Below are 72,089 nucleotides of genomic sequence, written 5' to 3'. Positions count from 1 at the left end.
GTATCCACTCTGCTTTCTCAGCTCTGCCCGCTCCGCGGGGTCTGGAGCGTTGCTGTTCAGTCCGCTCACACCAATCCAATGATACAGTTGCTGTATACACCTTCACGGGCCCGGCTTCGCCTCTGCGCAGTTGTGCCTTTCAGTCGGACCCCCTCCTGAACCCAGCCGTTGGGCGTTCCACAGGACTTGCAAGCGATCTCTTGCGGCCAGCTGTCTTGTTCCCTGCACTGGGTACTCGCCTCGGATTTCTTCCCTTCGTCCTCCAGGACGTTATTCTATTGTGTCACTGCCATGGTTCGCATCAAGGGTGCCGCCGTTGCAGTGTGCGCTGCGACCTTTGTGTTGACGGACACGCGATCCTCCGGAGTCTGATTCAGCCGTTGCTGATTTGATCCGTTTGTTCTTAGGCAGCCGCCATCTTTAGATGGCCGCACTCTATCTTCCCCGGACTTCTTTAGTTCTGTTCTTCTGCGCCGCACTATCTGCCGGGTGCATTAATGTATCCACTTACACCCGAGAGCTTCACACACTCTTTTCTCCAGCAATAATGGCTCTAGAGTCTGGTTTCATGTGGGGTTTTTTCGGATGTAGTCAGGATCAGCAGGAGCCTCAGCTAGAACACGTTCTGTTACATGGCTCTCTAGCCACGGCCCCTCCCTAATGTCGTACTTAAGGCCCATCCTACTCTGTGGGCACAGATATTTGTCTGTTTGTATAAGCATATTGAAAAAACTGGAATCATTCCACATAGTTGGCAAAAATCCATCTTGGTTCCAATTTTTAAGAAGGACGATAGACTTAGCCCCCATAATTATAGATTACTCGCCATGATGGATAAGAGTCAAAAGATATTTGCTACTATTCTCTTGCGCAAACTTACCAGATGGGCCTACGATAATACTTAGTCCTTTTCAAATAGGATTCAGAAGAAATTATAATACCATCACAAATATAAGTGTCTTGCAATACCTATCAGGGGAAACAAAAAAACCTAACAGACTGTATCTTTTTTGTTGCTGTGTTGACCTCGTCCCACAAGCTTTACTCTGGGATAAACCTATAGCCTGGGGTATAGATGGAGATTTGCTGTATTATGTACAGCAATTGTATACCAATACCTCAATCACAGCTCGCTTGAATTTGGTGGAACTCTGAACTAAATATATGCAAACTAATAGCGGCCTTAAACAAGGCTGTGTGCTGGGACCGATTTTCTATAATCTTTTCACTGCGGACCTGAGCACTGTTTTCTCATCTATAAATAACTTTCCTCTGAGCATAAACAGTACAAAGATACCGTGGCTATCATATGCCGACGATATCGTTATGCTCAACCTCACCCCAGTCGGCCTACAGCGCTCCATAAACGCCTTGGCCGACTATGCTAAAAAGAACGCCATGTTATCCATATACCTGAATCCAAAATATTGTGCATAAGTAAAAAAGGAACTGACAAGGGTAAATATGCTTGGGATATAGATGAGACTCGCCTAGATAGACTGCTCAAATATAATTATGTGGCTTTCTCGATCAGCTCAAAACCTGGTGTTACCTACTATCAAGAAAAAAGAAAAAAAAAAAAACACCCCAAAAAAGTGGAGAAAAGGGTCAGCCCTCAAATACTTTATCATGCACCGTGGTGAGTATAACATCGAGGGACTTTTGGAAGTATATTGTACCAGTATGTTACCTACTATACTATACGGCACGGTTGTTCTGAACAACAAACAGATCACTTGATTGGAACAATTGGAGGGTAAAATACTAAGATCGATTGTAAATGTCCCAAAATGTGTACCTGTAGAGGCGTTGCGACTCGAGTTCGGGGGTCACCTCACTGAAAACATCTTGGGATGTACAAAGAACCCTTTTATATGGGAAGTTCTTGGGCAACAAACAGGTCTCAAATGACCTTTTTTTGCATATGGGTAAAGAGAGGGATCAGGTTGTTGAAAATAGTTCTCTCGCGGAATCTGCGAATACTGCAATGACATTTATTTCTGAACTAAGCTTAACTGCTGACGTGCTGACTTCTGACCCCAATTACGTAGGAAAAAAAAAACAGGAAAAGCTAGATATTGGGATACAGCAAATAATGTTAATAAACTTTATGGCAAAAAGTAGATAATGATTTTTTAGGACTAAGTTTCCACAGACACTCACAGTCTACTCATCTGTTAAAGTTCTGCTCTATCTAACGCAAACGTTTTATTTTGTATCTACGACTCAATTTGCGCCCCACTATGAATATACTTGGAACCTGGCAAAAAATTCCCTTCGAAGACCGCCTTTGTCAATTATGTTACACAGAAATAGAGACAGGACGCCATGTATTGCCGAATTATAAATCACTGTACATTCTCTATTCTCGTGGTTACAAATGACTTTTGAACTAATATCAACAATTGCTCTGGTGACCAATGTTGGTCTCCCATACTGGACGCATCATCAATCGTAATCACGGCTGCAGCTTTTAATATATGGAAAGAATTTTTGAGGAAATGTACAAATTGACATATTTGTGCTGTAATTTTAACACATATAAACTTGTTGTATCAACTTAATTTGGGATGAAATTAAATGTAGAGATGTTGTTTAAATGTGTATTTCATGTAGCCCTAATTCTACTGTACAGTACTATAATTTAAGATTATGATCTGGTTTTTTGTGTGTGTCTAAAGTTTGTAATAAACTAAATGGACAATAAAAAAGTATTTTTTTTTTTAAATCTTGGCATTCTATATCCTTAATACCTTAATATGTGCATTAACTGCGTCTGAATGTTCTGTATTCAATTCCGAAGTAAGAGTAACTGGTTCTTTGGAGTCCCGACCCTCCTCTGAGGCCAGGACCACAGTCGCCATAGTTATATCGGAGACTTCGGAGAAGTCAATTAATAAACCATGTTTGGTTTCTGCCCGCCGTTGAACTACCACGGCTGCTTTAGGCTGCCTTTGATTCGAACAACGGCTTGGAGTACCCTCCGATATCCGCTGTACATGATTTACTACTCTTGCGATCTCTCACCTGAATGCGATCGACTATTGCAAGTTGCATTTTTTTTGGTTAGTTACGTTAGAAATGATTGCCTGCTGCTGTAAGTCAGTGTTATAAGGCATTGCTGACTTTAGCGTGACATTAATAAAAAGAGAGTGGCAGACACTGAAAATAAATGACTTTGGGAGCACAAAACGCGGCCAACTTTTTTACCCAAGGCACGGTGCAGAAATGCAATGACTGTTCAAGCAGTAAACCAGTTTCAATGGGTTGACAAGCAAATTATAACTAGCAATTACAGGCTAGCCACAGCCCACCTACCAAACTACCTAACTGCACTCTCCAAAGCACTCGTCCCAAATGCGCGCACGCAAATGCGCGTGGCCTTGTGCTTATGTAGGCAGTAGGAAGTGGAGGCGAGTGGCTAACTGTCCAGAGGTTAGTTTTCCCAAAAAACGTTGTTTGAAGTCTGTTTTATAATCAATAATGTTCGCACAACATCAGCAGTATAAGTGCAGCAAGTGGTATGAGTCGTCCCTGCACTTAACTGCACTCTCCAAAGCACTCGTCCCAAATGTTTTTTTTATTATTAAAAGTGTTTTACAGTTTACAAGAAACTTTTACACTCAACTAAAACAGGAGGATAATACAAAGAAATAATCAGAAGTACTAAAATACGGCAGCAAAAATGAGCAAAAACCATCAGTACAACAACTTTTCTCACAATGTAAATCAAAAATCCACAGTGAGTTGACTTCACCAAATACTAAGCCCATAGTTCTGTCCATGCTGCTTCGCCCTCAGCCATTCTGTTCTTCAAGCCCAAGAGAACTTCCTCTTGCAAAGATGTCAGAGCAATTATTACAGTTTACATGGTTAGGTCGAGCACGCTTCGCAGAGGTTGAATAACTATATGGTAGTGCACCACTCCCACGTGAACTGCTCTACCGCGACGCTGCCAATCATGGGACTGGTCGCCAGATTGAGTTTTTAATAAGAATGCATTTCTCATTGTAGTTTTAGGGTTAGCTTACCCCTTCCTATCCTGTTAGATAGGCGGCACCCAATCGCCATCTAGGGGGAGAACACCACGGAGGGACAGGGTGTTCTTCTAGCTAGGGTGAAGCTCAGGGTACACAATAATAGACTTTGAAAAATAGCTTTGCGACTTAATGACCATGTACCTGTCCTTGTTTTGTGTGAAACGGTGATGCTAGATGTAACAGGAAGGTCTGTACCCCCATACGAGGTGCATCGAATATAAAAAACTACTAATGTTTCTCCCCGAGTGGTTTGTACTCTTAAATCACCCCATTTTGGCACAAGCCCTACCCCACCCCATCATGAGAGAGACTCCATCCACAGATCTGCCAGGAAGAGATTAAAGAGATGGGCCCAAGAATACAACCCTGGCGAACCCCTCTTATAACTGTGCTAGGGCTTGATAAATCTCCATGGGTATTTCATCTGACACTTACAGTATTGTTACTGTCAGGAGGCCTCGACAAATACCCCACCTCTTCAACTTCTCCCAAAGTAAAGTTAGGTCAATATTGTCAAAGGCTGCCGTTTGATCTAAAACTGCTACATATAGCGTTTTGCCAAATGCTCCGCCTCTATCTGAGGTGCAAGTGGATAGAGCCAGGGCACTAATCAAGGCCCACAGCCCTTTCCTGAACCCTCCGCTTCTATCTGAGGTGCAAGTGGATAGAGCCAGGGCACTAATCAAGGTCCCCACCCCTTTCCTGAGCCTTCCACCTCTATCTGAGATGCAAGTGGATAGAGCCAGGGCACTAATCAAGGCCCCCAGCCCTTTCCTGAGCCCTCCACCTGGTGCAAGTGGATAGAGCCAGGGCACTAATCAAGGTCCCCACCCCTTTCCTGAACCCATCAAGGGCCCCACCCCTTTCCTGAACCCTCCGCTTCTATCTGAGGTGCAAGTGGATAAAGCCAGGCCACTAATCAAAGACCCCAGCCCTTTCCCAAACTCTCCATCTCTATCTGAGGTGCACATGGATAGAGCCGGAGGACTAATCAAGGTTCCCACCCCTTTCCTGAACCCTCCGCCTCTATCTGAGAGGTGCAAGTGGATAGAGCCAGGGCACTAATCAAGGTCCCCACCCCTTTCCTGAGCCTTCCACCTCTATCTGAGATGCAAGTGGATAGAGCCAGGGCACTAATCAAGGGCCCCACCCCTTTCCTGAGCCCTCCACTTCTATCTGAGGTGCAAGTGGATAGAGCCAGGGCACTAATCAAGGCCCCCACCCCTTTCCTGAGCCCTCCGCTTCTATCTGAGGTGCAAGTGGATAGAGCCAGGGCACTAACCAAGGCCCCGCCCCTTTACTGAGCCCTCCACCTCTATCTGAGATGCAACTGGATAGAGCCAGGGCACTAATCAAGGTCCCTGCCCCTTTCCTGAGCCCTCCACCTCTATCTGAGATGCAAGTGGATAGAGCCAGGGCACTAATCAAGGGCCACCCCTTTCCTGAACCCTCCGCCTCTATCTGAGATGCAAGTGGATAGAGCCAGGGTACTAATCAAGGGCCACCCCTTTCCTGAACCCTCCGATTCTATCTGAGGTGCAAGTGGATAGAGCCAGGGCGCTAATCAAGGGCCTCACCACTTTCCTGAACCTTCCACCTCTACCTGAGTTGCAAGTGGATAGAGGCAGGGTACTAATCGAGGGACCCACCCCTTTCCTGAACCCTCCGCTTCTATCTGAGGTGCAAGTGGATAGAGCCAGGGCACTAATCAAGGGCCTCACCACTTTCCTGAACCTTCCACCTCTACCTGAGGTGCAAGTGGATAGAGCCAGGGCACTAATCAAGGTCCTCACCACTTTCCTGAACCTTCCACCTCTACCTGAGGTGCAAGTGGATAGAGGCAGGGCACTAATCAAGGTCCCCACCCCTTTCCTGAGCCCTCCGCTTCTATCTGAGGTGCAAGTGGATAGAGCCAGGGCACTAATCAAGGGCCTCACCACTTTCCTGAACCTTCCACCTCTATCTGAGGTGCAAGTGGATAGAGCCAGGGCACTAATCAAGGTCCCCACCCCTTTCCTGAGCCCTCTGCTTCTATCTGAGGTGCAAGTGGATAGAGCCAGGTCACTAATCAAGGGCCTCACCACTTTCCTGAACCTTCCACCTCTACCTGAGGTGCAAGTGGATAGAGGCAGGGCACTAATCAAGGGCCCCACCCCTTTCCTCAACCCTCCACCTGAGGTGCAAGTGGATAGAGGCAGGGCACTAATCAAGGGCCCCACCCCTTTCCTGAACATTCCACCTCTACCTGAGGTGCAAGTGGATAGAGCCAGGGCACTAATCAAGGTCCCCACCCCTTTCCTGAACCCTCCACCTGAGGTGCAAGTGGATAGAGCCAGGGCACTAATCAAGGCCCCCACCCCTTTCCCGAGCCCTCCACCTCTATCTGAGATGCAAGTGGATAGAGCCAGGGCACTAATCAACGCCCCCAGCCCTTTCCTGAGCCCCACCTCTATCTGAGATGCAAGTGGATAGAGGCAGGGTACCAATCAAGGTCCCCACCCCTTTCCCAAATCCCCCACCTCTATATGAGGTGCAAGTGGATAGAGCCAGGGCACTAATCAAGGTCCCCGGCCCTTTCCTGAGCCCTCCACCTCTATCTGAGATGCAAGTGGATAGAGCCAGGGCACTAATCAAGGGCCCCACCCCTTTCCTGATCCCTCCACCTCTATCTCAGGTGCAAGTGGATAGAGCCAGGGCACTAATCAAGGGCCCCACCACTTTCCTGAACCTTCCACCTCTATCTGAGATGCAAGTGGATAGAGCCAGGGCACTAATCAAGGTCCCCTGCCCTTTCCTGAGCCCTCCACCTCTATCTGAGATGCAAGTGGATAGAGCCAGGGCACTAATCAAGGGCCCCACCCCTTTCCTGAGCCCTCCGCCTCTATCTGAGATGCAAGTGGATAGAGGCAGGGCACTAATCAAGGGCCCCACCCCTTTCCTGAACCCTCCACTTCTATCTGAGGTGCAAGTGGATAGAGCCAGGGCACTAATCAAGGGCCTCACCACTTTCCTGAACATTCCACCTCTACCTGAGGTGCAAGTGGATAGAGCCAGGGCACTAATCAAGGCCCCCACCCCTTTCCTGAGCCCTCCACCTCTATCTGAGATGCAAGTGGATAGAGCCAGGGCACTAATCAAGGCCCCCACCCCTTTCCTGAGCCCTCCACCTCTATCTGAGATGCAAGTGGATAGAGCCAGGGCACTAATCAACGCCCCCAGCCCTTTCCTGAGCCCCACCTCTATCTGAGATGCAAGTGGATAGAGGCAGGGTACCAATCAAGGTCCCCACCCCTTTCCCAAATCCCCCACCTCTATCTGAGATGCAAGTGGATAGAGCCAGGGCACTAATCAAAGGCCCCACCCCTTTCCTGATCCCTCCACCTCTATCTGAGGTGCAAGTGGATAGAGCCAGGGCACTAATCAAGGGCCCCACCCCTTTCCTGAACCCTCCACCTCTATCTGAGGTGCAAGTGGATAGAGCCAGGGCACTAATCAAGGTCCCCGCCCCTTTCCTGAGCCCTCCACCTCTATCTGAGATGCAAGTGGATAGAGCCAGGGCACTAATCAAGGTCCCCACCCCTTTCCTGAGCCCTCCACCTCTACCTGAGGTGCAAGTGGATAGAGCCAGGGCACTAATCAAGGTCCCCACCCCTTTCCTGAGCCTTCCACCTCTATCTGAGGTGCAAGTGGATAGAGCCAGGTCACTAATCAAGGGCCACCCCTTTCCTGAATCCCCCACCTCTATCTGAGGTGCAGGTGGATAGAGCCAGGGCACTAATTAAGGACACCACCCCTTTCCCAAACCCCCCCCACCTCTACCTGAGGTGCAAGTGGATAGAGCCAGAGGACTTTTTTTTTTTAAACTTTCTTTATTGATTTTCCATGACAATTAAATACAAGGGCCATGCACCGGCAATCACAAGTGTAACAAACCCCCCATCTCTCCCCCCTCCCCCTTTCTTTTTTACATCCTTTTCAACCCTTCAGATCTGGTGTGCGTTGGAGCCAGTAATAACGGGTTACATTACATGAGCTCGAGAAGTCAGGTTGTGTTTTGGATTGGTTGTTGTTGGCTATGATCTGGAGACGAGGCTTGTGAGTCCCAGTTAGATGACAGCAAATAGTCTATGTATGGGCCCCATATATCTGGCGGACGTGCATGTAATGGCAACGTTTTAATAAAGCTGGTTTCCACGTCTTGGCAGTACGTGATGTCTTGTAGCCAGCGTTGCCAGCTTGGAGGCCGGGCCTTTCACAATTACATGCAATTCTTCTGCGGCGGGCCAGGACGAGAAGTAGATTTATCAGTCGGCGGACTGTGTCTGGTTGGTGAGCCCTAGCAGTGTCATTAGTGGGTCCGCCTCTAGTTGTGTTCCGATAATTGCTGACGTTTTCTCTAGGACTGCATTCCAGAATTTGGCAATTTTGGGGCATAACCACGCCAGATGCACAAAGTCTGCTTCTGTTTCGCCGCACCGGTTGCATGCGGCGGATTCAGATGGTTTCTGTGTATGAAGCTTTGCCGGTGTGTGGTACACCTGGTGGAGGAAATTGAAATGGATCTGCCTGTATCTGGTGTTAATTGCCACTTTTTTTGTGAGCCAGAGAATATAATTCCAGTCTTTATCAGTTATCGTGGTATTCAGAGCTCTTTCCCATTTTCTCCTTGGTCCTGAGTTTGGTGGAGTCTCTGATCGAGAGGGACTTGTAAATGTTTGCGACCAGGCGCCTTTCTCCTTGAGCTTGTATTGTTGCGTGTAGTAGTGGCCAGGTAGCGGGCTGGTCTGGGAACGTGGGGGATTTTAGCTCAGAGGGTATGTCGTAGTCTGAAATAGATTAATGTGTCTAGTGCATTGTTGCTTCCCCTTTCCCGAGCTTGTTGGGGTGACAAAAATGTGCTGTTTGGGAACAGATCTCCAAGGGATTTTATTTGTAGTTTTTCTGTCCATTGGAGGAAAATCTTTTCTGTGGTGAGCAGTAGTCCCGGAATAAATTTCGCCGGAAGGAGGGGGGGAATATCTGTTTTGGATTCCGCTCTTTGCCATCTATTTCCAGATTGAATACATTGTGTGAACGAAATTCATCTGTGTTCTGGGTGGTTGTGTTTCGCCAAAGATCACGGCTCGGAGCAGGTGAGGTGTTGCCAGGGCTCTCTCTATCTGGACATGAGTTCTAATAAAATGACTAGCATACCAATGGCTGAGGAATTGGGCTTGGGCAGCCCAGTAGTAGTGCTCTATATCTGGGAGAGCTAGTCCTCCTTGTGCCACCGAGAGTGTCAGCTTAGTGTATGCCACTCCTGCAATTTTGCCTGCCCACACCAGGTCATGGATCACGCTTCTGATACGTTGTATGAACTTCTGTGTTAGGATTAGTGGGATGTTTGAGAAGAGAGAGTAGTTTTGGAAGGAAGGATGACCATTTTAACCAGGGCTACTCTGCCCCAAAGTGTGAGTGGGAGTGTTTTCCATCTGTTGACTTTGTTTTGAATGGTCACTAATGCAGATTCATAATGATCTTGCATAATATCACGGCAGGATCTGGACATAAAGATCCCCAAGTATCTCACTTTTGAGTGCTGCCATTTGAAGCCATAGTCATTAGTGAATTCCTTGGTGGTTGTCGTCAGTGGGAATATTATCGATTTTGAGTTATTCATTTTTAGTCCTGAGAAATTGCCGAATTTCAGTATTGTGTGTATCGCTGGGTTTAGGTTTTAAGCAGGATCTTGTAAAAATAGTGCAATATCATCTGCGTAAATGGAAACTATCATCCTGTGCGTACCTAGGGAGAGTCCGCGATGTAGGTGGCAGTCTTAGATCAGAGGCCAGGGGTTCCATAACCAAGGCAAATAGTAATGCTGACAGGGGGCAGCCTTGTCTTGTTCCTCGTCGTAAATTTATTTCGGTTGAGCATCTGTTGCCTATTGTTATGTAAGAAGTGGGTTTTGTGTACAGTCGAGCAATCAAGTGTATAAAGCGTTTGCCGAGGCCCATATGTTTTAAGACTGAATAGATGAAGGGCCATTCAACTGAGTCGAATGCCTTTTCTGCATCTAATAGTACTACTACTGCCTGGTTTTCTGGGTCAAGAGCTTCCATCAAGCCAAACATTCTTCTGATGCCAAACGAGATATTCCTGCCTGACACGAAACCTGCTTGATCAGCCAGCACTAGAGCTGGCATTAGGGGGAATAGTCTCTTGGTAAGAATTTTAGCAAACATTTTGTCGTCTAGATTTATTAATGATATGGGTTTATAGGAGGCACAGTCTTCTTTGGGTTTGCCGGGTTTAAGAAGGAGGATAATGTTGGCCATGTAGAGTGTTGGCGGTAGTTGTCCATTAATCAGGGCCTCTTCGTAGACTTGAAGCAGTAGTGGTGCCAGGAGGTCTGCATAGGCTTTATAGAATTCACCCGTTAGCCCGTCTGGGCCGGGTGCTTTTGTGTTTGGTAGCTCCTTAATCACTTTGGAAATGTCTTCAGTATTGATGAGCTGGTTAAGAGATTCTCGAAGTTCAGCATTCGTCCAGTACAGCTCTATCGTGTCCAGGTATTGTACTAGTTCTATGGGGTCGGCAGTATAATGCGACTCAAAGATCTTGGTAGAACTTGCGAAAGGTCTCCAATATTTCTTCTTCGGTGTAGACGGGGTTTCCTGTATGGTTGAGGACTGATTCTATCGTCGTGGGTTTCCTCTCCGTCGCTATAAGTCTTGCTAGGAGTGCCCCAGGTTTTTGTCCCTCAACGTATTGTCGGACCTTATGATGTCTTGTAAGACATTTTATTTCCCTTTCTGCCGTGGTTTGAAAGGTCCCTAGTTCTTGTTTAAGCATTGCTAGAGTTCGAAGATCATTAGCATAAGAAAGCGTGTGTTCCAAATCTTTTAGCCTGGTCTCGCTCGTAATCAGTTCCCTTCTTACCAGTTTGAGTATCCCATTTTCTTTTGCTAGGCAGACTTCTCTGACTTAGCATCTAAACGTTTTCGATAGCGTGCCTGCTGAGGCCACGGAGCCCTGGTTAATTTCTATGAAGGATGTGATTTCGACTCGTAGTGCCTCAGCAGACACTTGGTCTTGGAGGGCTCTGGGTTTAAATCTCCAGTGCGGTCTTTTGGGATCTTCTTGAGACGTGATACACTCAAGGGTAACTGCTGAATGGTCTGATAGCGACCTGGGAAGGATGTGGCATTCGCCCCATTGATATTGGCTGTCGGAGGACACGAGAAGGTAGTCTAGTCTCAAGCTGGTTTTATGGACCCAGGAGTAGTAGGTATATTCTTGGGATTCCCTGTGTTTGCTTCTCCAGATGTCTTTGAGGTCGTATGCCTAACATATCTCAGTGATTTGCAGACTTGCTTTTGAGGGGGGAGTTGTTGTGTTGTGGGATTTATCCTTGCACAGATCTAGCGGTGTGTTGAGGTCTCCTCCCCAAATGATTTTGACTTTCTTGTTTGATTCTAAATGGGACATTATCCAGTTGAAATGATTGGGTCCGTCCGTGTTTGGGCCATAGGAGTTTATGAATATAATCTCTTCTCCGTCGAGTTTTTATTAATTTGAAGTTGGTCGTTTTGTTTATTAGGATGGCGACTCCTCTTGCGTATGAGGAGAAGGATGCAAAGTACCTGTGGCAGCCCCATTCCTTAGCCCACATGTTTTCGGAGGAAGGGTGTAAATGTGTTTCTTGGATAAGGGCTATATCAGTTTTGTGTCGGCGGAGGTACTGTGTTATCTTCCTGGTCTTGGTGGACTGGTTGCCGCCTTTAATATTCCATGTTGTTAAGTTGAACAGGTACGTTTTTTTCTCAGTGTTTCAGCTGGGTATTTGAGTGCTACTGTGCCTTCGGGTGAGCTGTTTTCAAGGCTCCATATTTGTCGGCTTGTGGTTGATTGTTGGATATCCGGGTCTTGGCTTGGTGTGTTCCAGCGCGGGGGGTCGGGGGGGGTCGGGCTCAAGATGTCTTGTTTTGGTTCGTTGCATGTGTTACCTTCTGTAAATTCTTAAACTTGGCGTCCCCCAACTTGCCTGTTCTCCCCCCTCCCTTTCTCGCGCGCAACCCCCAAATTGCTTGTCTCCTGTGCCCTCCCCTTTAGCTCCCACCCTGTGAACTGTAACTGTGCCGTGCAAGGGGCATTGGGAGCTTCCCAAGTCCTGTGGCTCTCTTCTCTTTTTTGTGTTGATTCCGATGGGTCTGTTGCGATATTCGTCATCTTGGTTGGATTCGGGTGCCATGTTACGGCGGGTTTCTCCGTGCTCTATCCCTCTGTGGTAGACGTGGGTTATTGTTGGGAGGCCCACATCCAGCTCGGTCCAGATATGAATTGGTTTCTTCGGGCAACTGAAAGAATTTAATTTTCCCTTCGTGTTGTATTCGAAGTCTAGCAGAAAAGAGCATTGAGTAGGGTATCTGATTACCGCGTAGTCTTTGTTTTACACTCATAAAGGATCTTCTTTGTGCTTGGACAGTTGGGGAGAAGTCTGGGTAGAAGTGGATTGAATCACCGTCGTAGTGCAGGTCGCCTTTCTCTCTTGCAAGTCTCAGAATCGCGTCGCGATCTTTACAGTTAAGTAATTTTGCGATGATTGGGCGGGGTGGGGCTCCTGGGATCGGTCTCGTGGATGGGATCCTGTGTGCCCTTTCAATGACGAACAGTCTTCTGAACCCAAAGAGTTCTGTACACATTGTTTTGATATAGTCTTCCATTTTTGTTTGTTGCTGTTGTTCCCTGACCCCTACATTTCTCACGTTGTTTCTCCTAGAGCGCCCTTCGAGGTCTTTGTTCTTTGCGTGTACTGCTTTCATTTGTGTTTCCAAGGTTGTTACTCTTGTTGCCCGGGACGTAGTGTTGTCGTCCAAGTCAGATACTTGTTCTACATTGTCTAGACGGTCAGCATGCTTGTCCAGCCGATGTAGTTGATCCACCTTGGAGGAGAGGCCATCAATTTCGCTGTCAAGGCCTCCAATCCCTGCTTTTAGTTCAAGGAGAATTTCTCTGATGTCTAGGGACTTGGGGGTCGGGGGGGTCATCTTCGTGGGGTGTCTCTTGTGATGGAGACCCCGGCCTGCTTTGGATGTAGTACCAGCTTCAAAGTTCAGCTTGCGTTGTAGTTTATCTGTTTTTCCCATATTGTGGTCGGGCAAATTAGGGGGGAATCGGAAGATGTTGGCTGTAGAGGCTGAGCTGCTGACGCAAGGCAATGTTGATCCGTTGTGTTCGCTTTGTCTCCTTATGTGTGTGGTGGTGAGAGGCCAGTGGGGCGCGCCTGTTCTGCACTGGTCCTGGGATTGTGATTCTGCCTCTCGCACTGATGGGATATGCTTAGGAGTATTAGGCCGTTGTCCACTGAGCTCGAGTTCGTGTGGCCGGGGGGTGGGGGGTCTTATGATCGCTGGGTCTTTGATGGATTGAACTGCCTTATGCACAACCCCAGGGGTGTTTGCTTTATGCAACGTGTTGGTCTTGCTGATATAGCGCTTGGTGTCGGGCGTTGACGGGGCTTGCTATTGGCAATTATGGGCTCACTCCCTGTGCTCCCGCTGAGAAGTATCAGTGTATTTATTACCGGGGTGTGGCTGAGTGTCAGGACCAGGATTCGCTCTCTGGGTGTCGCTGGGGTTCTCAGCACAGTCTAGTCCCAGCTTGATATGTCACAGCAATGGGTATGCACCCCCCGGGCCTCCGTACCTTAGGTCTGTGATGGTCCTTTTCGGTGCCTCACCGTTGGGACCAGCTCTCAGTCTGCTATGGATGTCGGGGAAGATGTTCCAGCCTCTGGTAGTAGCTGTCGGCGAGGAGGGCCGTGGCCCGCAGCAGGTGTCTCCCGTCATCGCCGATATATACTGTTGGGTGGAGAGTTCTCGTTGTCACGTTTTGTCCGCTGTTGGCCTGGTCTCCGGAGCGCTGGTGGAGCGCCTCTTCAGCCCTCTCCCCCAACGGGCTGTGTTTTGGGTTATGTCGGGTGAGATGCTGCTCATCTCTGCCCCAGTGAGCAGCTTACCCTTGTGCCCGCTCACTGGCCGAGTGCTTGCCGGGGCCCCTCCGCAGACGTCTACGGCTTTGCTAGCAGCCCAGGTGGGTGTCTTTCGGCAGCCGTGGTTCCGATGTCCCACCGGAGCCCCCCCGCTTGTTTTCCTTTATCAGGATTTTTCACACTGGGTGCCTCAGAACCTGGTCTGGCGTGCCGGCTGGCATCCCTGTTGTGCGTGCTATGGCGGCGGGGCTGGGACTCGTTCTTGCGCCCTCCCAGCACTGACGTGTAGTTGGAGGACTTCTTGTGGGGGGCTGGTGTTATGCGTCTTGACTGGTTTCTCTGAATAGTCCTCTGGACGTGCCTCCAGTTCTTTGCTCGATCCCTGGGCTTGTTTTCACTGAGAGGTATTGGGCGGCGGCGGAGTGTTTGCAGGCCAGTGCGTCCTTTTCGTTTCTGGTCTGGCTGCCCAATGGGCCGTTTCTCTGCTCCTGGTTCTCCAAACTTTGTGATTTTGGGGTGAACGGTCTTATGCTTCTCTTGTCAGATTTCATGCAAGTTTTTGGGTCTAATACCCACCGCATCAGTCTCGATTAGCCAGGATTTATCAAGAGCCACACGGGAGCTCAGATGAGTGGCCATTTTGGTCAGCTCTCTAGCATCCTCTCCGAGAGCCAGAGGACTAATCAAGGGCCCCACCCCTTTCCTGAACCCTCCACCTCTATCTGAGGTGCAAGTGGATAAAGCCAGGGCACTAATCAAAGACCCCACCCCTTTCCCAAACCCTCCACCTCTATCTGAGGTGCACGTGGAAAGAGCCGGAGGACTAATCAAGGTTCCCATCCCTTTCCTGAACCCTCCGCCTCTATCTGAAAGGTGCAAGTGGATAGAGCCAGGGCAACCAGAGAGGATATACTTATTTCTCACACGTACACAACACGGGCTCAAGAATAGATTATCTTTGGGCCACGGTGGGGCTCCTAGGGAAAATACAGCAGGCTGAGATGGGCACAACAACTCTCTCTGATCACGCCCCAGTCTGGACCTCCCTCCATTGGTCAAAAACACGCAAGGCACCTTCCAGAAGACATCGTCAAGAGATCCGGTCATGGGACAGACTCTCAGAGAGCACATTACAGACTACATAGACACCAGGAACTCTCTGGGAGGCCCTGAAGGCGGTCACAAGGGGACACCTCATAGCTCATAAATCACAGAGGGAGAAACAGATCCGTCAATGGGAAGCAGAATTGGAGGCAAACATTAGGGCGATCCAAGCCAAGGTCATACAAACACCAACTAGGAAACTCCAAAAAACCCTAAGACACGTCCAAGGGCAGCTGGAAACACTAAAAAGACGGAGAGAGACCTCCTTTACACCAAGCATTGGTACTATGTGAAAGCTAACAAGGCCGACAAACTCTTAGCTAGACAACTGAAAGGGAAGGAGCAGTCCCAGACAATAGAGGCCCTCAAAGACGACATGGGACAGATAAAAACGTTATATATTCAAACGCTTCTACCAGGAGCTGTGCTCCTCGGACCGTCCGGGGATGGAACGGCAGAAGGCACATCTAGAAGAGGTTACCCTCCCATTAATTTCAGAGGAAGAAAAATGTCACCTGGACAGGGACATCTCATTAGAAGAGGTAAACAAAGCAATTCAGGACCTCCCCAAAAATAAAGCCCCAGGCCCAGATGGGCACACTGCTCTGTTCTATAAGACATATAAAGATATTCTTGCCCCCGTCCTCACAGACCTCTTCAACTCATTTAAAGAGAGGGGGAACGTCACCCAAACCATGAATGAAGCAAAAGTATTGGTATTCCACAAAAAGGGGAAGGATGAACAACTCCCAAGCGTGTACCGCCCGATAGCACTAATCAACCTGGCCGCAAAATTATACTCCAAGATACTAGCCACAAAGCTGGCACAACTCCTCCTGAAGCTCATCCATTTAGATCAATCAGGGTTTGTCCCAAACAGACAAACACATGATAACGTTAGAAGGGTCTTACATTTAGTGGAAAAAATTGGGTCACTCAATTCCCCGCAGCCGTGGTCGCCATAGACGCAGAGAAAGCGGTCGACCGGGTGGAGTGGTCGTTCCTCTTCTTAATACCGAAGTAAATGGGCATGGGCAAAGCTTTCATAGATATGGTCCGCGCTAACTACAACTCCCCGACGATAAGGCTTGCAGTGAAGGGGGGGGGGGGCTATCCGATATATTACAAATAGAGAGAGGCACCAAGCAAGGATGCCCGCTATCCCCACTACTAAATGCATTAATTATACCTAGAACCCCTACTGACAAAAATTAGAGAATCATCAGAGATCAGAGGCATAGAAATGGCGGGACGGGCCCATAATAATAGCATACGCGGATGATATGTTAGTGGCACTAGGTGACCCGGAAAGATCACTCCTGCATCTCATGCGCGAAATAGAGGTATCAGGGCTTAAAATTAACAGGCAAAAAACAGAGATCCTGGTACTGGCAGGGAACAGGGGAAATATCCAAGCAGTAGCGACAGACCTACAACTGAAAATAGCGAACAAAGGGGTTAATTACCTGGGAATTACACTCACGGGGAAAAGGGAAGATTTATATGTTCATAACTACCCTCAGCTTCTAGATAAAATCAAAATGAACCTACTGAATTGGTGGGGTAGAATAACGGTGGTGAAAATGACTATACTGCCAAAACTAATGTATTTGTTTCAGGCCCTCCCGATTAGAATTCCCCCAGCCTTCTTTAAGTCCCTCACGAAGATGGTGTCAGCGTACATATGCCAGAATAAAACTCTTAGGGTATCGAGCGCGGTCCTGACAGCCCATAGAAAAGAGGGGGGGTGCGCCCTCCCACACTTCAGGAAATACTACGAGCCGCACAGCTATGGGTCCTGAAAGAATGGATACCGTAAATGCAGAGAAAATTTGAGAAGCACAGGATAGGGCGGTGGCGACAACATCCACCAGACACCTCCTATGGATCAGCAAACAACACAAACACCCCAATGTCTATATAAGTGAAATAATGAAATCGACCATGAGTCTATGGTACAAAGCCACACTGAAAGGGACCCTAACAAAGGAACCAGCCCCCTTTATGCCACTATTTAAAAACCCGGAATTCCCCCCAGGAATGGAAAAGGGGGCATTTCGGAAACAGGAAGAGGCGGGGTGTAAAATGGTAGGAGATATGTTTCAAGACCAGCAGATCAAATCAGTTGCGAAATGCGAGACATCGTTTAGTCTGTCCCCCAGAGACAGATACAAATATGAACAAATACACCATTGGTTGAGTACGCAGCGCATACAAAGCGCGGCGACTAGAGCTCTAACCCCGTTTGAAACGTACAGAATGACTCACAGGTACTCACAGGTTTGTCTCCAATACACATAGATACCTAAATGCACAAGCAGAAACGGTAAAGTGGCAATACATGAAAAGATGGGAGAAAACACTTAAAACCTCACTCCCCATGGACAGGTGGGAATTTATATGGGGCAGAATACCGAAGCTCACTAAAGCCATTCAAACAAGGGAAATGTGGATGAAAATGATGATGCAATGGCCCTACACGCCAGAACGACTACACGCAACGTATGGCACTACCCCAGATAGATGCTGGAGGGAATGTGGAGGTCGAGGACAATGGCGACATGTCTGGTGGGACTGCCCGAGCCCAAGTACTTTCTGGGGAGAGCAGGGAATGTTCCCAGAGGCGAAGGGCTGAGGGGAACAAGTGTGGCTGGGGGGCCTCTGGGACAACAGGGACAAACAGTGGAACGTGACACAGAAAAGAAACTTTATGGTTCTACTGATAGGGGCATGGATGGAAATAGCCTCCCACTCACAGTGGATTGGATGAGAAGAGTATGGTCATACCTAGCCATGGAGTGAATAACTTACTCTATCCAGGGGGAACATCAAAAGTTCAGAACAGACTGGGGTATAGCTCTGGGGTACCTCCAGTCGGACTACAATGAACAATGGTGCCCACATAAAATAAGGATACTGGACCTCTTCAACTGAAGTAGCTAAGTGAATCAGCAAATTCCTGAAAGACAGAGAATGGACTAAACTTTTCCGGAGAGGAGGGGGGAAGGGAGAAAGGGGGGGTGAAATGTTGTATACAATGTTACATTTTTTTAAATTAATAAAAACAGTTTAAAAAAGAAATACATGAGAGAGTGGGAAAAAAAGGGTCTCACTAACTCCAAGTAAAAATGAGAAAGTCCTAGAGACAAGCAAAAGAGCTTGGGGTCTCTAAGGTAGAGAGGAATTTGCACATTTCTGAGAATTCTCCCTAACAGCCCCCAGACATCTTCACCCAGTTACAGAACATAACATTGACAAAGTTCATTCCACTGACAACATACAAACAAATAATGTATTGTTTATCATTCTTTCACAGACACAGTCAACACACCTATGCCTGCACACACTCACTCGCACCTCCATTGACATGCCCTGTGTGCACACAACACACATGCATACGTACAACTAGAACGTGAGACGGTGGCACAACGGCCATTGAGGAGACGTGGCTTTAGCCCCCCTAACATTTTTGGGCGATGTTGAGTTGAGCTGGCTGAAGTGCAGAGCCGTGGTAGCAGAGGGCCCGACACACACACAGTAAACAGTGCTGGGGCTGAACTTTTAACAAAGGCTCAGCAATTAATAATGTAAAGCCTTTGTGGTTAGCACCCGCACTCTTATGCATACATTTGTAGGCAATTGAAATGATGGGGGTATGTCAGGGGTAGGGCAGTTTCTAGTCCATTTGGTGCCCAGGGCGAAACACCAAAATGTGCCCCCTCCCCGCACTGGGCATGCGCGCCACTCCCAAACTACTTGCTTTCTATTGCCTGTTACCTGTTACCCTGTTTTCCCAAAGACCTGGGAAGCCCCGTCTCTGCCCCTTCCCCCCTACTGGCTGTTGGGTGGAAGTTACATATATGGTATTGTAGTGAAGTCCAGGCCAGACTGGCTGGAGCCTTCCCAGTGACTGTATGTTGTGCGACCTGAGTGAATGGAGTGTGTGATCAATATGCACTTCTTGTTGTGGATGTCTGGTTTGCAGTATGAAACACAATGACTGAGACAGCCCTGCCCGAAACTGGTATGAATGCAGTGTGTAGTGTTGAATGGCTGAGAACTTGTCCCAATCCACATTTCTTGTTGTGAGTGTCTGAGAGGGAGGAGGGTGGCCTGAATGCACTGTATGCCTGATTGGCTGACTGACTGCTGAATGCCCTTCTGAGTGATTGGTTGCCTGAGTGTGACCCAGCAGAATGAATGGGAGATCAACTGGTATATCTGGGGGCCTCTTACTGCTAGAATTAGCTCAGGAGCTGAAGTAGAAACTGAAGCTGAATTTCGAAGCCGAACCCGAAGAAGAAGGTTGACTGCTGTTACCTTCACTGCAATCTGAAAGCTGCCGTGACATCGAGACTGATCCAAGAGAGGATCTGGTTAAGCGCACTCTTCCCGTGCTCCGAGGGACCATCGAGCATTGCTAACCTTCGCCGAAGCTCCCTGGATATCAGACCCTCGACAGGCTGCCGACCGGAGATGGGGACCGCCGAGGAGAACGAAGATAAGCACCAGACATTCCGTCCACCGTCGTCAACCAGGGTTTGCAGGTTTGCTATATAAATGCTGGAGGCCCGTTAAAGCCGTTTTGCCCAGAAGCAGGGACCGCCTGATGCCGTGCCATTGACGACCGGAGCTGCAAGGATTCCTTGATTAAGACATTTTGATTCCCGGACATGCTCGTTCTCATAGCCGACCGTTTTATCCCACCGGAGAAGGCCAGGCCGTCGACGCACCGAGGAGCATGCACCAGTGGGTTTCCCGCCACCCAAAGGCCGTAGAGATGCCGGACGACTCGATGCCCTTGCTGGGCCACAGTTCTTCAAACTCTTTACGGTCCTGAACTATCGACATTGAGGTGCCCTGCACGCCTCTTCCTTGCAGGACGTCTTCGACCTATCATCAAAAAGCACTGCCGGGACTGACGCTGCTGCCTCAATGCCGAGTTCACTTTCTTTGAGGGATCTCGACGATCCGTGGCTCCTGCTTTAAAGGGAGCTGCTCAAGAAGGATCCGTCGCCGAACTCTGCTATTCCAGGTACATTGCAGTGGTAGAAACATTGTAGAAGGGAATAAGACTAATTGAACAATATATGGACTGGGCTTGTGATATATCTTTACTTTACAGGTGGGGGGTGATCTCCACACAGAACTGTGTCTAGTGGTAGGGGCCAGTATTCTGCCAGTTGTTCTAACCAACTGCTTTCCTCCTATGTCTATTGTTGGTTTCCTTTATTAAATTGATTTGTGTGACATTTGCCCCGAGTACAGTTAATGCACTTTAATGAAATCTGCTCATTGTGGTACCACTTAGAACATCCAAAAGACCACCTCGAGTTTTGCATGGTGCATTGGGACACATTCAGTTTGTTCTGGAAAGAGGATACCCCTGAACATCATCAGTGTGTTTGTGTGACCCTGGGCAGCACTCCGCCCTCAGTGTGTTTGTGTGACCCTGGGCAGAACTCCGCCCTCAGTGTGTTTGTGTGACCCTGGGCAGCACTCTAGCCTCTGTGTGTTTGTGTGACCCTGGGCAGCACTCTACCCTCAGTGCGTTTGTGTGACCCTGGGCAGCACTCCACCCTCAGTGCGTTTGTGTGACCCTGGGCAGCACTCTAGCCTCTGTGTGTTTGTGTGACCCTGGGCAGCACTCCACCCTCAGTGCGTTTGTGTGACCCTGGGCAGCACTCCGCCCTCAGTGTGTTTGTGTGACCCTGGGCAGAACTCCGTCCTCAGTGTGTTTGTGTGACCCTGGGCAGCACTCCGCCCTCAGTGTGTTTGTGTGACCCTGGGCAGCACTCCGCCCTCAGTGTGTTTGTGTGACCCTGGGCAGCACTCCGCCCTCAGTGTGTTTGTGTGACCCTGGGCAGAACTCCACCCAGAGTGTGTTTGTGTGACCCTGGGCAGCACTTCGCCCTCAGTGTGTTTGTGTGACCCTGGGCAGCACTCCGCCCTCAGTGTGTTTGTGTGACCCTGGGCAGAACTCCACCCCTCATTTTTCTTCTTGTCAGAAATGGGGGCCTCTTAGAAATAGGTTGCACGCTTGCGCCTCCGTTTACACTGAATAGAATACCTGCGCGTTTACGTCTATACTGCACCCGAGAAGTTGAATGTGCCGCGATGCGCCGTGCAAAACTGCGGGGCGGGGGTGTTGGGGAGGTTCTGAACATTGATTAGTACCTAGTACTGCCTTCACTGGCACTACATTGAGTACAAAGCGCCCTGGCAATGTCTGCACATCTCGCCCCGAGGCATGTCCCAGGTCCATTCTGCATGCAATTAGGAAAATAATAAGCCCTCCCGCAAAGAAATCTAGGAAGTGTGGGGGGGGGGGGGGTATTTAGGGTGAAAAAAGAAGGCATTGCTCTGCCCTCCAGTCTGCAGCTGCAGGAGAGCTAAGAAGGAGCTATTGAACATTATATAGATGGCTCCATGTGACCGTATCTGGACCCTCTGGCCGCTGCAGGGAGGTCCAACTCTTCAAATTGTGTTTTTAGGTCCTTTTGAACCCTGGTGTGTAATCGGAAAGGGGCCAATATGGATCAGTATTTGTAATCAGAGATCGATGTCGCAGTGGGCAACACAGCGGGTGAACGGGCATCGCAGTTTGTGTAGGGGCAGGAGTAGAGCATGGGGGTGGGGGTGTGGGTGCAGCAATCGGTGCAGGTGTGGCCGAGCACAGGAGCACGTCCCTGGGGGAGCGGCACCACAATGCCGAAGTGATCGCACGAGCTTGAGAACATGTAACGCGCCCGCTTGGAAAGTTTGCAGAGCAAGTGCCTGACCTTGAAGAGACGCCGCAGCACCCTGGCAATGGGCTAGCACGCAGCAGCACCCACTCCAGCGCCCTGGCAATGGGCCAGCACGCAGCAGCACCCACCCCAGCACCCTGGCAATGGACTAGCACGCAGCAGCACCCACTCCAGCGCCCTGGCAATGGGCCAGCACGCAGCAGCACCCACCCCAGCACCCTGGCAATGGGCTAGCACGCTACAGCACCCACCCCAGCACCCTGGCAATGGGCTAGCACGCAGCAGCACCCACTCCAGCGCCCTGGCAATGGGCTAGCACGCAGCAGCACCCACCCCAGCACCCTGGCAATGGGCTAGCACGCTACAGCACCCACCCCAGCACCCTGGTAATGGGCTAGCACGCTACAGCACCCACCCCAGCACCCTGGCAGTGGGACAGTACGCGGCAGCACTCACTGGAGCACTGGGCTAGCACGCAGCAGCACCCACTCCAGCGCCCTGGCAATGGGCTAGCACGCTACAGCACCCACCCCAGCACCCTGGTAATGGGCTAGCACGCTACAGCACCCACCCCAGCACCCTGGTAATGGGCTAGCACGCTACAGCACCCACCCCAGCACATTGGCAATGGGACAGTACGCCGCAGCACACACTTCAGCAGCCTGGCAATGGGGCAGCACGCGGCAGCACTCACTGGAGCACTGGGCTAGCACGCTACAGCACCCACCCCAGCACCCTGGTAATGGGACAGTACGCCGCAGCACCCACCCCAGCACCCTGGCAATGGGCTAGCACGCAGAAGCACCCACTCCAGCGCCCTGGCAATGGGCCAGCACGCAGCAGCACCCACCCCAGCACCTTGGCAATGGGCTAGCACGCTACAGCACCCACCCCAGCACCCTGGTAATGGGCTAGCACGCTACAGCACCCACCCCAGCACTCTGGTAATGGGACAGTACGCCGCAGCACACACTTCAGCAGCCTGGCAATGGGGCAGTACGCCGCAGCACACACTCCAGCAGCATGGCAATGGGGCAGCACGCGGCAGCACTCACTGGAGCACTGGGCTAGCACGCTACAGCACCCACCCCAGCACCCTGGTAATGGGACAGTACGCCGCAGCACCCACCCCAGCACCTTGGCAATGGGCTAGCACGCAGCAGCACCCACTCCAGCGCCCTGGCAATGGGCCAGCACGCAGCAGCACCCACCCCAGCACCCTGGCAATGGGCTAGCACGCTACAGCACCCACCCCAGCACCCTGGTAATGGGCTAGCACGCTACAGCACCCACCCCAGCACCCTGGTAATGGGCTAGCACGCTACAGCACCCACCCCAGCAGCCTGGCAATGGGACAGTACGCCGCAGCACACACTCCAGCAGCCTGGCAATGGGGCAGCACGCGGCAGCACTCACTGGAGCACTGGGCTAGCACGCTACAGCACCCACCCCAGCACCCTGGTAATGGGACAGTACGCCGCAGCACACACTCCAGCAGCCTGGCAATGGGGCAGCAGGCGGCAGCACTCACTGGAGCACTGGGCTAGCACCCTGGCAGTGGAATTCAGGGCGAGGGACTGAGCGGCGCGCTTCATGTAACGGGACAGCGCCGGCCCGACTGGGCTAGCGCCTGGATGCCCAGTGCAGGAACACGAGGCGCACTGCCGGGCGACTACGGACAGTGTGCAAACAGCTAGAGGAGGGTCGCTGGGGGAATTAGGAATATGGAATGTAAAGGAAATGAAACTGAAGCTGCAGGGCGAGGTGGGTGCCTGCACTCACCTGGGGGCGTCGCGGCGCTCTAGTTGCAGTTCAGTGCATGCCATGGGGAGGATGAGCCGGATCGCCAGGAGTTGGATTCCTGCCGGGGGTCCGTGTTCCAGCAGCGATGCCCGCTCGGGGTGGAAGGTGCGCTGTGATTTAGTTCTGGCTGGTAGTGATCGCTGGCTCCCGCGAGCCCTTTATAAAGGCTTCAGCACCTAAATACGAGCTGGCCAATCAGCAACACTCCCGCCTGCCAGCCGCCGTCCAGTCAGCACGACTTCACCACGTGGGGCCGGCTGTGCTCCGGAATGTGGCATGACAGGATTAATGCACCGACAACTTCACGTGGGCTCCCACCCGTCCCTAGAGAAGTAAAAATTAGTCCTACGAAAGTGTCACGGGATGACACCCTGTAAAGAGAGGCACAGGACACCCAGGAAGGGCTTTGGGTGGTTGTGCCGAAATAAGGTGGACAGATAAGTACACACACAGCTGAAAGTAATGAGAACGAAGAGTAGGCAAGTGTAGCAAGGAATAAAGTACTACAGAATGGATTCCCTCTAGGGGTGTATGCAGATATAGGAAAAGAGTATTCCACGGACCTTAGGAAAACTCTAGTCTTCTGCACAGTTTGCTATAACAGAGGCCCACGCTGTTTGCTCATGACTTAGAACAACAGCTATGGGTGTCTGTAACGTAGAAACAAGACAAGGGAAGGGGCAGAGGTTGCCTGATGGAAACCAACAGACAAGCTCTGTACAAAAGGGTCTACAAACAGTACAAGAGAAGATACTTACAGACAAATCCAGGAAAAGGAATTTAATAGCAAACTAGCAGAAGGAAATGAAGGGAAAGTTGTATAACAGGATTGGATAGTAGAGGACAGTATGAAACAAGGTTGAGAGCTCAGAGGAGCAGGAAAGCAATGAGCAAGCCCACAGGAGCAGGGCTGTAAGGTAGGGAGCCCAGAGGGAAAGGGCTTAAGGCAGTGGAGTAAAGCAGGCTGCACGGTAAGGAGCCCAGAAGGACCAGGCAGCAAGAAGTGAGCCCAGGGGAGCAGGGCCGCTGACTGTAGAAGGCTGTGGAGGATTGTAGAGGGCTGCTAGGCTGAGAACCCAGCGGACAAAGGCTGTAGGTAGCAAGCAGCAGAGCGTGATCGGCTGCAAGGTAGGAAGGCCCGAGGACAAGGGCTGTTGGCAGCGGAGAGAAGTGGGCTGCGCGGCAAGGAGCCAGAAGGTCCGGCAGCAAGGAGTAAGCCCAGAGGAGCAGGGCCGCTGGCTGTAGAAGGCTGCAGAGGACTGTAAACTGCAAGGTAGGGAGCCCAGAGGACAAGGGCTGTAGGCAGCCGGAGTGAGGCAGGCTGCAGGGCAGGGAGCCCAGAGGACAAGGGCTATAGGCAGCCAAAGTGATGCAGGCTGCAGAGCTGGAGCCTGGAAGACCAGGGCGGAAGGTAGCAGCAGAGCGTGATCAGCTGCAAAGCAGAGAGCCCGGCAGGGCAAGGGCGGAGGCTGGAAAACAGCAGAGCGTGATCGGCTGCAAAGCAGAGAGCCCGGCAGGACAATGGATCCAAAGCAGGAGTACTGAGGAACCGCATACAAGATCCGTAGCTCGAAGCAAAAAGGTGCAGGGAGGACTCTTAATGCAAGAGACTGAGCTCCTGCAGGCAGCAGCTTTTATACCGCCCAGCGCAGCACAGAGGCAGGCTAATTGGTTGCACCTGGATCCGCACACCTGCAGACAATCGGCCTCCTCCCTCTCTGTTCCTGAGCTGGTGGAAGCAGAGCAGATCCCTAGGGCTTCTGGGGATTGTAGTTCCGAAGATGGCGAATAGGAATGGCCAGGAATAGATAGTTACAGCCAAGTGCATTGTGGTAAGTGTAGTTTGTTGGGAAAAATAGAAAAGCACCAAAGTCTCGCAAATGGGAAATAAGGTCCAAGAAGTGAATAGCGGTTGATCCAAGAGTTTTCTGTAGATAAATGAATAACCATTAGTCCATAATGATCGCCAATGTATGCGCCCATGGCGCAGGCATGACACAAAGTTACAACTCAACAAGTGTGTAGTGAGGAAAAAAAACAAGGACCAAAACAGATGGGAAAGATGTCTATCTATGATAAAACTGTCCTACGGGAGTTAAACTTCACAATAGCAAATCAGGACAATGGGAGTGAAAAGTGATTGACCAAGCACCCTGAGAAAGTGGAGGAGGTGAAGGACTGAGCCTGGTTGGTGGGGACTTTAAATACAATGTCCACAAGCTAGACTAATACAGAAAGAAGTGATGATGTTTATTTATTTTAATTTTATTTATTGCATTTTGTTATACGCCCAAACCCTTAGGTATCACGGCATACGTTACATCTATCTTCATTTTCATGTCAGGGTTACATACATTTTAACTTGCAAAAGGATGTGTTGTGAGGATTGGATGCTGGAACACCAGAGGGTTCATACCCATGTTTAATGAACGAGTGCCTGATTTAGACTAATTTGAAATTTTGCTTTTCCAGGAACCATGGCTGACCTCAAAACCAGATTGTGATGGATATCCGGTCCATTTAAACCCAGCCTTAAAGGGCCTGATGGGCCGACCGTCTGCTGGTTTATTGGCTCTAGTTAAAATTGAATCCGGGTGGAATCCTACCAACGTGAAATGTCCAAACCCTTATGTGCAAGGTCTTTTCTTACATCGCGAAGGGGATCCCAGAGTGAGCTGCCTTCTCGTAATTGACATATATTGGCGCTTAAATATGGCTAAAGAGACAAAACTGCTCCCAATTCTGATGGGAATGGTAGATTAAGCAATGCATGAATGGGAGGAGATTAAGATAGTCATCTGTGGGAATTTTAATATGAAGTTGTTAAGGCCGGTACTCTGCAGAAAGATGGCAAGTGGAATGAACGGGAGTGGGCATGGATGGGTAATATCTTGATGAGAGAGATGCACCTTCTAAATGGTCAAACAAAGGGAGATATTCTGGGAAAGCCCACTTGGAGATTGGAAAAGGGGGAATCATGCCTAGACTACTGTTTTGTCTCCAAAAATCTGAGGGAAATGGTAGGGCACTTCGTGATTAAACCCCAAAAATGGAGCGACCATGATCTTCTGGCCATCCAGATTAATGGATGGGGGGACTACAGGTCCTGCTAAGAGAATGGAAGAGGTGGCCCTCGGCTGGGGGCGGGGGGTGGATAGATTAAAGTTAAAAGAGCAAGAAGTCAAAGAAAATTGAATACTTGGGGATCTTAAAAAAATTCTAAAAGATAAATAATGTAAAGGGAGGTAGGGACTGGATCCAACAACATGTATATGACGTGGAATTGGTGAATAAGAGAAAATTGATGAGCAGGGAGATTAGAGAGATCAAAAGGGATGCCTACTCAGACAAAAGTGAGAGTGTAAGGAAGATCCGCTAGAGATTTAAAAACTGGTGTCTGAGCTCCTAGGCCATTAGATCACAAAATGATGCTGAACAAGTTCTAAAAGCAATCTGTGCCAAAAAGTCTAAAGATATCTGGGAGCTAATTAACAACGGTGGCGTCTTTATAGAAGCAAACTCATCAAATATGGTCTCTGAAGACGATTGGGTTAAAACATTACTCTTCACTTTTTGTAGATCTAAATTTGAGGGAGGAGGTAGCTCCCGAGCTTCAATCTAAGAGATGGAGCTTGGAATTCGATGAACATGACGCCGATATGATGATAGGCAATTTGAACTCTTCTCGTGCTGCAGGGCCGGAAGGCTTGTCAAACCAAGAACTAAAAAAGAACAGCGAACAATGAGCCAAATTGCTTGTCGTCATGTTTTCGCAGATCATGGAAAACAGGGAAATACCATCATCCTGGAGGGAGGCCAATATTGTCCCCATTTTTAAAAAAGGGGGACCAAGCTGACCCTAGGCATTACTACCCTATTGCCCTGATGGATTCCATAGGGAAGATTTTTGCAACAGTTCTCTTGAGGAATCTAAAGGCCTGGGCTGGGAAGAGTGGTATCCTGGACATCCGTCAAACGGGGTTCGGGAAGGGGGCGGGCCCGTCCCTTAATCTCTTTATATTGAATTTATTAAAGGAGAGGGGGCTGATCTCAGGGTAAACCCTATATTTGGCCTTCATGGACCTAGAACAGGCCTTTGATGGTGTCATCAGGGGAAAACTATGGGCCAAATTGCGGAAATGGGGATGCTCGAAGGATCTGGTTGAAGCCATGGAAGCCCTATATACTGATACCTCTGTTGAATCCCCTAATTCTATCGGGAAAAAATAAATACCTTCAGGGGATTAAAGCAGGGGTGTGCATTGGCTCCTCTTCTATTCTGTCTGTATATAGCAGATTTTGCTGAGTCACAAAAATTAGTAAGGGCTTTCCCGCCGAAGATCAATGGTAAGGCGGTTACATGGGTCCTCTTTGCAGACGATCTGGGCTTCTTAGATCTAACACAGATCGGGCTGCAAAGGAGATTAAGTGCTTTTGACACCTTCCTCTGTGAAAATGGCATGAAGATCAATGCCAAACAATCGAGTGATGGAGATGAAAGCAATAGGTAGAAGGAGGCATGAAAGGTTCACTTGGCGAGTAGCGGGAATCCCCTTAGAGATTGTTGAAACCATCATATATCTCAGAGTTACAATTAACAAGAGCAGAAGTGAACTAGCTCACTACTTATATCTACGAGCCAGGCTTTCGATATTGATAAAACGGGGGCGGAGCTTTCAGAAGAAATGCAGGAAATTTACGCTCATACCAATCATTGCTTTTTATAAGCAAAAAGTGGCTCAAATATTAACCTATGGGGCTAAAGCGATACTCCATCTGTCCTTTTCCGTCTGGGAAAAGGTCCAGGGCTCTTTCTGGCGAAAAGTTCTGGGGCTCCCTAACAGCTTGCCTACTAGCGCGACAAGGCTAGAATTCAAGCTTGAGTCCTTGGTGGTATGGAAAACGGAGGCCCAATACCGCAAATGCATAGAGAATCCTGTTGCTCGCCCATTTGAATTATTGAAAGGGGATCTGAAGTCTGTGAGGGATTGTTGGAAAGAGAAAGTGGAGAACATTTTGAAGGCGAGGGATATCGAGATTGGGGATCTACGGACAAACCCTTGTAAGGTGAAGAAGCTCCAGGCGTGGGACTGGATTGACACTGAAGAGCGTTGTAGGAAAGATAAATTGGGTCGCTTGATTATTTAGGATGGAAAGGGTATGAATGTGCTTCCAACTTACTTGCAGAAATGTCCATGTCCCAAGATCCATGACCTTCTCCTCCGCTGTCGCTTAAATATCTTGGATACAAGGGAAATACAGTGGAGGAGGAAGTCGCCTGGGGTCTTAAATCCATGGTGCAGATTCTGCCAGAAATGGTGGAATGTTCGTTGCATTTGGTTAACGGCCTGTCAATCATTGGTCGAAGTTAGACATTTCTTTTTGAAAGGACATATGGAAAAAGGGAAAACCCTGAGCCCTTTGGAGTGGTAGAAATGGGTATTGATGGGTGAGCAAACTGGACTGGTAATTGCTACAATGAAAATGTTGCAGTTCGTATTGACAAGAAAGGGCGATGCTGTAGGGGGGTTGAAGAATAGAACAGCTTCCTAGGTTTTTAATGTCATTTGAGAAAAGGATGATGACTAAGTTGTAAATGTTAAAGTTTTTTTTTTTAAATTTAACAAGATCATTCATTTGTACCTGACTCTTGTTTTTTAAACCAATAAAACATTTACATTTGTTTTAAAAACGCACGGAATACTGCTTTCAATCCGGTGTCAGTATTCTATTTTTATTTTGCTCCAGTCTGCATTCTCTTTGATCCCGCCCACACCTCCAGCCGATTGGCTACCGGCAGCAGTCGAATGGAGGATTGAGCAGGACCAGGAAACTGCAGCCAAAACCCAGAGACTCCAGGGTCTTACCCGGAGAAGAGGTTAAAAACCCTGAGTCTCTGGGGAAAACCCAGAGGTTAGGCAGGTATGTGCAAGTCTCGCTTTTGCCCGCAATAGATCATGCTCTAATATTAAATGTAACACAGTTCTTTTTAATGACCGCAACATAAATCTTATGTTTACCGAGATGTTAATACATCAAGGCGCAAGAAGACAGGTGGGTGGGGGAACAGAGAGGACAAATGGTAAAATATCTTACTAGGCCTTGTGACAATCAGATCTTGCAAGTACAGTATCGAGAAATGCGTGGAAAAGCAGAGCCGAGGGGCCAGAGAGAAAAAGTGCCCGGGGCAGCCAGGTGGATAGGGCTGGGGAAGCGGAGAGTGCAGGGGGACGAGGATGGGCATGATAAGGTGCTGAGATGGCACAAGGTGCAGGCCCAACCAGGGAAGGGCGGTGGAGGGGCCTAAGGGGCAAGTACAAGAAAGTGCAGTGGAAGACAAGGTTGGGGCCTGGTGCCCTGTAAGGCTCTGAGGGAACCAGGCTGATAGTCTAGGGCAGTCAGGGACATTGAAGAGGAGGGGGAAGTAAGAAGAGAAAAGGTAGGTGTTCAGGAGCTTTTGAAACTTAGGAGATCTGGCTCAAGCCTGAGAGGGGCAGGGATGCCATTGCACAGAGGAGCACCTGCAGAGGAGTGGGATCTACCCCCCACTCTCTGCTTAGAAAAACGTCTGGTCTGTACAGAGTTGGAGTTAGCGTGGTCCCAGGACCCAGAAAGCCTTATGCATGATGCAGTGTTTCTTGAACTTGATACTCGCAGCAACCGAGAGTCTGTGCAAAGATTTAAGGGCTGGAGAGATGCGATCCCTGGCCCTGAGACCAACAATGACTCTTGCAGTCCTATTCTGGGTTAGTTCAACTGGGCGACGGGAGGAGTTAGGCAGACTGAGGAAGAGGCTGTTCCAGTTAGTACAGCCTGGAGAGCACCAGACCTCTGGGGACTGAGTTTCTGGTGCAAGGTGAGGAAAGGGAAAAGGCCTCTGAGGAGGTGCAGCTGAGAGTGCGCCTTCTTGGAACGATCCATGATGTAAAGAAAGAGAGGAGTCAAAGATGACACCAAGGTTTTGTGCCTCACACGAGGGAAAGGGGAGGGAACCTATGGAGGGCAGCCAATGTGTGGGAACAAAGGAGGGAACAGGGGTCCCAATGAGAAGCATCTGTCTTACTGGTATTAAGGCAGAGAACATTGGCCGTGCACCATGCCTGAATAGCTGATAGGCAGTCAGGAATGAGTGATGAAGAGGAGGCGCAGGAGGGTAGCTTAAAGGAGAGCTCAGTGTCATCAGCATAACACTGGAAGTTAGGAAAGAAGGTGGCGATCAAGTGGGCTAGAGGAGCCAGATAGCTGTTGAACAGCCTGGGCGAGAGGATAGAGGGCCGGGGGACATCGCAGGTGGGGAGTAAGATGGTGAGAGGAAAGGGCCCAGTTGAACCTGGGAAGGTCTATCGGAGAGGAAGGAGGTCAACCATTCTGAAGCCAGGTCTGTAATGTGGTGTTACAGAGCCGATTAATCAGGGTGGCATGGTTAACAGTATCAAAGGCAGAGAAAAGATCAAGAAGGATGAGATCGGAGGGAGAGCTAGAATCTAGAAGCCACACTGGTGCTCGTGGAGACGACCAACCTTCAGTGTGTTGGACAAGCTGGGAGATAGCAAGCTTCTCGAGTTTGCCAAGGAAGGGGGTAATGGAGATGGGGCAGTAGTTTGCTGGACATAACGGGTCGGCAGAAGGCTTTTTTAGGAGAGGGTGCACAATGGAGTGCTTGAGGAGTGAGGGGAAAGATCCAGTGGCGAAGCAGTTATTGCAGAAATCTGTCAAGGCTGGAGCAAGGGTGACAATATTGTTGTTCATATTTCTGGAGGAGCAGGGAAGCAGCTGTTTGGGTGAGACTTTCATAGAGCAGAATTGTCTAGAAACCCCATTGGGTGTTATCAGAGAAAAGGAGGAGAGAGAGGGGCCCAGGGAATCCTGAAAAGGAGTGGGAGAGGGGCGAGGAATAGAGGAGAGTGGGGAGAGGATGACCTGTGTTTTGGATATAAATAAGGTGGGAGGCCAGAGAAGTGCAGAGGGCAAGGGAAGGCAGGGGAGAGGTAGAGACTGCAGTAGGATTGGCAAGTTCCTTGCACATTTTGAGTCATGTTATTAATGGCCACGGAGATGCAGGCTTGGATATAGTCCCTCTTCTTTGAGCAGATGGAGAGTCTGTATTGCCTTCAGAGCAGGCGGCAGGCCAGTTTGTCAGAGGATCTGCTCGAAGCCTGCCACTTCCGCTCAGCAGCCCTGCACTTGTGTTTTAGATCGGCCAGGTCAAAGTCATACCAGGAATTGCACTTGGAGGCAGCTTTCATGCGAATCTCATGACTGGGGCAAGGATGTCCAGAGTGTTGGAGATGGAGAGTTGAAGGTTAGAAAGGGTAGAGTGAGAGTCAGTGGCAGAAGTTGGAGGGGCGGGAAAGGAGAAGGTAGCGGCAAAAGTGGCAACTCTCACTCGCTTCATAGGCCGAATGAAGGAAAAGGTGTCTGGCAGTGCAGAAGAGGGCTTAACAGAGGGTCCCAAGAGGTTCACATAGAGGTTAGGAGAGCATCATCAGACCAGGAGAGAGGAGCTACTGGAACATTAAGAGCGAGGCCCTACCAGCCAACAGAGTATCCCCCACAGGAACTCTGGCAAGAACCTGTCGGTTTACCATGAAGGAAGCAACTTCAATAGGACTGGGCCCAGTGTTCCTAAGAGTAGAGGTAGTTACACCTACTACCTGAACACTGTCCTCAACAGAATATCAGAATTATTACTATGCAATAGGACAGGAATGGGAGCCAAGGCTCCAGCACTGCTAGTTTCCAAGTGACCTAGACAGACTTCAGACTCTTCCTCTGAGGGAATGGAGTCTAAAGGGAAGGGCACCTCTGCTATCCCTTCTTCCTCATACTGAGAGAAGGCCAGACTAGCAGAGTGGACCCCCAAGGTCTTACCCTTACATTTGGGGTCCCCCTTCCTGTGGTCACTTGCTCCAGGAGTGTAACAAGCCCCACTGGCACTTGACTCATAGGGAGGCTTAGAGTAGCCACTTACTTGCTTGGGAGGGTTAGTCCCACTTCCCAGACCTGATTCTGATGACTTCCCCTTATTAAACTTTTTGTGGGCCTTCTTGGACATAGTTTTTTCAGTACCCCCACCCTCTTTCTCTTTCTGCTTCTTTCCCTCCTCCTGCTTACCTGAAGCAGGCCTGTCCTCGTAGGACACTCCGTGTGAAACCCGTAAGTCAGCAGCAATGGCTAGCCTCTTTGGATTTAACTCCTTGGAGTCCGCCAAGTGCTGCTTAAGCTCTGGGGACCAAGAGGCAACAATATGTTCAAGCATGATCAAATCGATCATGCCCTCAAAGGTATGTGATAGCCTTCTATCCAGCCACTCAAGTGTTTCACAGAATCTGACACAAAACTTACATATGTCACACATTCTTTCTTTTTGTATTCTCTAAACCTCCTCAAGTATTGGGCAGGAGTCTTCCCAAACTTGAGGATAAGAGATTGCTCAAGTTTTACAAAGTCTAACCTATCAGCCTTTGACATTTCCATACTGGCACCACAGCCAGAACGGGGCAGTCTGCTGATCAACCATGCAATTCTGTCAGCATCACTCACTCCTTGTACCTCACAAGCATATTCAAAAGTTACACGCCAGTCAATTATATCATTCTTTTCCTCATACATACTCAGGAGATATTTAGGAAACCTAGGATGTGAAGAGGACCCAGAACCCTCTCTAGATCCTCTGGAAGAACCTTGTGAAGCCTGAATCTTGGCAGCTCCAGCTGGTGATCCCTATCCTTCTGCTTCTCAACCCTCTCCATGTCCAATTTGGCCCTGGCAAACTCAAGTTCTTTTTCCTTGAACCTGAGGGTGTCGCTTTTCAAAATGAACAATGCCTCAGCATTTGAGGAGGTAACAGCCAGAAGTCCAGAGGATGCACTTTCTCCCTCCTCATCTTCTACACCAGTCACTGGAGTGACAGTAAGGACATGACTGGTGCTGGGTCTACCCCCAGCTCCACTATCAGGACCACTAGTTAAGTTAGACACAACTTTGTTTCTTTTAAAATCCAGAATTTTTACAATGAACTCAGCTTTTCTTTTTTTTTATTATTTGTGTTTTGAATCCCAACTGTTTACATAATAAGTTATATTTAAAATCTGAAGAGATTCTTTCACAATTATTTAAAAGAAAAAGATACAGGTAGTTAAAACATGTAGCTGTTCTTTTACATTTGTTACACATTTAAAAATATAAATTCTGAAAAGGAGAATGAACAAGCAGAGAAAAGCAAACAAAAAACAAGAAGGAAAAAGAAAAAAAAGGGAGAAAAAAACACTAACGAGAGAACATAGAAGCATACAGCTCAAATTACACCATTGCAACTAAGCCAATTCAGGGGTTCCTTCTTCCATTGCTGCCTTTCCTAGCTTCTCCAAGGTTTTTTATAGGAAATCACACAGTGATAGTATGAGACTCTGTGCTTGTCCACCCATCAAACTACCCCACAGGGCCTCACACCCCTGGGATGTATCTAGATATCTTAGCCTTTCTTTCCTTAAGACATTGAAAGTGAGCGTCCTCCAAAAATGCATTTAAACCTCCCCGGTGGGAGTCAGTAAAAGACACACCCCAGGAGGCAATGAGACCAAGACCAAGTGCGGGTGAAGGTAAAAGGTCAACTTTATCCAAAACAAAAATAGGGCAAGCAGAGAACTCTGCAAACTCTGAGAGCGCTCTGCCCAACAGTAGAAGAACATTCATATTTATTACAAAGTTGCATCATCTGTGACGTAAGCTATAGGGGGCACATGAGTTGTGGGGATTGGGTGGCGAAGACTGGCTACTATGGGTTCCTTAGGTCCGGTTCTCCAGGATTGGCGGAGGTCCACGTGGTGCCATTGGGGGGTGGACGGGTCAGCTGGGCTCTTCGGGGTGGAGTGCAGGGTCAGATGATGTTGAGCTGCTAGAAATGATCCTACCTAGCGCGGCCCTTTTGGCCACACATACTTTGACATTCATCTATTCACATTGGCATACATTTGACTTGAACAATAAAAGTGAGAATACATGAGTCCAGGTGCCTAACCTATTCACGAGATGATGTTGTCGCATTTATCAGCCGTTCCTTTGGATCTCATAAGGCACTTATTCAGTGTTTGTTATTATGCAATGAATATAGTGCCACACATGGGTTCGGGGGTCTTGGGTGAGCTAGGGTGGTAAGTTGGAGGGCATGCAATATTACTTCAAAAGGCATTGGGGTGAAAGGCTTGCTGCCATATTTCTTTGACCAGAGTCTGGGGGTGCAAAGTAAGTTCATAGTGACCTCATGGGACAGAGAGCTGAGGGGAGGGTGGATGCTTGGTGCAAGCTCATGAGAAGGGTGAGAGCTTACATTTGTAACATTAGGGCATCAGTGAGAAAAGGCCTTCAGCCACCAGCCCAGCGAGAGGGGGAGGATGGTGGGGGCTGAGTGTGCAGCGCTGCAGGAGAGGGGAGAGATGGCCCTGTAGCCTGTTGAGCTGGGTCTCGTACACTTTGTGGGGGTACATGTGAATCATTAGAATGAGGTAGAACTAGGTCAGTGTGTGTGCAGGTACATCAAATGGTATGTGAATTCTGCTTATAATATAGGCTACGCGGTTCAGCGCTTTGAGATCATACCAATGATACATAAGGCGCTATATAAATGCCAAGTAAAATAACATGAGCATTGTGCTACAAAATATAAATCTATCTATAATATCCTTGTGATTTTACCGTTTTGCATTACACACGAGAGACGTACACCAAATAAACATGTTTGTGAGCCTACATAATATTAGAAAATCGTCGGGCATCTGGATGTTATACATTGCATTGTGTCGAATAAGTAAATTAACATATCATACAACAGTGTGAGTCTGTGACAAAGAATAATACTTGACCAACAGTGGGAGGCCTAAACATGCAATCCATAGCCCTGTGTGCAGTAGAAAATAGGTGAGGGTCGTCTTGTTTCATTACACACAATCAATCTCTCAAGATACGACCACAGGAGGGGACTTATAACCTTTCCAGAGGGATCAACAGTGTGGGTGAGACAGAGAGTGGCATACAGGCGTGGGGTACGTGTCTGGTACTTCAAACGGGGACAGGGTTGGGGGGTTATCCACAGCATATGTCATAAATGTAGGCTCTGCAAGGGGACTGGACATGTTTATGGAGATAACTTGTTTTTCTCAAACCCCAGCTTGGGCCCGGTCATTTGCGGGTCATTGATGGACTGTGGAAAGCGAAACATACAGTGTTGGTATTGTAGCTTGTTTGCGCCTAGTCTCCCGTGAGAACAGGCCCGCTGCAGGGACGCCGAGGGGAGGAGGGCGAGGGAAGTGACTGGACCGCTGTGCACGATCTGGAGGGGAGAGCTGCAGCCCTGCAGGCTGCGTGTGTTCATGAGGCCTAAGTTGTTATGTACAAAATGGAGTCTGAGTGTGGCACAAGATGGAGTCTGGTACCATCCTTCTGGCTGAGTTTTGCAGCCATATGGGTCGTCCCGCAGCCATCCCGCATCCCTAGCCACAGGCGCATGGGTGGCTGTTGGACGAATCACACTCCTCAAGTTGGTAAGAATGGAGGGGAGGGGGGTCTTGACCTTTCCTCTGAAAGGAAGCGCCCCCAATTCAGCACGATCCTCCCCGCAATGAGAGACAATAAGGGACTCTCCCGTAGTGGGAATAAGACCAAGACAGAGTGCGGGTGAGCGTAAGTGGGAGTTTATCCAAGGATAAGGCATGCAAAGAACTCTGCAACCTACGAGAGCGCTCTGCCTGACAATAGCAAAGACAGGCGTATTTCTAATACAAAAAACGTCATCAACACCTAAACACTATAGGGGGCACAAGTCAATTGGGATTGGGTGGTGTCGACTAACTATAAGTGTTGCTGGCGCGGGGTTGGTCTTGGCGGGACGACGTCACTGGTCAGCCTCGTGGGTTGGGTTGGGCCTGGCAGGCCGGCTTGAGGTCATCCATGCGGTGTTGATGTGCTGGGGCAGCCTGTGACAATAACGAATACCTTTCCTGTCTCATTTGCCCTAGGCCATGCACACTACAGTTATTCAGAAAATGACATTTACGTTCATTAATAAATCGCTTCACTAGCTTATCTTATAAAATAAACACAACACATGAGGAATGCACCTCGTGAGAGGTCTGGTGGTTGTTGGTTGGGGTGAGATTTACCTGAGTCTTATTGACCGGTATTTTAGGTCACGGGACGGGGCTCTGGGACCTGGGCCGAGTGATACATGTCTGTCTGCTGCGTTAGAAGTTATTATATAGATGGGTCTCTGTGTCTTGTCCCAATGATGGGGGTCGTCCTTACACGGGGTCAGGATTCTTGGGGGGGTTCGTGGGGATTTATGAGAGGGTGCTGGTAGATCAGTGGGTTCATCCGTGGGTTTATTACCGTGCTGTAAATAACACAGGTGGCGGGCTGTGGCCTTGGTTGCGGCGCCGGGGCCTCTGACTCTCTGAAGTAACGCCAGCTTGGTTGGGGGAGGTGAGGGAGCGCAGCACAAGTCTTAGCTTTTTTATCTGGCAGGCTTGGTGGGGTGGGAGAGGGAATGACCTTGCATATACTCACAAAGGTATTTTCCTCGTGCGTTGCTGATCAGTGAATGCAGAAGTTTTATACTGTTCTGCCTCATTTTAACGTTATTCAGACACACATATATATATATATATATTTCATTTTCGTTACACATTTCTTTAATACAGTCGGTTCCAGTACCTTTTCATTACCTAACATTATGTTCACTACATTGTGTGCGTATTGTATGTACATTAGACGTTATACGAGGGATATCTAGGTTATGGCCTACAGAGATTGATGCTCGCCGCTTTGGGTGATTCAAAACATATATGAGTTCAAGTTTCTACATACTATTGAAAAACACTTTTACAAATAGAGGTTACACGTTTGGTCAACATCTTTCTCCGTGGTTATAGCAGCATTAGTCCAGACCTGGAGGGATATCATATAACGTTACATTTTTATGGTTCGTTCACATTTTAAACAGAGGTAGTTCATTAACACCAATACTTGAACTATTTTCTACCTTCTTCAGATAGTGATGCTTCAGCTTTTTTCCCCGTTGCCCCGGCCTTGCGGTCTGGGTCATACGGGGTGCAATATCACATTGTTACTAATATAATGTTGCCGTGTTGGCATCTCGGGTTTAGCTCATCTCCGACTTTCTCATGGGAACGCGCTCGCAGCGGACCTGCCAGGGCTGCTGAGGCGGCAGAGATGCATGAAAGGCCCTCCAAAGGTGGGGGCCTCGTTACAGTGTGCTGAACTCACACCATGTTTGCTGTGCACGATGGCGTCTAGGCCTAACTTAAGTTTCGGTAAATGCAAAGACAGGGTGCGTGTGGGCAATGTCGTCGGCGGGTGAACCCCCCTCCACCTGGGCCCGGGTGGCATGAGGGTGCTCCCACCGAGCCATGGTCCTCACCTGGGGAGGGAGCTGTAGGTGAGGAGGGCCTCGTGGCCATTCCTCCCCTACATTTCCCCCCTTTCGTTACTTAAAGTAACGAATTTCTTTAGCTCTTCTAATCTTCTACATTCTTGTTCTTCTAACACTGCACCATCCCATGCAGGGGTTCCTTTTATAGGCATCCATGCTCTGCACACCCCCCTTAAGCTCTCACCTCTCCTAGCATACTCGTCTGGTGTACATGTCAAATATATACAGTCGCCGGTCTCTTCCAGATCTACCCAGACCTCCTCATACCATTCCAGTTCTACGTCTCGTGGTTCTTTAATCGTGGTGTGCCATAGCTTATCTACTATGTACTTGTCACGGCACATAGGCACTAACTGGTACCTGGGGGTGTTGTCTGTTCCTGTCTGCACATGTACTTCTTGTGTTGCTTTAATTGTACCACCGGAGTTGCCCATTGTCACCATCATCATTGCACCGTTAGGGACTGCATTAGCACAACATCGGAGGCCCACCTGGCACAGGCAGAACATCACAAGGATGATCACCACTATTGGTATCAGGAACTTCATTGTCACTCCAAGCCATGAGGGAACCCAGGAGAAGATATTGTCGAACCACGAGCTATCCTCAGCTCCACCTTCCATTTTCATCTTCTCGCCCAGGTTATGTACTGCTTCAATAACGTGGGACAGGGACCCATTTTCTGCGTCTTCAGAAGGTACGAACGTGCAGCATGCACTTCCTATTTTTCGGCAAACACCTCCATCGATTGCTGTTAACAGGTCTAGGACATACCTGTTTTGCATGGTCATTAATCGCAGAGCTCGTAGTTCCACCTTTATTATGTTGAACCCTTCTTCAGTGTCATTGGCCAACTGGATCAGTTCCCACCGTGTGATCTGGAGCCATTTTGCATTTGCTCTTGCTTGGACACTTGATACTAGTGAAGCAAAGAATGTTTCCACGGAGCTGAACAGGCGATACTTGTCTGGGATCTGTGCCAATAAATCAGATGATGCTTGTGATATGTAGTTCGAGGCTCGCTTGTTCCTTGAGAGCTCTTCTCCTTTCCCTCCGGAGGACATGACATAAAGGTGCGCTTGTGTAGTTGGAGACGCTGCATTCTGGTTCAAGCCTTCGTTCATCGTGTTACTTCTGTCAATATGGCTTTCAGGAATCACCATTAGTGTTGAATGCAAAGTGGCCATTGAGCAGCTACCACTCCATGATTGGGGAAGGTGCAGGTACGCCTTGTTCCCGCATACCCAGTAGGTGTCCATTAGTGCTGCTGTTCCTTTTTTCATATCTGGGATGGTGAGAGTTTTGTTACAGTTCTTGTTCGTTCCTATTGCCATTTTTCCTTCTCCCTTGAAACATAGTTTGTTTTGTATTTCACTTTGTAGCTTAAAGGGTTTTTCCATCGCTGTTACCCATGTTAATTTAGGGATGTGTTCTTTCCATATTGGCAAGCACGTTCTTTCCATCCACCGCAACTTTTCCGGTTGAACACCCTTCAGTGCTTCTGCCTTGCACAGCACTTCTTCGTCTTTCCATTTGCTTTCGGAAAACAGTGTCCCTTGTATTGCAAAGAAAGGTTCTTTAAGGCAGATCACTCCAGACGCTTGCGAATAGCACGTTTTGTTGTTCTGTACCATTCTGAAAGAGACATCGTGTGCTTGGAAAGTGTTCTTTATTCTACACAGCGTGAGATGAAGGAGACATTGGGCATCCACAATGGGCAATTCTCGTGGCAACAATACTTTAGGTGTGCCTGATGCATGGGGGATAAGTGAGCAGACATAACAGCTCTCATTGGTTGTTTGTTTAGCTGTTGTGCTCATATCTGCATACCATTTATTTGCTTGGTGAGGGTGTCGTGGGTCTTCCATTTTGTCTAACCCTAGCCCATAATACTCATCATACCCTTTTCCACCAGTCTCTCTTCTCCGCCTACTTTTCTCCCTTCTTCTGTACCTTCTCGTTATAGGAGGTGAAGAACCAGGCCCCCCTTCCTCCCTCCCACCCCCCTTTTCTAATTCTTCATATAGGGACGTGTGTTCTGTCATCATAATCACTTTTCCATCCTCATTAATAAACAAGAGATCGTTGTTTGAAATTGGGGCGGGAGGGATCGTGTGGTTGTTGTATGTTCCAGGTTGGGACATTGTGTCATTATCTACATTTTTGGTTCTCCATTGTGAGAGGACAGCAGTGGGTGGTGTAGTATAGTATCCCCACACAAAGTGTGATCCATCCCAGATCAAGAAATCACCTTCTTTGATACCTACAGTCGGAATTGTTTTCGTTCCAGGAGCAAGGGTGGTGTTGTTCCCCCCTCCCCCCTCGTTCATCTCGGTAGAGATGAACGCTATAATCCAGTGTAACACCAGACAAAACATTGAGATGAAGAACACGATAGCACACATTGATAAACCACATTCAAATGAATATGTTAATCTAGCCACTAACATTTCTCTAAATCTAACATATCTATTAGTTGCAGGCTGCCCATTCGATGCCATGATAAATCCTGTTTGAGACACAAAAGTTCATTAAATACAAACATGTAAGCATTTCCACATTGTAACGTTTCGGTGATAAAATATAGGGTTGGGTGAGGAAGGGGGTTTGTTGACAGACAAGGTAGCTTTCAGTCAATATTATTCGTAACTTACTATATATATATATAAATAATAAAAAAAACATGACATTTTTAAAAACAACAATAATAAAAAACATCTTAAATAGTACAGGAAGGAAAAAAAGAACCCCACGCAAAACTTTCAAAAATTGTAAAAAGAAAATTTACATATACATGTGTACATGTTTTAGTCCAGGACATTTGTTGCGCGCTAATTGTGTTCACTGTTCATCTCATGAAGCACACAAAATTCAAATCATTCATTCCGCACAACTTCATCGTCCGCTGTTGCCTGTGCCTCATCCTGCACCTCACTCTCCGCAGCGCTGTAAGCTTTACGTACATCTGTCAAATGCACCCAATATCGCAGGCCCTTAACCTTTACTGCTGTAGGCGTGCAAAACACTACCTCATAGGGGCCATGGAAGCGTGGTGCGTTCCACCTCCGCACAAAACTTCTAACATATATAAGGTCCCCAGGCATTAGCTGTAGTGGTTTTTCAGGCAAACCGTTTGGTTCAGTCGCGTTCCCCTCCTCTCTTGTCGAGGGGGGGGCTAGTTGCTTTGAAATTACGCGCGCTGCCCGTGTCAATTTTCGCAGGTATTCTGTGAACTCCTCCCCCAATATGGCTGCGCTTCTGTGTGCATCAGAACGCTCACGGAGAGGCGAATGCGCTGTGTGCATTCTTCTTCCCGTGACGATCTCGTGCGGGGACAAATGGTGATCCTTACTTGGCTGGTTTCGTAGCTCAAACAAGGCCAAAGGCAGGCAGTACATCCAAGTCTTTTTAAGGGAAAAACAAAGTTTTGATAATCTGCTTTTTAACAGGCCGTTTATCTTTTCTACGACGCCATTACTTTGAGGATGATAAATCGAACATAATTTGTGCTTTATTCCCAATAATGTAGTCACTTCTTTAAAGAGTTCATTAACAAAATGCGTCCCGTTATCTGAGCGAATAACGTCGCAAATTCCCCAGCGCGGAAACACTTCCCGCACTAGGAACTTCGCGGCGCCCTTCGCGTCAGGGCGGGCACAAGGGCCTGCCTCCACCCACCTCGAAAATGGACATACAACCACAATCATGTATCGAGCCCCGTTACACCTTTCTCCCATGTCTACATAATCAATGTGGAGCTCTCTGAATGGGCCACTTGGTTTTGGTATCGTACCCCTTAGTGTACGCAATGTCATACCTGAGTTGTAAATTTGACATGTCGTGCATTCTAGAGCTAACCTTGTGACGTGTTCCTGGAGGCAAGGTGTAAACCAATCTCCTTGTATCTCTGCCATTATGTGTTTCTTTGTGTTGTGTGCAGGAAAGTGTAGTTGTTGAAATGCTATTTCTAACAGCGTGATTGGCATTACCACTTTTCCTGAACTCTCTTGTCGCCACAATAAATCAGTCGGTGATTTGCTGCATCCTCTCTTAGTCCACAGCAATTTTTCCTCTGCACTAGCTCCCTCTTGCAGCTCTATTATCTCCTGTGTGGACATCATGTTGTATCCTGTGGGGACTTCTTGGCTTGCTGTGTGGTGCAACATGTACTCTCCTATTTCACCTTTTTGTAGATATGAAGCTGCTTTGGCAGCGGCGTCTGCTGCCGCGTTCCCCAAAGATACAAAATCTGTATTGGTGGTATGAGCTTGACATTTTACGATGGCCACTGCCGTGGGGTCTTGCAGGGCCTCAATCAGTTCTTTCAATAATTCTGCATGCTGGACTGGCGTTCCGTCTGCTCGTCGGAACCCTCTCCGCCCCCACCGGGCCAACCCGCCGTGAACTGTTGTTGTCATGTATGCTGAGTCTGTATATATGGTCACTGCGCACCCCTTGGCGGCATGCAATGCTTCTATTAGCGCTATTAGTTCTGCTGCTTGCGCTGAATAGTGTGATGGGAGGCGGTGTTGTACTAGTATCTCATATTCATCTTCCTCTAATCGTACCACTGCCATACCCACATGCTTTTCTCCTGTCTCCAGGTCGATTGATGCTGACCCGTCCACAAAATACACCTCACCCTCGGTCAGGGCATTTTCAAAAATCACTTGATCCTTACTTTCGTCACCTGTGTACGTGGCGCAGTTGTGGTTTTGCATGTCCTCTACGGTGCATGCCTCTGTGATGAATGTGGCTGGGTTCACTGTTTTACATCTTACTATATGGATGTTAGCGCTGGACAGTATTATCTCATATGCTGTGGCGCGTTGTGTTGTCAATGTGCTCTTTGTTCGCTCTAATATTGCAAAAAGTGAGTGTTCCACGAACAGTGTCACCGGGCAGCCCATTACTATCGTGGCACTTTTTTCAATTGCGAACGCGGCTGCAGCTAGGGATTGCTCGCACGCGAAATGACCTTGCATTACTGCGTCTAGGGTGCCGCTGTAGTAAGCTAGTGGTTTGTGCCCTAAGGATGTTTTCTGTGTCAGTACTGCTGTCATCAATGTTCCTTTGCAGTGTGAAAATAAGAAGAACTCGCGCCCATAATCTGGGTTTGCTAGTACTGGAGCGCTTGATATCAGCTCTTTTAGTGAGTTAAATGCTGTGTTCGTCACCTCTGTCCATTCTATGTGTTTGTGTTCTTGTTGTGCTTCTTTCAGTGCCTGTAGCAGGGGCCTTGTGTACGCCGCATAGTCCAATATCCATGCTCGGCAATAGTTACACATACCCAGAAATTTCTGCATCTCTTTTACTGTTTTGGGCTCCCCAATTGTTCTAATCGCCTGTGCCCTGTCTGGTATAATTTGCTTGCCATCCTTTGATATCAACTGACCCAAGTATAGGACCTCCGTCAGACAGTATTGTAACTTCCCCTTGTCCACCTTGTACCCCTTATTTGCCAATAATGTCAAGAGTGTTATCGAGTCCTGTCTGCATTCTTCCTCAGCCTGTGCACAAACCAATAAATCATCAACGTACTGAATCACTGTGCTTTCTACAGACAAATTCCCCAGATCTTCATGTAGTACCCTGTTAAATATGCTTGGGCTCTCGCAATATCCTTGTGGTAGTCTGCAGTGTTCGAACCTCCTTCCTCCCAATGTAAATGCTGTCAAGTACCTGCTCTCTTCTGCCAAGGGAATCGAAAAGAATGCATTTTTTAAGTCAATTACTGTGAAGTGTGATGCTATTTTTGGAATGTTGCACAGTATTGTCGCCGGGTTCGGGACTAAAGGGAACTCCTTCATTACCACATCGTTCAATGGGCGTAAATCTTGTATCATCCTCCATGAACCCCCCTTCGCTTTTTTGATTGGGTAAATGCATGTGTTGCATGGGGAGTTTGAGGGCACTATTATACCCTGTGCTAGCAGTGCTTCTATTGTCTCTCTGATCCCTTCTTCTGCTTCTCGCGACAGTGGATATTGTTTCACCCGGGGTAGTATTGCTCCTTGTTTTACTTTTATCACCACAGGCTGAACTTCATGTAGCAACCCTACATCGTGGGGGCCATTAGTCCATAAGTTAGCGGGTACTGAACTCATGTCTTCATCAAAAAATGTATGCGGTGCTCCTACTACCGCCATTAGTTCAACTTTAGTTTGTCTGGCTGTAACTACGATGTCGCAGGGCATTGCCAGTTCCATCACTACTTCACCATCTCCCTCAGTGTCAGAAAATAGCTCCTCGTCCGAGAGCTCTCTCAGGGGGATATTTGCATTTGTACACAATACTGTCCGCCACTCACACCCTTCCATGTCAATACCAATCACGCATATTCTGTTTGCTGATACATGTATTGCATGCAAATCCAATGATAGTACTTCCCCAAGAGCAGTGTCAGGGCTTGCTATGGGACGAAAAAGGAATTCTGCTGGTATTCTCCACTCCACCCTTTTTAGTTCTGGTACTATGAGAGCCAATGTTCTCATGCCTTCAACAAACATCTCCTCATTTCTTGGTACCCCTCTGATCTCTTTTATTGTTGTGTGGCCGTGTATTACTGCTAATATACGGAGGGGGCATATGCCTGGCGTTGAACATACGATGCCGCTCCCTGTGAATGATATGGTCATGTTTAGTTTGCTCAAGAGATCTCTCCCCAGTAAGTTGATGGGAGAGTTTTCATAGTACAGTAAGGGTGCTTTCACTGTTTTACCCCCCACTGTCACATCCAATACCTCTGTGTAAGGAACTTCAATTACAGCCCCAGAGAACCCCTGCGTCTCTAACGTTCTATTAGATAACGGGAACCGGCCCTCTCTAATGCATGATTTCTCCGCTCCCGAATCCACCATGAATATGAATTGCTTGTCTCCTATCTGCGCTCCTATCAATGGTTCCTCTGATGCATTGTGGGTCGTAGACAGTACTGGACACGCAAGTGCTCTCTGTGGGCTGTCCTATGCGGGGTGTCTCATTGCCCCCCCTTGATCGAAAATATTCCCCGAAACTACTGACACTCCACTGTAAGGTGCGGGGGCTGGTGCCCCATTAGCTCCTGTGGCGAAAGTATTACCAGGCGTGTAGTGCACATTGTCATTATTCTGTGGGCTGGTTTGTGTTCGGTATTGATGTCCGTGTAGTTGTGCGTTACTCCTTTGTACTACATTGTCTGGTTGCTGGTATTGTCCCATGGGGAGGCCGTAGGGGCTTCCTGGATGGGGGTGTCCGTACTGTTCTATCTCTTGGAAACCGTTGTTTTGTCTGCTCCTACATTCCCTTGAGTAATGCCCCCATCTCCCACAATTCCAACAGCTCCCCTGTGGACCTCTGGGACCCTGCCACCCATTTCCTCCCATTCCTCCATACCCTTGTCCTCCTCTTCGCCCCCTGTACCCACCTCTTCCTACTGCAGATCAGGGGTATCTGGGAAAGTTTCCCGCAGTGCGTCCCACACCCTTGCTCGCACGGTGTTAAAAGAAGCCCCATCATGGCGATCACACTCCAAAGTTACAGCTGGAAAACCCGCTTTAGCCCACACTCTGTCTGCCTGATCCCCTACTGAGGACACTAGTAGGCTTTTCACATCGCCTACTGCCAGCGGTATACCCGCGGTATGTTTTTCAAATGCATATATCCACTTGCTTGCCCCTCCTGACAGCTGTGGTAGTAATTTCATTAAGTTAGCCTTGTCCATCTGAGCCCACGGTATATAGTTCGGCCTCCCACCTCCCCTGTGGAGTAATGGTAGTTGTAATTTCCCTTTTGCCGTTGCAGCTTCCTTTTCCTTAGTCACTGCTGACTCTAATGACGCCATCTTCCCCACCCTATTTCTTAGTCGTCCTATCCATTCATCCTCTATAGTCCCCAGTGAACATGCCCCATCTAGCTCCTCGCCTTCTCCTCCTACTGCCATGCTCAATCTATCACTCTCATCCCCCCCTCCTCTGACATCACATAACAAATCCTCTCTGATCCCTCTCTCTCTCGAGACATCACCAATGCTTCCTTCTGCTGTCCCTACTTCTATTATCCTGGTCGGTTCTTCCTCAATTCTGAACAGTATTTCCCCCTTTTTCCATCCTTCCTCAATTTGTCTACTTTCGCTCGACGCTCTAGACGTGCGTCCAGATTGTGTGGGGGCGCACGCTGTGCGTTCACATATGTCTTTTATTCTTGAGAGCTCATCTCGTGCCACTGTAAGCCTCGACTCTAAGTCACTCGTTAACTTCTCTATGTCCACTCTCTGTGTGCCTCCCTGGGTGTGCTCTCTAGTGTTTTCGTATGGTGGGGGTGCAGTTGGTCTTTGTGGCGTGCTGGTTGAAGGGGGAGGCACATAAATCGGGTCGCTATATCCTGTTGCAGGGGCTGGTTTAGGTAATATTGGGTACAACATAACCACTTCCGCAGGCTGTTCTGTACTTAACTGTTCCTTTTCCTCTCGCGGGATCATTAGTGGATTGTCTGTGGTGGAGGGTAAATCAATATTTGGAGCTGGAGCTTTGGGTGGGGGTACTTCCTCAAACAATCTCCAAAGATCTAATATCTCCTTCCTGTTCTGCCATTTTTTTCCCTTATACTTAAGGCGAATACATGTACATACCATATCAAGAACGCTTTTGTCAAAAGACCCTCCTTCTGGCCAAATCTGGGGCAACCCCTCCCCTTTCAATTCTGTTAACCATTGATCATGATATTTATTTATGCGTTCAGCATATCCCGGCAAGCTCTTGCAAATGTGTGACAAGGGAGTTTCAGCCCCCATCCTTTAAATCGCTAGCGCTACCTTGTTCGCTTTCGTTACCTTTTATTAGCTGTAAATATGCGTATGTATTCCTTTATGGCACAGACAAGAGCGGACCTCTTAAAATTATCACCCACCGTTATTCACTGCACAAATCTCTTCTCACTCACCATATCTCATCTCCTTCCCATTCCCAGGCACTCTTATGTGATCTCACTTGTAATTGATCAAGTACTGGTTATGGCCACACTCTCTGACACCACCTCGCGGCCACCCGTTCGTCTCTCACACTCGTACGGTGCGCGCACCCTTCACAATGCTTTCCACTCACACTCTTTGTCTTTCTCCTCCCTTTCCTCCCTAACCAGCTGTCCCTGTTTTCCTGCTAAGGTTACTGTGTTCACGTCTGTACGTGCCACTACTGAGTCCCCGCTTTTTAAGATGTTCTAACTTCTTTATACCCTTCTCATTTTCGCCCCCTACCCCGTGGAAATGGAAAAACAAGAAATAGAGAGAGAGAGCACAATCACTAAAAAATATTCCCGGTGTCTCCTTTTGCTAGACACCAATAACTTATTTCTCACTTCTTCATATATTCCCAGTACTAGTCTAGATAGCACTATGCGGCGCCGCCTTCCACCCCCTCTCGGAGCTAGGTTTCCGTCACTTCTACCACGTCACTTATTTCTTACTCCTAATGGCCATATGCAAAAGAAAGAATAAAGAAAATTTCAAGACCCGTCTGTAGTAGACCCCCGATATTCTTCTCCTCTACCTGTCCCCGTTCTGTTATTCCCAATTCCCTTTCTTTTCCCCTTGACGATCACTCGCACTCGGTACTCACGTGCCCGTCTTGAACCGATACTCTCCGAAACTGGGTCCGTCCAGGCGGCGTCACCGGTAACTCAACGGTCAGCCCCTGGCTCCGGCGAGCGGCACTCAAAGGGGATTTTTTTCCAATCGGGATCCCGTACCCTTTCTCATTGAGTGCGCACTTCTTATTGTGCCGGTCGCCGTTGGCGGGCGGCCTCCCGGAGACGGCTCACCGTGCGTATCCCTTCTCGACCGGAGATTCTCGTGCCACAAGGGGGTCGTTTAAGAAGGAGTTAGGAAAAATAGTTTGGAGATATCACGTCGGGGTCACCACTGAAAGGAAGCGCCCCCAATTCAGCACGATCCTCCCCGCAATGAGAGACAATAAGGGACTCTCCCGTAGTGGGAATAAGACCAAGACAGAGTGCGGGTGAGCGTAAGTGGGAGTTTATCCAAGGATAAGGCATGCAAAGAACTCTGCAACCTACGAGAGCGCTCTGCCTGACAATAGCAAAGACAGGCGTATTTCTAATACAAAAAACGTCATCAACACCTAAACACTATAGGGGGCACAAGTCAATTGGGATTGGGTGGTGTCGACTAACTATAAGTGTTGCTGGCGCGGGGTTGGTCTTGGCGGGACGACGTCACTGGTCAGCCTCGTGGGTTGGGTTGGGCCTGGCAGGCCGGCTTGAGGTCATCCATGCGGTGTTGATGTGCTGGGGCAGCCTGTGACAATAACGAATACCTTTCCTGTCTCATTTGCCCTAGGCCATGCACACTACAGTTATTCAGAAAATGACATTTACGTTCATTAATAAATCGCTTCACTAGCTTATCTTATAAAATAAACACAACACATGAGGAATGCACCTCGTGAGAGGTCTGGTGGTTGTTGGTTGGGGTGAGATTTACCTGAGTCTTATTGACCGGTATTTTAGGTCACGGGACGGGGCTCTGGGACCTGGGCCGAGTGATACATGTCTGTCTGCTGCGTTAGAAGTTATTATATAGATGGGTCTCTGTGTCTTGTCCCAATGATGGGGGTCGTCCTTACACGGGGTCAGGATTCTTGGGGGGGTTCGTGGGGATTTATGAGAGGGTGCTGGTAGATCAGTGGGTTCATCCGTGGGTTTATTACCGTGCTGTAAATAACACAGGTGGCGGGCTGTGGCCTTGGTTGCGGCGCCGGGGCCTCTGACTCTCTGAAGTAACGCCAGCTTGGTTGGGGGAGGTGAGGGAGCGCAGCACAAGTCTTAGCTTTTTTATCTGGCAGGCTTGGTGGGGTGGGAGAGGGAATGACCTTGCATATACTCACAAAGGTATTTTCCTCGTGCGTTGCTGATCAGTGAATGCAGAAGTTTTATACTGTTCTGCCTCATTTTAACGTTATTCAGACACACATATATATATATATATATATTTCATTTTCGTTACACATTTCTTTAATACAGTCGGTTCCAGTACCTTTTCATTACCTAACATTATGTTCACTACATTGTGTGCGTATTGTATGTACATTAGACGTTATACGAGGGATATCTAGGTTATGGCCTACAGAGATTGATGCTCGCCGCTTTGGGTGATTCAAAACATATATGAGTTCAAGTTTCTACATACTATTGAAAAACACTTTTACAAATAGAGGTTACACGTTTGGTCAACATCTTTCTCCGTGGTTATAGCAGCATTAGTCCAGACCTGGAGGGATATCATATAACGTTACATTTTTATGGTTCGTTCACATTTTAAACAGAGGTAGTTCATTAACACCAATACTTGAACTATTTTCTACCTTCTTCAGATAGTGATGCTTCAGCTTTTTTCCCCGTTGCCCCGGCCTTGCGGTCTGGGTCATACGGGGTGCAATATCACATTGTTACTAATATAATGTTGCCGTGTTGGCATCTCGGGTTTAGCTCATCTCCGACTTTCTCATGGGAACGCGCTCGCAGCGGACCTGCCAGGGCTGCTGAGGCGGCAGAGATGCATGAAAGGCCCTCCAAAGGTGGGGGCCTCGTTACAGTGTGCTGAACTCACACCATGTTTGCTGTGCACGATGGCGTCTAGGCCTAACTTAAGTTTCGGTAAATGCAAAGACAGGGTGCGTGTGGGCAATGTCGTCGGCGGGTGAACCCCCCTCCACCTGGGCCCGGGTGGCATGAGGGTGCTCCCACCGAGCCATGGTCCTCACCTGGGGAGGGAGCTGTAGGTGAGGAGGGCCTCGTGGCCATTCCTCCCCTACACCTCCCATACAGCATCACAACCCATAACCAGATGTTTTGTGGTTTCTTGGAGCTCAACAATGCCACATAGCCTACAGCTTCTATTTCCTATATCCCCTTTCCAGTGTCCCACTCTCTCGAGTGTGTGCATTTGAGATAATCGAACACGGAGATATAGTAGTCTCCTTCTTGGGCACGGGAAGATAAGCAGATATTTCCATACCTGTTCCCTTTTATATACCAGTTTAAAATATTCCCTGTACAAAAGCTGTACTGAGCCAATTCTTCTGATGTTTTCCCCCAGTCATGTTGAAACAACTTTTTCTTTACTTTGGTTTGATTAATTGCCAGCTCCTCGGTTGATGAGCCAATTTCACTTAATAGTTTGCTCATCTCAGACTTCCTGAAGTGCGTGTTTGGACTTCGCCCCATTTTTCATACAGGGAATCCAAGGGAGGATTTAGCAATTTTGCATAGCTCATTAATTTCCTCCATGTTGCCCTTGTGGCAAGTGAGATTAACCCAAACTCGTGCCTCATCACTGTATTTGGTACTGATTTTGCCAACCTCAAGGTCTCTTTCCAGAGTTTACCTTGGATTATGTTTAACTGTTTTCCTAGTTCGTTTCGGTTGATGTCCAGCCCGTGCAAAATCGTCGGCTCCACTTGCATTAGGTAAAATCTAATCAGGGGAGTCCGTGAAAATGTGCATAGCTGCGTGTATACAAGCCTCCTTTTTGCGAGCAGCGGATCAGATTTACTGATTAGCTATTTAGTCCCTCCCTCTAGGGATGTGGCGTTAACAACTTCATATCCTAGGCGGGTCATGGCAGATACTCACTGCAATGGTCATCTCCCACTTGCCATTTCATTGTTTTGGGGTTTCTCCTCGTTGAGAATACACACACTCTAGATTTGGATCCATTTATTTTAAGATTGTGCTCTACTGCATATACATGGAACAGTGACAGTTTCCATTGTAATCCCAGGGGGATAAAATCAAACGGCACTACATCATCAGCAAAAGCTATCCAGTCAAGCTATCCAGAACCTAATCTGACAGGATCAGTGCCTCCCCCCTCCCAGATCTTTGCTACGTCTGCCATATAAAAGTTATACAGGGTGGGTGCCACGACGCATCCCTGTCTCAACCCCACATGTGGCCGAACAAGGTCTGTCGTGCCCCCCCCCCCGACAAGCCTCACTCTCACCAAGGTATTTGTATGTAACAGAGCCAGCATTTTTACTAGGGTAACAGAAACCCCAGCTTGTTGGAGCTTTGCCCACAATTGACCACAACTAACAGTGTCAAATGCACTAGTCATGTCGATTGAGGCCATGTATACCGTACCAATAGACTTTTTTACTGCTGCACTCATGTGCGCCAGGGTAAATGCGTTAAGAGGGGTTCCCATTCCTGCTCCCATTCCTGCTCGGAATCCTATTTGGGAGTCAGATTAGAGATGAAGTTTACTTATCTCTCTTTTAAGATCCCTTAACAGTAAGGTTCCAAAGATCTTACTCGGGGAGTCTAGTAGTGCGATGGGCCTACAATTTTTTTAGCTCAATTTATCTTACAAATTGGAACAATTGTTGATTGTTTCCACGTCTCTGGGTTATCTCCCTGAGAGTAAACATGTTGGTACAAGTTCCACAGCGACGTCGCCCATATATCCGTGTTCTCTTTGATGACCACTAGAGGGATGTTTTCTGGGCCTGGGGCCCTAGAGGCCTAAGCTCTTTCTATTGCCTAGATCGCGTCACTCCGGTCCCATCTGCACTCCTTTCTTGTGTTATCCCCCTTACTACCTACATCTATTGGGGGTTCGTTTTTGGGGCTACATAGGAATTTTTCCAATATTTGTGCTGATATTTGACATTCTTCTAGGGACTACTACTACTCAGCTTTTGTGCCAGAGACGGTTAGGCCTCTCAGCACACAACTCTTCAGCACACAGCTTTCTCAAGTGCTCCACTTTTGAGGCACTCAAAGTGGTGAATGTGATTGTTTCCATGATACTTAGTATAGTAGGTGATTTGTATCTATTAGGCAATCAAATATTATAGTGTCTTGTGCAAGTATAATCTGGACACACCACTAGTGATCTACACTGTGGTACCCAATACAGATCCTTTCCACAAAATACCTAGATGTCATGTGGAGAGGGTCTTCCCACCGCTGTACACCAATTTGTTAGGACTGATTGTCTATACTCTGGCCTGGTGGACAGATGTCTAGAAGGCCAACCTATATTGTGACAGGGTCAACTCTGGGAAGCTGTAGCCAAACCAGTTTAGGGAGCAGTGGCAGGCGGTCTAGGCTAAGATCTTCAGAGGGGTGAGATTGTTAAGGGTCCACAATGAGGTCACACAATGGGCATCATAAATTACACTTAGACCGGATGTATAAAAATACAGTGAATTATGGCCAAAACACACTATAGGAAAATGACTAGAAGCAGGTAGATGTATCACACAACACTATTAAACTAAATACATATATACAATCACCAGGTTATAATTCACAATACAAAGCAGATACTCCTACAAAGGAATGGATAGGTTAGTTATATGCACAAAAGGGTCCACAGAGATGATCCCTAGCTAAAATTGTCCAGTCCTAAATTGCCTGGGGCCTTGTGCCCTATTGTTCAGGATACAGCTTCACAGAATGTAGGATGCAGGAAATAAAATGCAGGTAGGGTCTCTGGGGTCCAGTGACGGGTTCTTAAAATTAGGGTTCAATGTAGACTACTGCCCAAAAGTAGCCCCAACAGTCAGAAGTCTTGCATTGGCAGCTGAACTTTTGCAGGAGGTGTCCTTGCAGTGACAGCTGAGGGTTCACCAACTTTCAGGCCGGAACTCTGTACGGTGACATCGCTAGCATGGTAGCCCAAAAACGAAGCTGGTCAGTCACAGGACGGTTCCAGGGCACTTCCAAAGGTGGTTTTTGTGCTGGGCACTGAGCAGTCGTTGGGAGTAGATAGTCCCTCCACTCCAAGGGTCGTAGCACCTTCGCAGGGCTACTAAAGATCACAAGCAAGACAGGGCTCCACCAGGACTGCAGCAGAAGTTGGTTGCCAGGCCTCCATCAGTCAGGTCTCAGGTTTCTTTGCGGGTCTCACAGCTGGACAGGATACTTGGCTCCTTCAGGTTTCTCCAGGATCTCAGAAGAATGGGTGCAGGGGTCCTCTTCTTATCCTAAAAGCCAAGTAAGAGCTGAAACGCCCACTAGCCAATAGCATAACTAGCCCACTCACACACACCCCAGCAATGGTCCAATCAGGACCACTGGCGGGAACATTCATGCATACCACTCAGACACACAGAAACCAGTATGTGGACTGGAGTCAGACTGACCCAGCCCACATCCTGCCTGCAAACACACATAACCCTCCATCAGCTCACCAAAACCTCCTGCTTTCCCGGGCACTGGATGTTCCTATAAGGTTTTTCCTGGCCTCTGAGGCCAGGAAGAAGGCTAAACTACAAGATGACAAAAGCACAGGCGAAAAGTCTCGTGGCACGGCCATGTTTGACCAGTAGCCACAGATAGGCAGTAAACACGGTAAAGCTAAATTGAAATTCCACAAAAAGTGGGGAAAAGTCACTGCTGCCACCAGCCCATCTTTTAAGTACCTCTAGAGTAACCAAAAATCCTCTGAGTGTTGGTCTAGGGCAAAACAAAATGCACCCCATTGTACTGCAGTGTAAGCTGCATTGTGCAATGATAAAAAGTTACCACAAGTGATACAAAAGTGACCACAAGTAGCAACATAGTCACACGACTAAGGGAACCACTGTTTTCCAGTACTGATAGCCTTAAGGACATATCAGTTTCCCCATAACATGTGAGCAAAGGCCAGTGCAGTGAAGCTTAAGGCTTCACTGCACTGCAAAAAGTACAGGTCAGATTCAAAAATAAAAGCAAAAAGTTTGGGGGTTCCATAAAGATGGAAAGAAAGGTGCAGTAAAGAGAATCTTTCCCAACAACCTCCAACCCACTCCCCCCCCCCCCGGGTACATGATGGACACTTTTGATTTTTCTATTTTTGATTGTATTATTTTTGGATACTTTTGCTCACCCCACGCCCACTGGATGTTTGCATTTTATTTTTGAGTTGCCCTTTCCTGGTTTATTTTGTATTTTCTTGCTTATATTTTCCTTGAGCTGTGCTGTTAATGTTTGCAGTGGTGGACATGCAGGCATGCATAGTGAGGTCAACTTGCATGGTGGTGCACAGGATGGCATAGGCAGGTAAACATGGTTTCTGTGTTCCATTGCACATGTGTGCTGTGTGAAGGTCTTCTCCCATGTTGTTTCAGTAATCCATCATCTGGCAGTGACTGCTGTCCCAGTGGAGACACTCTGCACCCTTTGACGTCCATGCTCCCCATGCCCTCCACCAGGCACTGTAACTCCTGTAACTGATTAGGAGACACAGTTCCGGGTGAAGGTGATGCAGGATTCACACTATGCCGGCGCAGTCAACGGGTAAGCATGAGCACTGTCTTGCATGTTGAGCATGCGTCATTGGTGTGCATGTTTGCTGCATGTGTTACTTAACTTATTTGTACTTTGCATGCTAACATGCCAGTATGGTTATTTAAGTGGTGCTCATGTCACTGTGTTAACTACCTTGTGAATTCCTCTACATCCGAACCTACTGTGGTGTAGAGCATGTCATTGTCCATCTCCAATCCAGAAAGTGTACTCCTTGATGTGGCATTTCCTTGGGCTTCCCTCTCCCTCTCTCTGTTGTGGTACGCTGCACTCCTGGGCAGATCACCATATATTTCCTGTCACCCTCTTGCACCCTGTGGTGCTCCTGCAGTGGGTGCTCTCTGCATATTTTCTGTATCAAATCATGTGTTGTCATGGATGTGCATGTTGTTTCTGTTGTTACTGTGCATGTCATTGCATTTAGGGGAAGGGTCTCCCGATGGTGTGCATCGTATGCAAGGCAGGTGGGTACCCTGTACAGCTAAGTGGAGGGCATTAGCAGACGCTTGTGTGGCGTTTGGCTGGGAGTCTAGCAATGTGTGCGTTCACTTGGGATTGACTTGTCTTGTGGGCCACCAGTACTTCTTAATGGGTGCATGTTTCACAGGGTGTGCTTCTGATAATGGGTCTGGGCATGGTGTCGTTTCGGTGGATGATATGATAGGGTATTTATAACGCACTTAATACCCAGAGGTTTCTAAGCGCGGACCCAGGGATCAAACCTGTGTTTCTCTGTGTCATCTTGCTTCCAAGGCAAGCACGTTTCCCCTGAGCTATCCTCCCGAGACGATGGGGCCAATGTTTTCACATTCTAAAATGTGGGCATTCTGTGTAGACCTTTCATCGGTGTTTGGGAGTGGGTTGCAGGACCGGCTGTTTGTGGCCTGTGACAGGTGTTTCTGGTTGTGCTGATGTGTGTCATGGCACTTTGATCATGTGTAATGAGTGACACTTCACATCCCTTGCAATGTTTGTGGGTTTGCCAGAAACATGTGGGTATTTCTGCACTTTTTTTCGGATGCTATGTTGTGTATCAGCACATCAGGGTTAGTGGTGTTGGTGCTTTCTCATGCATGTACCATGAATGCTGCACCATGCTGTTTGCAGCTTCAAGTTGTCCACAGCTCGGTGCATGGTATTTCTGCATTCTATTGAATGCAGTATTTGACCATTTGTATACTGTGACAATGAAGTCTGCATTGACCATGCTCTTTTGGTTTGCATCCTGCATTTAGCATGCATTTATCCTTGCTTGCTGTATCACATGTGTTGTCTGCTTATATCTTCCATAGCAATTCCCTCTGAGGCCAGCATTCAATTGTGACATCGGCCTCTGTGCATTTATGCATCAAGCATGATCCTGCCGGGAGTGCAAGAGGTGAGTATTTGTGTACTTGCAGTCCAGTTGTTTGCATTGCAGCTGCATGCTACAAAATGTGCAGGGAACTTGCCAACCCATCCACAGTATCTTCTGCCCATGCTCCTTCACAGTCCTTTGTAATGCACTCACATTACATTTATTTTCAAAAAGCCTGGACATACTGAACATCCTTGTGACACGCTCTTCCAACACAACCACTGCCCCTCTGCCCCCCTTACCACTCACACTCCTCCTCACTTGCTCCTGGCTCCCCTGAAGAAGTCACCAGAGTTGTCACCTCCTTGAAGGTCTGTTCCAAACAGGTTGCCCCTGCTCATCCAGAACCATCAAGGGCAACATCTCCTCTCCGGCCCCTGCGCTTGCTGATCTGTGCAACTACTCCTTTGCTGCTGTTTCGTTTCCATCCTCCCTCAAGCACTCCCTTGTGCGTCCCATCCTTACAATACCATCTGCAGAGCCTTCCTGCTCAGCCAACTACCGTCCCCATTTCAATCACCACCTTCATGGGGAAACTACTCGAGAAGTTGGCCCTCCGCCAAATGGACGCCCATGATGTACTTGTTGGCGGTCTACACGTACACCAGTGTGGATTCAAAGCGTCCTGAGCCACGGACACTGCTCTCCTGAACACCCGTGAAAAACTGCTTGCATCCTCAATTCATAATGCCCTGCTGTCCTCATCCTCCTTGATCTCTCATCTGCATTTGACACAGTGAACCATTCCATTCTCATTAAAATGCTCCATGAGCGCTGAGTGGACTGGCTTAGCTCATTCCTAACCAACCATTCCTACTAAACCATTCTGTGTCCTTTCTCCTGCCCTACTTCCTCCGGTCTCCATTCTTTAGCCCTGCGTCTTTAACATATACATTTCCCTGCTGCAACTCTTCATTGCCTCATTCTCCCACAAATTCCTGTGCGGCCGACACACTACTCTTCAGCAAAGTTCCTATTGGCACACTTGCACCCTCATTCCCACTGACTGCCCTCAGCTATCTTGGTGAGCTGTAGTTTGCATGTGTTGTATGTCACTGAGGGATGCCCGTTGGTCTTCAGCTTTTTGGGGCATGTATGCGTTAGCTGCCCTAAGTTTCATTTTGTTCTTTGTCTGTAGATTTGACTGTCAACTGCATGCCAAGGGGACAGGTAAGATGTTCATTTATATTGATTGTTATGGAATGTTGAGGAACTTGTGGGTCGATTCTTTTCTGCACCCCACAATAGGGACATGTTTGTGCGCATCGTGCACCTCCTAGGACATGTGTGCTGATATGTGCAATTCTGCTTGCTGAATTGTTTGTCCATGTAAATAGTTGAGGCCATGTATGGCTTGCAGCTCAGACATGATGTTTCTGGATTTATCGATGCTCACACATTTGACAGGTATGTTAGTTACTCAGATCCACCAGAGCAGAAGGGGACCCCTACAGCGGGTATGGTGCACAGGATAATTATCCTTTTACACTACATATGGGATGGTTTTGGTGACACAGAGGTGATTTCATTGAATGCTTGGCCTGGTGGCAGTGGGGTACTTCTTCAATGTGTTTCTCTTGGAAACACAAGAAGAAATGTCTTTTAGTTCTAAGGGATGCACACAATTTAGCACTTCCAAGGGCACATTGTCTGGGTGGTTTTGTGGGGGTGGGGCCGGAGCCCATGGAGCGAGGGAGCATTTGAGCGAAGCTCCTGCCATAAACCTGCCACAGATCCTGAGTAGCAGTGTTCTGATCTGTATCAGGGAGTTTCAAGCACATCTTCATGTGTGGGAAGTGCTCACAAGCCTTTATAAAAAAGTCACTGAAAAAATAAATTAATAGTGAACTGGTAATTAAGACAAAACGAGTGCTGCCTCCGACACGCAGGAGGCATGGACATTTCAAATGCAACCAACAAGACCGAGAGATGTGTGGCCACGATTCCGCTGCTATCTAACATCCTTGTCCGCTGAGTCTGACTATCTCTGTGCGATGCTCACCTCACAGCAGCCCCTCTTAGACGTTCACTCTATTTGCCATGTCATGTATGCCTAATGACGTACCTCGACAATGATACCCTCCCGGTTCCATATGTCACTGTTATGCACAGTCTGTATATGCTCATGTTGTAACCAAAATGTGTGTTCTGCTGCCTGCCCTTCATTTGTTCTGTCAAGCAGAATAAAATAAAGTTTAATAAAAAAAAAAAAAGCAAGTGCAGAATTGGCCTCTTCGAGTCTAAGATGGCGGGCGCAGCGACAGCTTGATCCTGAGCAGGGAGGAGCCGAGCACGACTTCGATCCCTGTTGTGCTGGTGGCTGCGGAACAAGCTGTGCCTGGATGCGCTGGGGGAAGGCGACTCCCCGGAGAGAGAGAAACAGCTACGGAGGGTGCTGATGGAAGACTGCTGGAGTGGCTAGACACTGGTGTGCACCCCCAGCTGTGTGAAGCGGACGAGAAGGAGGGAGCGCCCTAGCACAGTGGAGGACATACCTACCTACATTTGAAAATCAAAATTCCTGAGATTCAAGGAACTTTTCCGGAGACCCGGAGAAATGCTTGGAATTCCGGAGTCTCCGGAAAAATTCCGGAGGTTAGGCAGGTATGGTGGAGGAGCGGGTTGGCCCCGGGAAACAGCAGCCGGCTCCTGACTGTGTGCTAGTTAACACGCTGCTACCCGAAGGAGTGAGATGACGAAGATAGCTGTGCCGTCGGACCGGGAAAAGACACTGCGTGCGCCTGGCAGCTTGGGGCGTCGCTGGGGCTGACCTGCACCGTTGCGGTGCGTAACTGGAAAGTGTGAATGGGGAGGTGGAGGAGCACGCCCGACAAGGTAGTGGGATGGGATCCACTGCGTAGCAGTACACGGGCATGATGCACGGACTGGGGAGACAATGACCCTGGGAGCAACACGGCTGACCTGTGCGCCCGAGGGGTCACAGACTCCGCTGGCCAGCGCAGTGAGTGTGCTGGGTAAATAAAAACCTAACTTGCGGAGCAGGCTGCAACAACAAAGACTTAGCCCTGAAACATTACCAGTGTCTTGCACCACACCACAAAGCATGTGTAAGGGGGCACACGAGAGATTCTGGGCTGCATTGGCCCACACCAAGTGGAAGTGAGGGTCCGGGAGACCCAGACTGTCATATTGCAGTACAACTAGCCCAAGACGTGTGGACAGCGGCCTATTGATTACTTGGGGTTACAGCAACACCGACACGCGGTCCCCCCCCACCCCTGGGATCAACAGAGTGAAGGCCCAGACGCTGGAGACGAGCACACAGGCACCCCCAATGGCTGAAGACTGGGTTGGCAAACAAAGGACTGGTGCCCATTGCAACACTTTGAGAACACTCACGTTCACCGGAGTGTAAAGCCCAGGACAGAGTTGCAGCCATAACATTGTTGTGCACAATTTACAACGGCGCATAGCAAGACAGAGCCATCCAGCATCAGTAGCACTGGCAGTGCATTAAACTGAGGGGTGAGCAGTGGTGACAGTGGCACTGACGCTGGTGTTGCGGGTGGGAAACTGGACAGCGGGAAGGCATGCAGCTCAAGGCAGAATAGCTACAACGCACTGCTGCAATATTGGGCACGTACCTGACGTAGGTGAGGCCTGAGCCGGGACCACTTTGAAACACAACTATACCAGGTTGCGTAATACAGGCAGAGTGGCTTGGTGTTCTCCCACCGGACGCGGATAACTAACCTACACAAGGCAGCCCAACAAACCGGGCCAGAAGTCTGGGGCGCAAATAAGTGCACCTGGTGGACTCACTGAATAAAAGATCCCTGCATAGCTAAGTTGACACCAAGCTGCTATAACAGATTGGAAGTTCCTGCACACCCCTAGACAATGTCTCCCACCAAGGGGAAACACAAGTCAACAATCCTGGACTCGTTCAATGGTGCTAGCAGGCGCAGCGACTCATCACAGAGTCCCAGTGCTGCGCAGAAAGAGGTGGGGATGGCAGACACTGGCGCAAAGGAAGATATGGTGCTAGCGGCAATTGCAGCGCTGAGGGCCTCGTTGGAAACTAAAATAGATGAGGTCAAAACGGATGTGCAACTACTACGCCCGGATGTCCGCAATCTAGCAGAAAGGGTGACAACAGCAGAGTCTAGCTTGAAGGAAACCCAGGAGACCACAAGTGACCTGGTTCTAGAGTGAAAGAGTTGGAGAGGAGAAACACTGCATTGGAATTGAGGTTGAAAGATGCAGAGGGGAGGGCCCAACTTAATAAGGTTTGCTTGCTGGGAATACCGGAAGGAATGGAAGGCCCGAATCCTACCAGATTCGTCGAGAACGTACTACTACAGGAAGTAGGAGCGTGCAACCTGCCGCAGGGATTTGTGGTGGAGAGGGCCCACAGGTCCCTGCAGAAACGGCCTCCCCTGGGGTCGGACCCCCACCCAATGATCGTGAAAATGTTGAACTTTCAAGACAGGGAAGTAATCCTGAAGTTTTCCAGGGATGGTGGAGAGATTCAACGAGACAATTCAAAAAGAACCATTTACCCAGACTACATGCCCACGGTACAGTAGGTGAGAAACTCATTTGTGCCGATCAAAGCCAGACTTTGACACTGCAATAATAAATAAATGCTGATGTACCCAGCTCGGCTTACGGTTATCCACAAGGGCAGAGCGCAGTTCCTGGAGACACCCTCCACAGCCAACATGTGGTTAGAGCACAATAACATAGGGGATGGGGGTGATCTGTCACATGAGAAATAGCTTGGCGGGGGTAGGGAGGCGCAAGACCTGCATTGGAGGGTAGCCATGTGCTTGATGGGTAACAATGCAGAAGTCTTGAGGATGTGCACGAGGGTGTGAATGACACCAAACTGCTTGTCGGCCAATTAAGGCAGGTGCAATGTTCGACTGCCTGCCTTGGGTTCAAAAACCTATCCCTCACTAAGGTGGGTGCTGGCTAGTTGCCAGCATCTCAAATCACACCCAATGGCCTGGACAGGCTCTTGAGGGGTGAGCACTGCCTCCATCAAGCAGTCCCTGGGTGAAGGTTTATAGTTTTGTTTGTTCAGTTTGAGTTCCTCTTGCGGGGGGCTCCATATGAGTAAACACGAGTCGGGTGGTGGGGTCTGGGGCGCTGTGACTGGGGTGTGCAGAGAACCTGGTGGTCTGGTGCAGGACATGGCGCAAGGCTGGAGGATGGTACGGGGGGATGGCAATACGCGAATCAAGCAAACATATGGCATCTACAATTAAGCTACTGACGTGGAACGTGAGGGGCCTGGGCACGTATTTACATAGGAACCGAGTAAAATCCTTCTTGAATAGGAAAAAGTCTCTATCGCATTTCTGCAGGAGACTCGCCTATCATCTGAAGATCTCGCAAAGGTTAAGGAGGGATGGGGTGGACAGGGATATGGGGTGGCATACTCCAAGTTCGCTAGAGGTGCGTTCACATGGTTCCATCCTAGTGTGCCGTTGCAAGTGACAGGGTTGGAGTCAGACAAGGACGGGAGGTATTTGTTGCTGTGGGGCTCCATAGATCAGGTGGAGGTGTGCTTGGTCAACTTTATTTTCAACTATTTCCCTAATCACAGTATCCCTTCGCACGTCAACATTAGCGCTAAAATTGCACAACATAGGGAATGCTTTGTCATATGGGGAGGGGCCTTTAACTGTGTATGGGACCCACTCCTGGACCGTCAGTCCCGCCTAGAGGCAGAGTGGGACCAGCATCCTTGGCACTAAACACAGCACTAACGGATGTAGATCTAGTGGACCTATGGAGAGCTTCTGATCCAGAAGATAGGAGCTACTCTAATCATACTATTCCTCGCCTCACGGTCTTTACACCAGAATAGATTACTTCTTTGTGGGTCGGACCCACATGGTGGAAATGGGTGCAGTCCAATACTTGGGCAGGTCGATCTCCGATCACTCCCAGTTAATGATGGAATGGTCGATCAGAGGTCCCTGGCCCCCTATCCCAATGTGGCGTATGCCTACTGATGCCTTAACGGATCAATTCTTTAGGGATGAATTGAAAGCAAAACCAGAGGAGTTATGGGAGCACAATGTGGGCAGCGCAAGGGAGTGGGGCACTGTCTGGGAGACGCTAAAAGTGGTTGTCAGGGGTGAGGTAATGGCCGGTGTGGGTGGTATCCGGAAGACTCTCAGGGCAGATCTGGAAAGGTTGGAGGAGGACATAAGGCAGCTGGAGAAACGGGTCACCGAACAGCCGCCTGGTGAGGTACTTTTGGCGGAAACTAGGGAACGCTGTCAAGTAGCGTGTGTTAGGAATCTACCTACCACTAGGCTCCGTTTACGCACACAGGGTTTAAGGGGCTCTGCTAAGCTACAAGATACCTCGCAATATAGCAGAAAACATACTCTCTTCGCACCAAGGTCTCACGTAACTGCCAAACGCCTCGTTCTGCATAAGAACCTGCGCCGTTTTACACATAGTGCTAACGTACACTACATTTCCCAGAAGGCTCAGCATATGGGACGTTACGGGCGCTCCTGGCGGTTGGCCTGGAAACTGTGGCGCCCGTGATGTTTTCGTCATCACGTTCGAATTCCTGTCATGTGACTTGGTCTTATTTAGTCCCCGTTTGCCTTGGATTCAGCGCTTCTGATTAATGCGGAAGTGCGCCTTGTTTCCTGCTTCGTAAACTGTTTGGATTTCTGCTGCCTTGACCTTGGATTTCGTTTTTTGGATTTGTCCCTGCCTTGTCCTTGTCTGCCTTGTTTGCCTGGATTATTTTGGATCTCTGGCTCCTCGACCTTGGAACGTTTTCCTGGACTGCCTGGCTACTTCCTTGTCTGCTTCGCGTGCTGCTCGTACTGTGCAGTGTTTTCTATGCTTCCTACGGATCAAGTGTACCGGACCTGTTTGACCTTCTCTTCACTACGTCCTTTCAAGCAAGGTGCCTGTATCCCAGCGTTACTTCAGCCCTTTACCATTTTCCCCCAGACATACACCTTGGACTAGAGACTTCTTTGGGTGTATTTTCTGTGCGTCCTCGTTTCGTCGGGTTCCCAATCTGGAACTAGTGACTCTACGAAGGCGTCCTCGTGTCATCGGGCACAGTTGGGCTGTTGCTACCTGGGTATGGCATCTCTTGATTAACCTCTCTTGCTGACTTCCTGGGGCCCATGGTAAGGTACATCATACACTATACACATTGTTCTCTCAAAGGTTTAGGATTTCCTCCTCTTATCATATTTGTCTTTGCTTATTTTGTCACAGAATTTTGGAGGATAGATTTCCTTGTACTTCTTACCGGCTCCTGTGTTCCTACCTTACAAGGTTGGTTCTAATACTAAGTACTCTACGACTGTTGCTTTGCATTGTGCTGATAATTAATCAGGGTTTTTTTCTATAGGTTACCGGACTTGGCTGACATCCCTTGCTGTTTAACCCTCGGGGCGTCTTCTGGTTTTCCTTTGGATTTTCGTGGATTTCCATCTTTCAAAGAATGTCTCAGTCTGTCCGATATTTGGCAGCCAGTCAGTGACATTGTTGGGAAGATATCTTCGGCTACACTACGTGGTCAAGCATTTGCCGATGATATCTGGCAGCGTGGGATAGGCTATCAAAATTCGACCACAAGGTTAAGAGCGTCAGGGCTCACCGGGAAGGGGACAGACCTAATAGACTCCTTTCGTGGCTAGGCAAGAGGGAACACCCGAACCACCTAAAGACGAAATTGAGGGATAGGGGAGGCACACTATGTAGAGCACAGCAGGGTATTAATGAAGCGGTTGCCGACTTTTACTCAGAGCTATACAGTCACGAGAGTTCCTGCAGGAGGAAGTAATAGGCACGCTAGAAGAGATAGGGCTTCCCAGGCTGGAAACGGCTCAGAGTGAGGCGTTAGATGCAGCCATTACTGTGGACGATGTGAAGGAGGTAATCAGCTCGCTGGCCACCAGTAAAACCGCGGGCAGCGATGGTTTGCCCTCAGAGTTTTAAAAAACATGCCCCGGTGTTGCACAAAGTGTATTCTGGGGCTTACACGAAAGGCGAGCTCCCGAAAAGTACGAGTGAGACACTGGTGGTCCCAATCCCCAAGTCAGGGAAGCCCACTGACAGCTGTGATTCCTACCGACCGTTGGCCATGCTCAACTACGATATGAACATTTTAACGAAAATACTAGCGGGGCGGCTTTGCAGAGTGATTGGGGGATTAGTACATGGAGATCAGAATGGTTTTATCCCGGGCTGCAGCACTGCTTTAAATTTGCGATGCCTACAACACATTGTGGTGCTGACTGCCGCCTCCCAGGATCAATATGTGGTGGCGTCCTTAGACTATTTTGGGAGTGGTTATTCTAGACATTGAGGGCATTTGGATTCAGTGATCAATACATTAGGTGGGTAAGGTTACTTTACGCATCATCAGTGGCACGTGTCAAGACGGGCAGCAGGTGTCTATGGCTTGGGCAATACAGAGAGGCACAAGGCAGGGGTGCCCATTGTCACCCATGCTATATTTGCTGGTGCTTGAATCAATAGCAATCTATCTCTGAAAGGAGTTCCTGGAGGCGGGCATATGGGTGGGAGGTGTTGGTCACTTGATCTTTTTGTATGCAGACGATGTTCTGCTTTATCGCTGAAACCCGCAACACAACCTATCGCTGGTATTGGAGGTGCTCAATAATTTTGCTAGGGTGTCAGGAATATGCTTTAGTAGAGAGAAGTCCTGTATTATCCCGCTGGTGGGTCTGCGGTGTTAGCAAAAGATATAGGGCTCCCTTCCCGCTTGGAATCTTTTAGATACCTAGGGGTGCAGATTATGCACACACTGGAAAACATGCATGATCGTAACACTGGGGGCGTGATACAGGGGCTGAGAAGGTCTGTGGGATTCTGGTCGACATTGCCGCTGTCATTGTTGGGCAGGGCTGCCATCACAAAAATGATAATTTTGCAGAGGTTTCTGTATTTTTTCCAGAATGTACACCACTACATCAGGCCTCCCTTCTTTCGCTTGCTGGAAGCAATGCTCATAGAATCTTTGGGGTACGCTGAGACACAAGTTTGCGCTAGCAACACTGTATCTGCCCCACATTGTGGGCGGGGTGCAGTTACAGGATCTGGAAAGATACTATTTAGCAGCACAGCTTAGTTTTGTGACTAAATGGCTCTCCCACGAACCCACCTCAGAAACACCGTTGCTACAGCAACTGGTGGCCCTGGCACGTTTAAAGGAGATCCTATGGTTACCATTGGGCTGTTTGCGCACTGTGCCATCACTAGTAACCCTGGGCCGTAGAGTATGGCACAGAACATAGACGCTCCTCAAATTAAACAATTCATACTCACCCTATAGCGGTAGATGTCTGCAAGAATATGAAGGACCTTACAGTGGAGAGGCTCTGGGAGGCCTGGCTGCTCTCGACTGGGGAGGCATGTACGTAGAGGGTATAGTCTGAAGTCCCTAACTGAACAGGCAGGGTTATGCAGAGGTCAGTTCTTGTGGTACCTACAAGTGAGGGCAATGGCAAAACGGAAATGGTCGAATTGGCCTGAGGAGCCGGAGGCAACGCCACTCTGGACTCTGATGTACACTTTAGAAGACGGCTGGAAACCAGTATCTACACTGTATAGCATCTTGATTGACAAGCCACACCCTAAAAGCATTGAACTGAAGGCGAGGTGGGAATGTGACGTAGGAGCAGAATTTGGGGAAAGGGAATCGGACAATATGCTGGGTTTCCCTAGGGAGGTGTCCAGAAACTCTTGCTTCAGACTAATCCAACTAAATGTGCTGTACCGCACCTACATGACATCGAGCAGGGTGACCAAGTTCAACGATCAGGCACAATTGGCATGTCGGTGGTGTGGTGGTGCAGGTGCAGACTTAATGCATATGTTCTGGAGCTGTAGGAAGGTGCAAGGTTTTTGGGCACGTATTGAGCAAGATTACAGGAGTTCTGGGCTTATCAGGTACGACTGGACCCTGGGTCAGTGCTTGCTGGGCGCATACTCAAGAAACAGCAAATACAAACATGCAGTGAAATACATGGACATGGCCTGTAGCCTAGCCAAGAGGTGCATCGCCATGGCATGGAAGTCTCCTGGTGGCCCACAGTACATACGCTGGCGCAAAGACTGAGTTCTGGACTGAAACTGAGACTGAAGTCTGGGGTTGTGGGGGCAAGAGGTTCAGGCAGGTGCTGCATATGAGTCTTGGAAAGCATTGTTCTGGGACATGTTTCATCCCTCAGATGACAAACCCCCCTAGATTCATTTCAAATTGATGGTTAACTTAACAGGTTCAGCTGATGCCTGGAGTCGGGTCGCTGCCAACCTAGACTTATTGGTGGTCAGGGCGGGTGGTGATTAGCGCTAGGAGGAGGTACCCATGAACCCACTCAAAGCGTGTGATAATGGTGTGTGAGCTCAAACCCATCACAGGAGGAATCCTTTTGTTTTGTTTGTTTTTTTGTTATTGTTTTATTGGTACTATTGCATAGTGTGACCATGACACAAAGTGTACACTGCACTGAAACAGTGATAATATTGACTGGAAACTTTGTAATGTTACTGACTAAATGCCAATAAAAAGATGTTAAAATAAACTCAGGGTGGTTTTGTGGGCACAGTGGATTGGCCCATTGTCATCATTGAATGGCACCTGGGATGTAGCGGGATTGTGCGCACTCCACAGGGGAGGGATTTTAGGTGAAATACGATGCAAGCTGGATACCTGCAGCCTCTCCACGTGCCCTTTGCCCAGCCATACGCAAGCGGCAGGCCTGTGGATGTGGTGCCACCACCATGTCCACCGGGACACCATGCTGTGTGACACATGCTGCCACAATGATCCTGCAGACTACTGGTGGTGCATATAGCAACACACCACCAGAGTGGTCAAGGGAGCGGAAATGTGACTTGAGCAATCCGAACATGCGCTCCACTATGGCCAGAGTTGTATCTTACCTTGGCAGGTGTTTTGGGGTCGAGGATTGGCATCATCATGTATGTGCTCAGAGGGTAGGCACTGTCCCCTGCAGAGGTGAGAATGATGTCATTTGTTGACAGTGTCTATTGGGCTGTGTGCAACATGCATGCATGTGCATGACTATTCCTACTCACCAATGAGCCATGTGTTGCCATGCTTCCCAGCTTCCAGGGCCCGGTGTAGAAGGGATATCCTGAAGATGTAGCCATCATGGGTGCTGCCAGGATAGTTAGCATAGACTTCAGTAATGATGCCCTTGGCATCACACACAACCTGAACATCAATGAGTGCCAGTGTTTCCGGTTACAGTATATATGCTCTATTGCTCGAGGTGGACTAATATGGTGGACTAATATGATGGAGTAATATGGACTCTTCGTCCCATTCTATATGCTCGGCAAGCAGAAGAAGCAGTTTTAACTGCCATTCAAAAGATCAAATCAGGATCTCCATTGGATGCTATTCCGGTAGACATCATGAAAAAGATGGCTTCTGATTTTCTGGAGGCACTCACAGCAGCTGTGAATGGCTCATGTCAATCCGGGTTTGTCCCTCCCGACCTAAAGGCTGCTAGGGTTGTCATGCTTCTAAAGAAGCCCTCACTCGACCCCACTGTCTTGGATAATTTCCGTCCTATCTCCCTTCTTCCTTTTTTGACCAAATTGCTTGAATCTTTGGTCTCATCCCTACCATCATTTCTTGAAACTTCTCACCTCCTCGAACCTGCGCAGGCCGGCTTCAGGCCTGGCAGAGGCACAGAGAGTGTGCTGGTCTCTGTCCAGGACAATATGGCCAGAATGGTGGACTCAGGTGGGGTGGGTGCCCTGATTTTGTTAGATCTGTCAGCGGCATTTGACACAGTCGACCACCCCATCCTGTCGTGTCGTCTTTCCCAGATAGGTATATCTGGTTGGGTAATAGCCCGGTTCACCTCATTCCTGGCGGATCATACACAGACTCTCTCTATGCCACCTTTTCTATCTGCCCCCTGCCATCTTAGCTGTGGTGTCCCGCAGGGTTCGTCCTGGTCTCCGATTCAAATTAACATTTGGGCACTAGTGTGTCTCATCCGCTCCCACGGCCTCCGGTGTTATTCCTAAGCTGACGACACTCAGATCCTGATCCGTCTAGATCTTGATCAGGCCGAGATGTCGTCGTGCTTGCAGAGATGCCTGGCTGCTTTGGGGGAGTGGGTGAACCACAACTGGCTCAAACTGAACAGAAACAAGACAGAGGATTTGGTGGTGGGGTGTCCCCCTGATCCTTCACTATGGGTTTCTTCTTTTTGGCCTTCTTCTCTTGGTCCCCTTCCTTCCCTGGTTAGCAAAGTGAAAAATGTAGGTGTAATTCTCTCAGTTTCGTGGTCTATGGCCAACCAAGTTGCGGCCCTTTGCCAAGCGGGCCACTTCCAGCTGAGCGTTCTGAAGCAGGTGCTCCCCATGATTCCTGTGCCTCTCCGCCCATCGGTGGTAGCAGCATTGGTACTATCTCGGTTGGATTACTGCAACTCGCTGTATCTGGCCCAGCCCAAGGGTTTCATACTACGATTGCAACGCCACCCTAAGCACAAGTTACAATCCGCATCTGCTGATTTGCTTACTTTGCCCCTGTACCGACGCACGAGGATTGGAGGCCGGGCTTTCACCATTGTGGCCACTAATTTATGGAACGAGCTGCCGCCTTCTATAAAGAAACTTTCCAATCATCTGGCCTTTAGAAAAGCGATAAAACAATACTTTTTTTTTTTTTTTTTTAGGAGATCCTGGTCCATGCCTCTCCGGCTTTCCTGTTTGAATGTTGCCTGACTCTCCAGTGCCAAGATACCTTAGGGTGGGCGTGCGCTTAATACATTTTCATAACTTGGGTGCAATCAATGGCACCGAGCACTTTTGGGAAGTGCGTCACCCCATAAATATCCTGCACCACTGCTTGCCTTTCTGCCGGTGTTCCGAGCATATAGATATGCCGGCAGACAGAAGTACATGCAGTTATTATTGCCAACACCTGGTGTAGGCAGCGTGACTGCGTGGCCTGTGAAATACCACCAACTATGGCGGTGGTCCGCTGGAATGAGCCAGTCGCCAAAGAAATCAGTACAGTGAGCACCTTTTGCATGGGGCTCAGTGCTTGGGAGCACAGGGTGGGTGATGGGAGGTCATCTTCCCACTCCGTGACCAGGTCTAAGATGATATGAGAGGGGAACCTATACCTGGCTTTGACCTGGTTATCATTCAACCCAAAAAGGCTGGTCCTAGGTAGAAAAATCCGGGCTCTAGCCATCCTCCTCCTCCTGCGCTGTCCCAGGATGACAGCTACAACAAATGGTGCATTCATTGTGGCTGTATACGTGTGTTTGTTGATCGCGTGTGCTTTTCATGCATTTGTTTGTGTGCGCATTGATGTTTAGGCCTGCTAACACGTGGCATAGGTGTTTCAGGATTTGCGTTTGCTTTTTCGCGCGCCGGCGATACCTGTTCAATTCCATGAATATGGTTGTTTTGCGTGCGTATGGGCAGTGCAATTGTTTGACTGTGGAATGTCCCTCGTAACGCCCACATTTTCGCTTGTTTTTCCTCATTCCACATGTTCTGCCCTGTTTTTAGGTGGATGCGCAGGCCCGGCCGGCCCTTTGCTTGGAGTCTCGCAGAAGACGTTTGTGGTGTTGCAGTGACGTGTTGGACCGGCAAAGATTTCTCGCTAGTCCCAGGTAAGCCCTGCGTATTGTGTTCCATGAATCGACGAATGGGGACTTGCGTGTAATTTCGCATGCAAGTCCCCGATTTACAGTGCAAATTATTCCATGAATCATAATGTTCATGTTTAAGCTCCCTGCTGGACGTCTCCTGATAATCGTTGGATGGTGACATTATCTTTGTCGCCTTTGTAATGTATGCAATGAGGCTCAGACTGTTTTTTGCTCAAAGGAGGAGGTCCCCAAACATCATGTTGAAGAGGACCCCTGTTAGGCAAGATTGTATGCAGTACCCTTTGAGTGCACTACAACAACCCTGATGTCCTGGCAATGGGAACCCAACCTTTGGTATAAGTCTGTACTACACATGTTGGTAGTGTGGCTGAGCACCCAGGCTCATCTCAAGAGGGGTCAATGTGAGCAGTCGGGCAGTTACACAGAGATTCACAGTGACAAGTATTCAAATAAACTCTTTTTTTAATTTTATTTTTTTATTTGTGTTTAGCCAATTTAGGCTTTTACAAAGGATGCAGGAAGTCGTGAAGAGTTGAACATAAAAGAACAGCGAAAAACTCTTAAACACAAGGTTCCTTGATTAAATAATTATCAGTTTATTTAACAGTCAGTTTGAATAAGCCTTCTTCAGAAGGGAGCAATATAATAGCAACACACAAATACCTTCAAAATACACACTCTTAGTTTCTCTAAGTTCAGCAACCACCCATTTGGGATGGCACACAGACACTTCCTACACCCTCAGGCGACTTAAATAGCTAGGACACTGTGGACATGAATATATCACTGGTACATTTAGAGCAATACTGAGATGAGTGAGTAAATAGGTTTCAGAATAAAACAAGAGATCACACAAATATTCTGAAGCAGGTAAGTACTTTTGGTAACCCCCCAACGTAAAGTAAGTTAACCCTTTCCTGGAAGGAAACTAAACACAAAGTCAGAGGGGAGAACAGTCATTCAGGGAGCCAGGCCAGGCCAATGCCAATTGGGCAAAAGTCTTGGTGGACTGAAGCACTTCTCAGAGGAAGGTAAACGTCTTGCACAATGTTTTAGAAGTCTTTGTGGAAAAGAAGAAATCAAAGTAGGGCCACAAGCTGAGTAGGTTTGTGAAGTAAAGCAGCAGCAACCAAGCAAGTCTCCAACGAGGACAAGTGGCTACACAACAAGAGATAAGTTCTCTTAGACTGTACAGTACCTTTGGTTAGAAGAAAAAGGGGCAGCTGGCATCTGTTCCTGGGCCTCAGTCGTGGGGACAAGAAGGAGGACGTCTGGAGGACTCCTGCACTGCAATGGAACAGTCAGCGACTGCAACCGGCCCTCTTCAAACAAGTGGCACTTCGGTGTTTCAGCTCCTCGCGTCTACTGCAAATAGCACCAAGGTGGTTTCTGGCTGTCGAGATGGGCTTTGCTTGCATCTGGGGTCCAGCACTGTGTTGCGGTGGCTCAGGCTCGGTCAGTCCTGCTTCCTGGGATTCCGGAGGATCTTCCTGGAGCTCTTAGCCAACTTCAAAGCTACGCACACAAATTCTCCCCTCCCCCCCTGCTGCACCGACTCTTTAGAGACCTAGATAATTGGGCCAAGTTGACCATCTCGTGGCTAGGTCGCCTAAATGCGCTTAAAATTGTCCTACTCCCCAGGCTGCTGTACCTCTACCAGGTGCTCCCAATAGAATTACTGGACGCACATTTCGGGGAATTGAAAAGGAAAATGATAAGATTCCTCTGGGAGGGTAAGAGTCATAGGGTAGCCTATTGTCTTCTGATACAGCCCAAAGAAAAGGGGGGTGTGGGTCTCCTGAAAATGCGTACATACTATAGGGCGGCTCAGTTTAGAGCCCTAGTCCCCTATTTGAGGGGTGATAAGCAGAAGCAATGGTGTGATATTGAGAACTTCCTGTTCCGCCCAGTGACACTAGGAGAATGGTTGTGGGCACCAAGAGAAGCTGCCCCGAATAAGGTGCAGAGACACAGAATCCTGGTCCCTCTCAAGAGTTAAGAAGGAAATGATGGGGGTAACGACCTGGCCCTCCCCCTGAGTCACATCTGGGCACCTCCTATAAGAGACTGTAGCCTAGAGCATGAGCGGTTCCAAGATTGGTTTGAAGGTGGAGTGGAAAGGGTGGAGCAAGTCCTGAGAAAAGAGAGGTTTATAGAGCTCAACAAGCTTGAGGATACGTTAGGAGGTGGGAGAATCTCTGTGTTCAAATACCTGCAACTCAAAGGAGTGCTGATGTCTGAGGACTGGAAGGGGGGCCTGCAGAGGGAACTGACACGTACAGAAAAAGTGTTGTCGGGTAAAGGGACGAGGGGGCTCATCTCTGGACTATACCAGGCCCTATTGGAGGCACGGGGTGTGGGGACATAGAGGTATACAAGAGGAAATGGGAGAGGGACATGGAGATAGAACTGGAAGATGCCCAATGGCAGAAAGTATATGAAAGCGCTCATCGCACCTCTGTAGCCTGCCAATATAAACTTCACGGGTTAAAGCTTCTGTACAGGTGGCAGTGGGACCCGGTGAGACTAGCGTTGATGTACCCTGGGGTGGACCCCCACTGTTGGAGGAAGTGTGGACAGAGGGCGAATTATTGGCACATGTGGGCTGGATAAGAGACCTGGATGGGGTGGACAGACGGCTGGACCCCCTCTTGGTGTTATTCGGCATT

The sequence above is a fragment of the Ambystoma mexicanum genome, chromosome 13, assembly GCF_040938575.1.
Source record: "Ambystoma mexicanum isolate Mex_15411 chromosome 13, UKY_AmexF1_1, whole genome shotgun sequence".
In the NCBI taxonomy this organism is placed as follows: Eukaryota; Metazoa; Chordata; class Amphibia; order Caudata; family Ambystomatidae; genus Ambystoma; species Ambystoma mexicanum.
Note: the sequence above shows the minus strand (reverse complement) of the source record.